General features: G+C 38.5%; 3 protein-coding genes across 6 annotated transcripts; 2 read left to right on the top strand and 1 right to left on the bottom strand.

Moving 5' to 3' along the window:
- Nucleotides 1-6,350: 6,350 nt before the first annotated feature.
- Nucleotides 6,351-35,384, top strand: LOC134534613 (uncharacterized). Its single transcript, XM_063373097.1, has 23 exons — nt 6,351-6,562; nt 7,267-7,407; nt 8,117-8,254; nt 8,575-8,737; nt 9,058-9,243; nt 9,939-10,141; nt 11,809-11,980; nt 12,191-12,363; nt 15,998-16,139; nt 16,866-16,995; nt 17,764-17,913; nt 19,009-19,012; nt 21,962-22,099; nt 23,739-23,879; nt 24,530-24,667; nt 26,124-26,286; nt 26,593-26,778; nt 26,987-27,189; nt 29,090-29,261; nt 29,997-30,169; nt 30,740-30,881; nt 31,664-31,793; nt 35,138-35,384. Exons 1-23 carry the CDS (start codon nt 6,389-6,391, stop codon nt 35,289-35,291), a joined length of 3,516 nt encoding a protein of 1,171 aa, XP_063229167.1. The 5' UTR covers nt 6,351-6,388; the 3' UTR covers nt 35,292-35,384.
- A 1,408-nt stretch (nt 35,385-36,792) lies between these two features.
- On the bottom strand, nt 36,793-52,144 carry LOC134534266 (prolyl 3-hydroxylase OGFOD1). 3 transcript variants are annotated; one of them, XM_063372563.1, is made up of 9 exons: nt 51,870-52,144; nt 50,478-50,816; nt 49,082-49,198; nt 48,719-48,810; nt 43,829-43,972; nt 42,886-43,076; nt 41,799-41,953; nt 41,184-41,418; nt 36,793-40,545 (listed from the first exon to the last, which is right to left on the bottom strand). In XM_063372563.1, exons 1-9 carry the CDS (start codon nt 52,027-52,029, stop codon nt 40,473-40,475), a joined length of 1,506 nt encoding a protein of 501 aa, XP_063228633.1. In that variant the 5' UTR covers nt 52,030-52,144; the 3' UTR covers nt 36,793-40,472. The 3 variants fall into 3 exon arrangements, with proteins under 3 accessions (XP_063228633.1, XP_063228632.1, XP_063228634.1); XM_063372562.1 differs by having other exon boundaries at nt 41,222-41,418; XM_063372564.1 differs by having other exon boundaries at nt 41,222-41,418; nt 50,478-50,774.
- A 330-nt stretch (nt 52,145-52,474) lies between these two features.
- On the top strand, nt 52,475-65,221 carry LOC134534265 (lipopolysaccharide-induced tumor necrosis factor-alpha factor homolog). 2 transcript variants are annotated; one of them, XM_063372560.1, is made up of 5 exons: nt 52,475-52,541; nt 52,960-53,182; nt 54,877-54,966; nt 55,651-55,804; nt 56,646-65,221. In XM_063372560.1, exons 2-5 carry the CDS (start codon nt 52,972-52,974, stop codon nt 56,746-56,748), a joined length of 558 nt encoding a protein of 185 aa, XP_063228630.1. In that variant the 5' UTR covers nt 52,475-52,541; nt 52,960-52,971; the 3' UTR covers nt 56,749-65,221. The 2 variants fall into 2 exon arrangements, with proteins under 2 accessions (XP_063228630.1, XP_063228631.1); XM_063372561.1 differs by having other exon boundaries at nt 52,528-52,876.
- The last annotated feature ends 989 nt before the right edge of the window (nt 65,222-66,210 follow it).

The raw sequence follows: 66,210 nt of genomic DNA, 5'->3' as shown, positions 1-66,210 counted from the left end.
TCATTTAGTTCCAGTGCAGACTTAATCGAAATCCATTAACGAAACCCATCATCTTGAAAACAGTCTGATTTTTTTCCCCCTGCAACTGCAAATTCAAAATATTCAGATGTTGGGTGATATCTGTGAGAAAAGCTAAATTTTTCAAGAAATCAACATTCTTCAGTGCTTCCTGGAGATCTGTTGAGTGTGGAACATTGTCACTCAAAAAGGAAAGTATTTCATTCCGCAGTTCAAAAAATCTGACTAGGCACTTTCCTCGGCTAAGCCATCTAACTTCTGTGTGTAATAACAAATCACCATAAGCACAATCCAATTCTTCTAAAAATGACATAAATTTTCTGAGTTAAAGAACGGTTCCCCCCTCTTATCAAATTAGTGATCTTGGCAACAGTAGCCATTGTGCCTGACACACTTACTGATTTGGCACACAATGCTTCTTGATGTATAATGCAATGCAGAGTGGGCAGGATAGCTTGTTTTTGTTTTAAAAGTCCAACAAAGCCACATGATCTTTAGCACTGTCTGTGACAACTGAAGATAGTTTCTCATAACCTCCATGTTCTTCAACTGCATTTTTAACTTCCTTAAAAATATCTAAACCTTTGGTTGTGTTATGCAAAGAGCATACTTTTAATAGTTCTTCAGTAATACTGAAATCTTTTTGGATGGCTCTCACAAAAATTAACAACTGACTAGTGTCGGTAACATCTGTGCTTTCATCGAGAGCTAATGAAAAATACGAACAGTCAGAAATAGAACCTTTCAGGTTTGTCAGTATTTGATTGCTAATACGTATATCTTCAACTCTCCTAGTAACAGTTTGTTTTGACAGAGATACAGAATTAAACTCTTTTGTCACCTTACCTTCATTAAATGATTCTGCCATTCTTACTGCACAGTTTTTGATGAATTCCCCATCACTAAGTGGTTTTTTCGCTTTCGCTAGCTCGTAGCTAACAACGTAAGAGGCTAAAAGACATGCTTCTTGGTTTCTTGACTCGCCTGAACAATTTTCATATTTGTGTTGATTTGATTAAAAAGTGCCGTTTGAGATTGTATTATTTTAATACAGCTAGCACTTGAAGGCAAACTAAACACTGAGGTTTCATGACCTTATTAAGTATAAACAAATATTTGTGTTCCCATTATTCTTTGAAAACACAATTTTCACTGTCTACTTTCCTAAATTTGGAAAACATTTCAAACTAACTACAACATTAAATAACTTACGAAACGTAAAAGTAAACAAGTACATAATCTGTGTGCCGCGAGTCTGATGCCATATGAGTCATGGTGCTGCGCTCTCTCGATATTCGAAATAAATACGTAAAGTCACTGGCTCAGCCGGTAAACAGCTACGCTTCTTTGTCACGCAATATGTCAACCTCTCATATTTACTCGGCAGCTGTGTTCGATAAAAATATTAATTTGGTTGGAGCTATGACATTTGTATAGTTCGTAAGGAAATGTAAGCCAATGCAAAGCAGAATGAGTGTAGCGACGACTGTGTATTTGCCAGTATTTTAAATTAAAATTTTCCAGCTGTTGTACAGCCGTTGCATAAGAGTGTTTTCGTCTCGACGGATAGTTTTTGCGGGCCACATGAAATGTTACCACGGGCCGGATCTGGCCCGCGGGCCGCCAGTTGGCCATCACTGCTCTAGAGCACCGACACATGGAACCAGTGGAGGCTCTAGGTAACATGGTCTTGACATCACATGTGTGAGTGCAAGACTCGACTCTCTAGGTCAGCGGTCCTCAATTTCTTTCAGCCAGGGAACTCTATGATCAACTTTATTTTGGTGGATCCCAAACTCCTTCAAAGAAAGTTATTTCACAGTTATTATGAACATTCAAACCAAATTAATTTTATTCATACCTTATTGTTAAAGACCCCTGATACCTGATTGTTTGCATGTTGTAATGTTCAAATAGTTTGTAGCATATTTTGGTACGGAATATATGCTAAGGAGATCATCTTCTTCTACTTGTTATGTAGGTCTGTGTATATGTACGTATATGTACATGTAAATACAACCGACTATCTGTGTGTGCATTATCGATAACAGCACTGGCGTCCGCTGCCTGCTTTATACAACATATGTCCTGACTCACGAACCCCCTGTGACCCTCCCACGGAACCCCAGGGTTCTGCGGAACACCTTTTAGGAACCGCTGCTCTAGGACACTGACACGTGGAACCAGCAAAGACTTGAGTGACCTGTTTGGGTGCAAGACTCGACACTAGGGCATCAGCACGTGGAACCGGCGGAGACATTAGGTGACGTTTTGTGGTTGGAAGACTCGACTTTCCACCAGTACGTCCGACCACAGGATCTGGGTTGTTCTCCCTGTCAGACTTACTACCTATGGTTTGTGGAAAGATGTTAAATAGTATGTGGGTCTTTAGGCGTCCCACACGTTGTCGAACATGCGGTCCTTCAAAAATACACCATGTTAAATGTTACGATCAGGTTTCATTGGTCGCATGCTTCGGACATGAATAAGTTATTACAATGCAATTAAAACTTTTCAAAAAATCACAATGGCACGGGAAGGAATTACATTGAAGTCCAGGACACCATGTGACCTGGACTAACTTCAGCACTCACTGATTAGACTCAAAGGTTCACATAAGGAATCAAAAATATTACAGTAAAACAGTCTCTCATCCGAAGTGGCCCCAGAGGAAAAAAGTTAAGATTTATAAGTACTTAGGTAGATGGCAGACGCCAACAGATCAGTGGCGAAAGAGTTGAAGTCCTCGGGGTGCGTTGAGTGTTCTACCTTGGGTGGCAATCTCAAGATTCTGGTATGAGTGCAGCGCACAATGGCCGCCGAACTAAACGACCGTTTGGACAACTTCAAGACCGTGCTGAGGACGAAACAAAATAAACTCTACAATAATATCCTTATAATAAATTGGAGACCCTTTTACTGCAATATTATTTAGTTATGTAATTAAAGTTTACACACGGTGAGTGCTCCCAAACCCAAGTGCATAGCACGGCTCCATCTGTATTGATCTAAGTGCTGAAAGAGAAAAACATGCACTTGGGGCAGTAAATAAAAATTGAAAATAATAAATTTTTACTATGACTAAGGGTACATATGCAACTCCTGGTGAGAGATATTAGCACTGCGGGGGCGGGATTGAAGGGTGACCGTTGGCGGTCACGAGGGCGTAGACCCTGGTCAGCATCAGTATCATTCATTGATTTTAATTGGTAGGTTTAGGTCTTGCTATTTTCTCACAACATTTTGGCATCAAATACAACGTACACATGTGTTATTGTCTGCAAATCCTACTCTCTTGACAACAGAGTACTCGAGGTAACCTCAGGACCACCCTTTTGGGAAGGGGGGGGGTAGAAGGGGCAGAATGCCCCGGGCCACAAAATACTCATCTAAAGCGGGGGGTGGTAAAAAGGGATTAACTGAAACTAACACTATTGTGTTATGCTATTTAATTTTAACAGCTATCAAAAATAAATTTGTAATAAAATTGTTTAGTTTTAAAATAAATTTTTTTAATACTAAAGTTAGAGATATAATTTTTTTTTTAAATTGTCATCTTTTTTTATTTGTCCTGAAACAGTAACCATAATCATTCCAATACATTTTTTCTAAACAAACTACATACAGGTCTGGTGGTATAGTCTATCGAGAGAGGTAGAAACCAGACCCCATGTTTGTCTCCTTCAGTTTCAGGTGAATAGTGTGTAAACGGCAAATTTGGGCCGATGGAGTACAAAAAATATTTTTTTTTTAAGGGGAGGGGGCCACAAAATGTTTGTGGGCGGCCCTGGGTAACCTTGTCAAAAGTTGATATGGCTGATGATGGAGCTACTATCACAGGATGGGCCTTGAACAAGGCAAAAACTGCCCTTTTCACACCACAACTCCCACACCACCACTACATCAGCTGGGCAACGAACTTTCCAAAAACTTTTACAAAATGATCAATAGAATGGAGCACCGACATTACCACGCAATCTGTATTTTGATACACCCCAGTAATTTATTTAATCTATCTGGACATAGTATAGTATAATATTTTTTATATCAAGACATATATTTTAATGGATGTTAAAATGTTCATAATTTTAATATTATTTCGAGTTCTCAAGTTCTAAATATTAGTTAGTGAGTTAATATAATTCTAAGTAAATGGCAGTCTGGCACCTCGTTCAAATTGGTACCATGTGCAGACTGCCTCTTCTTGTAGAGTATATAAAGTCAGCCTGGTTACAGTTACTTGAACACTAAATACAATTACAATATATTTTACTGTTATTTCAAGATATATTTTTACCACATTTTCAATCACACATAACTGTTTTTTTTCCCTGTATTTAAATTATGATTTTATTGTTAACTGAATAATTTTTAGCTATTTAGCACTAAAAAATACTTAATCTTTTTATTTTTAAGTGGCTATTGTCATTACATTTGTAGTTAGTACAGGCATTGTCAAACGACCTATTAATCTTTAATGCAATGACATCATTTCTGTCAGACTTTAAAAATAAACCAACCGAGAAGTACTTTTTCCTGATAACGTCCAATAACAATGTGATGTGCAGCTTTCGAGATAAGATACTGGTGGAAACCCAGGACTTCAGCATCCCGGCCAGAAGAAGGTTGGTGGATCCAAGACCTCGCTACCTCTGAGGGCAGTTCACTCGCCCTCTGCCCAGGACCGTCGAGGGAAACTGAGGTCTCCGGGTAAAACTATTTTGTCGTGCCTCCTCCCCAGTACTGAATGCATTACTTTCCAAACCCTTCACACTTAAAAAAAAACTATTTACTGTAACTGTAAACATGATCTGCACGTATCGCGTAACAACTAGTTTTTTGAAGCAAAGTAAATATCAAATTGAATTTCTTAAATATTTCCGAAGTAAAATAAAATTGCAAATACTTTTCTCGGCGAAGCTGTATAACACTTATAGTATAAACTAAAGGATTGAAGTAAAAATAAAATTAACATTTGTAATGTATGAACTGATTAAAAGATTAACAAATTGGGCCCTACCTATATATAACGTCATTCAATAAAACTTATAAAATAACCATGCATGGTGGTAGTAATATTGAGCATTCGTAAAAGCAAACGGAGTACAACCTTTTGATTTTTTTTTAAGTAGGCAACTCTATTTATGCAAAACATATACAACATAAAAAAATAAAAACAAATATTTTCATGACCGAATCTTAGGCTTTGGAAAAAATGTAAAGCTTCACATCAGACGCGAAGCTTTGAATCACAACCGAATTTGAGAATAAAATGATTAGCAAATTTCCTGGTGAAATAAAATCAAATATTAAAAAGAGCTTTGATTGATTCGCTTAATCGAAGCTTCACAGAGACCTAGTAACTAGTGTTTACGTTTAATTCTACTAGCAATTGATTTGTAACTTCTGTCAGACGCATTAAAAAAGTCTTGAAAATAACCGGTCCCTCCTGGTTTCCGGTCCCCAGGGAGTTTGCCCCTTCTTGCACACCCCTTCTCGACGGCCCTGCTACCGCCAAGGCAATCCGGGTTCAAATCAGATATGGGACGAACTCGCAAGTTTGGCACGTGGGGAACATGGCTGACGTTGCCAAGAGCCGGTGGGTTTCCTCTGCATCCATTCATTCTGTTAATGCTCCATTCTCGTCTCATCACCTCTCACCGACTTTGACGACCCCAATGTCAGCGAGACGTTTAGCGCTGATTCATTCATCCTCATCTCTGCCGGAGGTCATTCACGTGCCAGTCGCCATGTTCCAAGACTTGCCACGCAAGACGAGTGGGTGACTGAGTGCACGCCTCCGGCTCTTTCAGAAGTAGTTCCCAGCATGCTTCATTGGCGTTTTTGTAAGAAGTATACATTGAAATGCGAGTTTTGTATTTAAAGTAAATATCTTTATGTAAATCAAATCAATTTGTTAAAAAAAGCTCCTTAAATGGAACTCAATTATTCAGTTTATTTTTTTTTAAATTTAAAAGTGATTTAATAACAGATGCACAATTAAACAAATTAAATTAATTTTTCTGATCCTTGCACTTGGATAGAATTTTTTGTCCAGAAATAAATAATGACATTCTTAGAATTTAATATATTAAATGATTAAACTTTTTTACAATTTAAATTATTTTTGGTTAAATCCTACTTAATTTCGTGTTAAAAACTTTCATTTCACTGCTATACTGTGTGTTAACTTTAAATTCGGTTTTATGCCTTGTTTGGACAATCTTTTCGGTGTTATTTCGGTTTTATTGCTATTCACCACATAATCTTGTTCCTTATCACACATAAGAAGTTTAAACCTTTTAAAAGATTTAAAATTTGTTTTACAGATGTTTTATCAGTGAAAAGCCTATTTAAGCATGCGTGCCAAATGACCTCACATTTATCTGGAGGGTTTGGAGCACAGGTCAAGTTTTTGAGAGGTGCTCATATAAACACCTGCATCTGCACTACAGCCCACGATTCTCTCAGGCACGTCAACATGTGGGCAGCGCTGGTCTTACTGTTTTGTCTCACGTCATCCGGGAGTTCACTCCCTCTGAAGGTAATTAGTTGTTTGTGGCAATACCCAGTACAATTACAACTTCAAACTTTAACCATGTCCTATTGATATACATGATTATATTAGCACAATTTTATGATCTTAGTATTTATATAATATTTTTATATTTAAAGAACAAACTGTTACACAGCTTAAAGTAATTGGACAGTATGTATTGGACAACCTTACTGTACCAGTTAGCTTTTGTATCCCATCTAATGATCAGGAAATGGCCTCCCAGGCGATTTAAGAAGAATAGACCCTTCAAAATTATTGGCAAAAGTTTTCAGAATTCTGTTATTGGGAGCACAGACTATCCTTTCAAAAATTAGGAAATGTAGCTGTGTCACAGCAGTGTAGTCAGAGTGATTTAGGGACACTATGGAGAAACAAACCCAGGACTCAAAAATGAGATTCCAATGCCTTAAGGTTATGCCATTACTCTAGATAGTTTCATGACAATTACATTCAAAAATAGTAAAGTTACTGCATTTAAGTTGATTAAGTGATTATAAGAAAAAAAAGTTATACTATACACAGAAAACTTTTATGTTAGAGTGGATCAGAAATGTGTTGCGTACCAGGAAGTTTGCACTGAACTGACATGCATTGTTCTTAATAAGCTCCACTCTTTGTTTCCTGTCCTGAGCAAGCCCGGGACACGGCACTCGTGTGCTGATGCACGGTGTGTGTGTTTGTGTTGACAGGTAGAGAACGGCACGGTGACCGTGCGCACAGAAGACGGGCTACTGCGCGGGCAAGTGGCCTTGTCAGCCTGGAACAGGACCTACCTCAGCTTCCAGGCCGTGCCGTTCGCGCAGCCGCCCGTGGGGGAACTGCGCTTCAAGGTAGCGACACGTGACTCTCCGAGTACACTTGTCTCGTGCATGTTCCACTGCGATACTCAGTGACTACTGTTTCTGACTGGACTGGTTCCTGAGGCTGTCTGTGGCACCATGGTATCATTATATAGGTTTTTTTAAGAGTTTTCCATCACTATAGTAGTTATCCTGAAGTCCGCTGACACTCAAATCTTGCATGATCAAATTAACAATGTGCAAAAATATTTTATTAATCAATCAGTAGAAAATACAATAAATGATATATAATTTCACCAAATTTTTCTAAAATTTTTATGAGAGATATTTTTCTATTTATAGCTGAAACAACACAATTGAAATTTATAGTAAGCTTTCATACTATAATATAACATGCATTACGCAAATCTCTATGTGTTTTGTTACCACTCTTGATAATCTCACATCTTTTTTATCCCCACATTACTCCTTTTTTTAAAATGATATTTAGTGTTTTCTTAACAAACATACTGAGGGTCCTTTGCTTGACTTAAAGGCCTAGTATTATCCCCAAGCACTACCTAAACATGTGCGTCTGCTTAGTTTTTGCATTCATGTGGCAAGGAAGTTGAATTCATAAGTGTTCGCACCCAAAATCCATTACCTGTAATGCAATAAGTGCTAAAGTTAACAGTGCTCTTGGTTGGGTTCCTTGGTTCTCATAAGTGGATGGATGAAGTCTAGTTTCCCCTGGTTGCAGTCGCCCAAGCCGGTGAAGCCGTGGACTGGCGTGAGGGACAGCCGGGAAGAGGGCACCTACTGCGTCCAAGATGTCCAGTTCCCCACCACGGCAAACATCTCCGAGGACTGTCTTTACCTAAACGTCTACGTGCCACAGGTATGCTGCACACTGCAACACATTTCTCAAAGTTATTTCAACTTTTGATATTGCCTAGGCCTTTTATTTTTGAAAATAATATAAAAATGATAACCAATTAATTACCATCTTAGCAATTTATGTTGTCCAATGTCTTTATGTGCATGTTAGGAACTTGGTTTAGGCTGAAGCATCAGTACTTTTTGACACTGGGCAAAATTAATATTGTCACGTTACTAGTGTGTTGTATCCAAATACTAGGCATTGTAAAAACTTTAATCAGTGATCAGTAATCTGTGTGACCTTCAGTGTAAAAAATTTACTACTCCCCTTGTGTTCAGGTAGCGTCTAATGCTTCCCGAACCGGTGGCCTGCCCGTGATGGTGTGGATCTACGGAGGAGGATTCACTGGCGGAGGCGGGGTCAAGAGCATTTATGCACCGGACAACCTGTTGAACCGTTCCTCCATCTTGGTGACCTTCAACTATAGAGTGGGCGCTCTCGGTGAGTCCTCTAGCAATCTTTACTACTGTTGCTGATGTTCCAGTTGGGGCTTTGCTTTTCAGTCAACTGTGGGTTCACAGCAGCCGTGATCCTTATGGCGTCGCTGTCATGTGGTGACGGTCGGTGGCGGCTTGACTCAAGCAATTCCCAGGCCACTGCAGTATTAAAGACATTGTCACATTACCCTACCTTTCCAACGGTGGTGTTGCTTGAAATTGCCATGCTGAGACCCAGTCTCTTAGTAACTGGACCTTGTCTAACCCGTAGCAGCAGTGGAAGTGCGGACACATGACGGGACGCCATGCCACTGCTTGCCGCAGGGTTCCTGAGCATGGAGCACCCCGACGTGACCAGCAACGCTGCCCTCAAGGACCAGGTGGCAGCACTGCGCTGGGTCAGGAGGAACATCGCGCACTTCGGCGGCGACCCTGACGAGGTCACCATCTTCGGGGAGAGTGCCGGCGGGATCAGCGTCGACATGCACCTGCTCTCGCCCATGTCCGAAGGTGGAGTCGCTTGTCGTTGTTTCAGACTCGACCAGGAATACTTAGTGGCCGTACGTGCCACTACGTCCTATTTAGTACATGGCAAAGAGGCCAGACTGAATCAGTAATTTTTCACATATTATTACTGGCATTACTCAGTTGACGAGCACTAAGAAGTTCCGTATGTGCAATTTATTAAAACGCTACTAAATGTAACAAGTAACCATTTCCCAGTGTCTCTTTCAAAAGCTTGTAGGTATACTTATCTTCTCCTGCCAAATTTTTCACTAGCTATCAAAACTAAGTTTTGTTAAGTTAATATATCGTAATTGTTTGTCAATTCCACAAAGCTGTGGATACTACAACATATATATAAACATAGTAGTTTACAATTTGACTATTCTCTCATATCAACTTAGAAAATAAGGAATGCTGATTTTTAATTTAGATTAGAAATGATTGCAATAAAATTCAATGAAAGTTCAGTGCATATTTAGGTTACTTACGAACAGTCATTTAGGATACTATGAAATATTTTACTGTTTGAGAGTCAATTCTTCTGAAAGGAAAAACTTAAATATTTAAATAGTTTATTATTCACACAAGTGCAGCTTGGGTCTTGTATACCATCGAAAGTTTGACTCACAGTGCTCAGTTACTGTCCATGAACAACAGTTGGCGCTCCAGATAGCGAGCATCGCGGCTGGGTGTTGCAGGTCTGTTCAAGCGCGCCATCTCGCAGAGCGGGTCTGCGCTGGCGGTCAACTTCAAGCCACGCTACAACGCCACCGGCGAGGCGTTCCGCCTGGGCGCGGCGCTCGGGTACAACGGCACGGACGCAGACGAGCTGGTCAGGTTCCTGCGCTCCGTGCCCGCGCAAGACATCCTCAAGGGGCAGAAGCTGGTTGGCGCTGAGGAGGTGACTGCACGCACCATCACCTTTCAAACACATCGTTAACTTCTGGTGCACGTACCGACACAGTGGCTAATGTTCTTGGAGCACTACATTCAGCTGTATTCTTCCAGTCGCCCGTACTTCTGCCACATTTATCCTCGCTGCTTTCAATACTCCGTCCCTGATCACCTCCAGGGCATGCATGCTCTTGATGATTCTCATCCAAAATCTCTGCACAACTCAAATGTTCATTTCACTGTCCACAGAACATGAGAATTTATGCAGATGGGAGACAAAGATGAATGCTACTAACAAAAAAAAATTATTTTTATTTTTTTAAAGTATCCCTCTATCATCAACACATTGCCTTCACATTTTAAAAATCCATTCGACATCATGATCAGGTTAATGACAAACAACCTGCACAGCACCGGATACAGGAGTTTTATTTCTTTGGGAAAAGGGGGGGGGGGGGAGGAGTGGGAAGGAGATTTAAAAGAAATGAAATTGGAGATTGTGAGTTCAAAAAACTTACATTATCAGTGGAACTAACTCACTAAAATTTGGCTCTACAGTAGCTGTGACTTCTTCCGCATCTCACCTAGTACTTTATTTGCTTTTATTATTACTTCTTTATACATATAAAGATCAATGCTAGTCCATTTTAATCAATAAATTTGCATTGTGCCCCTTAAATATGTCATAAGATACTGCAGCGTAGAAAATTAACATTCTGGAATTATTGATGTTACTTTATAGTACAAACAAAAGAGTTTTAAGCATCTTGTGAGTGCACATATTTATGGCTGAAATAAAATCAGCTGTCAATAGATGAAATTGTTAATGTTCTAGGAAATTTCCACCCCAAATTTTAAACTCATTAAAAGATGACTTTAGGTGATGTATCAATATCATATGGGCAATGGCTAAAACAGCATGAACAAAATTTTTTTTAAATTTGCACTACATTTTTAGTTTGCAAACAGCACTTGTGTACATTTTCATGCTTTCGTAATAAAGTAATATTTTTCTTTTGTTGTCAAAGCTGGCATGGATTTGAAGAACTCTGTTGTGGTACAGTCGGTTGACAAAGTTTTACTCTGATTTGGTTTTCCTTTTTCTGAAAGCTGCTGCAGATTATGTTTTTGATCTGAACGATATGTCCGTGTTCTGATGCGTTCTATCGATTCTAAATTACTTGTGGACATGAATTTCCAACAGAAATATGAATGTCTTTAATCTCATGTTGGGTGTCACTTCGGCTGAGGATACGACACCACTTAAAACTCGTAAACTATGAAAGCTACAGAGTTGAAGTAAACATATCTTAGTACAGTAGACTCTCCTCGTGGTCGTTACGTGAGACTCATTTGGTTAACATTGACTGTGATGACGTAATGAGCGTTGGTGGGGAGCGTCGAATTGAAGTTAGATTGAGAGCAGTAACTCCAAAAGTAATAGACCGACTTGCGTGATTTGAACTTTAAGTTGCTCTTGAGTGAGCACTGAGTGGTGCTAGTTGAGTGGAATAACTACAAAGGTACTAACTTTGGTTTTTGAGCCATTACTCGCAAAATGCCTAAGCGAAAACAGGTTATGTTGGAGGAAAGAAAGAATCGTGCAGTGCAGTATTCATACCGCCCAGGATTCCTCCTATCACACTACATCCTTCTCTGGTTGTTTGTCCGCAGGGTGCCACTGCTACCACGCTGATCGCCTTCCCGGTCATCGATGCCAAGACGCAAGAGGGCAGCGAGGTGTTCCTCACAGACGTGCCCGAGAAGTTGTTCCGAGCCGGCAAGGTCCACCCCGTTCCTTACATAACGGGATTCAACTCGGAGGAAGCAAAGGGAGGCTTTACAGGTATATCGTAGTCTTACAAGCAAATATGTAATCGAGCAGGTAACAAGAACTTCTTCACTTCGGGTTGAGTTTTTTCAGAGCGCATCGTTATCTAAGGAGTAGATGCGTGCTTCCACGGTTACCTAATCATTCTTCAATGGGAAAATTCTATGTGAGTTTTCACAAAAACAACAGTAGAACTTCTTATCTGTACCGGTTTTTGTTTTCCAGATCTCACACAAGCAGACATGGATAGTTACAACAAGAATCTGGAACAGTTCATTCCGAAATCTTTGAACATGGAAAAAGGAACTAAAGAATCTCTTGAGCTTGCGGCAAAGATTAAGAACTTCTATTTCGGAAACAAGTCAATAAGTTTTGACACGCTGCCACAACTAGTTAATGTGAGTAGAAATATTTGACAGTTAAATATTATTGTACTAGAAGTATCTTGTATTTTATACCATGCCACACAACCACTTCCAGCTACCTGGAATGTGATTTCATTATTTGTTCCACTCGAGCTTATTCACATATGGACACAGGCACATGAGTGATCACACAATTATCTAAAGGTAATCTTGTTCGGTGTGAAAGACGCCATGTTGCCTGCAGAGAGCACTCGTTCGTCCGAGTGTATCGTCACCACCGGCCGAGAGCAGATGGGCCAGCTCCCCATGAACATCATCTCTTGCCTGCACTTATAAGTACAGACCTGCCAACATTCAAATTAAAATAATCATGAGGTCCTCGATAAAAATTTTCAGGCCCATAAATACAGGTTAGATATAAAAAACAACAAATGAGAATCTTTAAATTTAAGTGACATACCTATACATATGTTACATGGTCTCTGTTTCAAAATTTATTTCAACAAATTATAGGTTGCAGATTTAATTTAGTTGAACATAATTTAGCGCTGTCGTGTAGTGATCATGCAGGGCCACAACTAAAAAAGATTAAAAATAACATTCTGCTCGTGTAACACTATTATCACTGTTCACAGCAAAATTAATTTTTTTTTATTGGAAGCAATACACTTCACGTGTTAGTTGTGTTTTTTTGTAGCGACATGTTTCACAAAGTCTCCTCTTCCACTATGCGAGATAGAAAAATCAGCACGGCACACGCTACAAAACGCAAAATTGCTTCCTTTACGTGACTTGAGTATTGATGGAAACTCGTTACTGTAAGCTTTCGTAAAACTTGTTTTGTAACTTTTAAAAACAAAATCTTGGGGCCCCAAAAAATCGTGAGGAAACACTATTTTGGCTTGAGGGCGTGAGATGGACCTTAAAATCGTGAGCCTCACACCAAAATCGTGAGAGTTGGCAGGTCTGTAAGTATCTTCCATTTATTAATTAAGTCTTTTGAATAGTTTACATTTATCCTCGGAGCTACCCTCGGCCGGAGGACTTTTTAAATAATTACTTAATCAACTCTTAACAAGTCTTTGATCACCGGTTACGTAATGTCTCTGCGTGGCCACACCGCAACGTAAACCGATTCGTGCCTTGGGGCTTTTTACCTGCTTAAGAGAATACGTGTACAGAAGCGTGTGAGCTCTAAATAAATCTGGACATGCAAGTTAAATTGTGTCCTTGTTTTTTTTTTGTCCGCGTGTGTAACACCTACGGCACGGTGGCATGTGGGACGCCCTAAGAGCCCACTGCGTTCATTACTATAGCGTGCCCGATGCCAGGTCTTGGCAAGTGGCACTCGAAACAAACAGGGTCCGAATCTCGCTCCCGCATGGGTTATGTCAGACCCTGAGACGGGTCTCAGCTGCGTCTGTGTGCCCTTTCCGTACAGTGGCGCCCATTTACGGTATGAGCAGGCCCCCAATTGGCTTTGCCACCGCGGGACTGATTAATGACAATTTTCCCCAGGTCAAGCTAACATCAGATTCAATTAACATTCAATTTTTCACTAATTCAATCCATTCTCATTGAATATCACTTGATGTCACTGAAATGTCATAACTGCAGTCGTCTTGTCATTCATAGAATTAAAAGCTCTAATTCCTTTAAAGATTAGCTTTGGACATGTTTAAAATATTTTTTGCATATAATATTTAGTTTCATTAAAAAAAAAAATGTTTTTGGGCAATTTTTAATAACAATGATGTATGTACCAAAAACTAATAAATTTGTGAACATATATTTTAAGCAATATTTGGTAAAATAATTCGGTAAGTTGAAGGGTACTTGTTGCAGAAAGGGGAAAGGAGGGGGAATGGGTAGGAGGGGTGACAACTACGCCCCGCCGAACTCAAATTACATGACGTCATTACAAAGTAAAACTGAAATTTGTAATTACATTATATTAATACATTTTAGATGGTTAAAAATATGTTTAGGCTTAGCTTCATTTACATGAAATCAAAATAAAACAACAAACACACAAACTTTGATAGGAAAATAAATGTTTATTTAGTAAAACATATCAACTAAAATAATTCAAGTACTAAAAGAGTCTAAATTACCATTCAACACACACTTCCAAAGTTTATTGAATGAAATCTTTGAAGAGCATTCCCAACATTTCAGTGAATTGAAGTAAGTGACTGGAGTTTAAGAAATGCAGCTGAGTGAGAAGGCTGTGTCGTGGCCCTGGCCCAGAGATCCAGATTGTAAGAATTCATCATTACAAAAAGAGTTTAGGTCAAACAACGGACAACAAAAAGCACCCTGTCACATTTGTTTTGATTACACTAGCACAAACTAATTATTTACAAGATGAAGGCCAACTGCTAGCATGCTTTCAAGTCAGTACAAAATGTGAAATAACTAAAAAAGTAAGACCAAGGTCAACCGAACAACAAGCCAAGCGCATTAAGGAGACACGATGCTACTGAAAGAATTGAATGGTGTCCCTAAGCGTGTTCCTGACCAAAGCTAAACAACAGGACATGATTTCCACGAGAGAGAATGAAATGGAATTTGAACATAAACCCCTAGCTCGTGTCTGTTTGCCGACCACACGACCCTTAGCGCCAATCAGGTAAGGGCATGAGGGCCAAGAAACAATCACACTTCCAACCTACACAAACACGCTCAGTTCCAGAGCCGTCCTCCGCTGACCGGCGCCACCGGGCAACTGAGGCCTTGGCAGGTATGTGAGAGGCACCTTCAGGCACATGAGAGGGTAGGGACAGAGGAATAAACACGTCGTGGGCAAGGAGGAGAAAGAAGGCGCACGGCTGGTGGTCCGCCCGTGGAATCTGCAGGAGCAACTCCACAACCAGCTAGATCACGGCTCAAGGCCATTGGCGTACACGCTAAATGTAAGGTTCACTTGAGTCTTCCTGTTTCCGGTGGATGTAAGGGACAGGAAAATGAGAGGGACCACAAAGGCGTGAACATGAAACAGGGTAACTGGATGCATGGGAATCCAGTCTGAATAAGAGAGGGAACAATTGTTGTAATCTCACTGGAGAGTACGAAGTGAGGCACAAGGCGAGGGATCGGTCATGTGGCAGGTTGCATAGTTACACGAGAAAGTCTTATAGTTGTAAAAGCTCAACATTTTAGTTCTATTTAAGGAGAATTCACTGCCTTAAAAAACTATAATGGAAAAAGTTTTGCCAAACTTATATTAATATGAATTAAATCTTAAACTCACCAAATTTGATAAAGCATTAGTACTAGCTATTCTTGTTATTTTCTCAACAAAAGTTTAGCCATGTCCTGGCAATCAAAATCCATTTGGAACCTGGAACCAATATATTGAAATTAAAAACTGAAAGGCTGATTCAAATTATAAATTAGTGACAGCAGTATCAAATTTGATATTCATTAACTAAAACACAATATTGTTTCCTTGAGCAGTGGTAAGTTATCCCGATAGTTTAAAAATAATCGACCGACTAATCTTTGTTAAGAAATGCTTGATTAACTTATGGATAGCTAATAATAATATTGGGCACCATTTACAAATTCCCAAAACTTTTATCTGCCTTCTTTGACCAATGTTTTCAAATCTAACTGATCTTTGCTTGCTGGTCAAAATGAGATAAAACATTGTCCCTGTTCACAGCTTGCGTCTGACAACTTCATGATCTACCCGGTGCACAGAAGTGCTATGCTTCACGTGAACTACGGATCGTCACCTCTCTACATGTACATGTTCACATATTACGGTACATTGAACCTCGATTCCGGAAACTACACCATTAAAGGTAAGTACATACATAAGTACATACATACAAATATCAATCACTACACTATACAGCACCTTTTGTAATAGAGTAAACAAAATCAAAACCATAAAAGTAGAATTATGTCACTGTAGTGATTTGTGCACTTGAACAATAATAATTACTACCACTAGCTACTGCCCAGTGTGAATCATCTACAATTAGGGTTTTGAACCTCTACTTGAGTTTGCTTTCAATGTTTTTAAAAAAAACAATCATAGAAAATCCTTGAAAATTAATGACATAATCAGCTATGTGTAAAGATACAATTTCCCTCCAGATAGCAGTGATAACACATCTGGAACTTGGGGCATTAAGGACGGTAAGAAGTGATGAGATGCAGTGATGAACTGCAAGGACGTGGAGGGAGATGTTGGTAAAAAGGGCACATGAGAACCTCGAGAATATTCCACCAGCTCCCTGAAACACCTAAATGTTTCCCACTTGCAAACATCTGGGTTTGATCCCTCCGAGATTTCATTTTAATTGATAGGGTTTTTCATCGCATGGTCAGGCACACAGGGTTAAGGTGATAAGACCTCCAAGGTTATACTGCATGGGCTCTGCAACACTTTATCATCCTCTCAATGTTCATAAATTTTAGTCCTGCAGGTGTGTTGAGAACGAAGCCACAACCCTCATCACATGATCGAGACGAGTTGGCGATCTCAACCCAGAAATAAAACGTCTCTTTGGAACTGTCTGCAGGAGCGGCTCATGCTGACGATTTGCATTACTTCTTCTACCAGGGCAGCAAACTTTACAGTAATGCAACCAGTGACGACATGAAGGTCATCCAGCACTTCACCGGCATGTGGACGGACTTCAATCGGTTTGGGTACGTACTTCCCTGAGCAGCGACGTCTGAACATTCTGCACTTGTTTGGTTTTCCACTAAAGTACAGAGTGTGTTCTAGCACTGACCTGTAATGAAGCCAGACTTTGAGCTACAACCAATTAAATGCAGTTTTTGACCCAGAGTATAGGTATTCTGGTCACCACCTGGTTAAGGGACCCTGCATGATACGCTGGAAGAGTATAATTGAAACCCAACATCAGATAATTCTTCTTGTTAAGTAGAGAAAATAACAGAGACCATAACAGTGAGAAGGCATCAGAGCAATATGGGTCTCGTTGCACTTTATGTGGATGGGACAAGGAGTCCTCCTTCCTTATTTGGTGCCACAAAGTTACTTAATCTTAGGCTAAACATTGTGTGTAGCTAAGCGTGATGAGTTCAGAAAATACAGCCACAGGTCATCTTACCTCTCATCTGTAGGGTAAAACCTAGGCTGTAGCTTGTAACAAAGACTGCAATGGAGTAAGCAAGCATGACTCAGATCTCATTCATTCATATACACATTATTTAAATCATAAAGAAAAAAAATTAGCTCAGAACACACAATATTAGACATCAAAGAATAACTAGCCCAGATGTGAAAATACAGTCCCAAGACAAAACAGCAATAATCTTAGAAGCAAATGAGAGCCTAGCCTTCATATAACATTTGCTGCGTTGAACTTGAACACACGCATGAACTGCCTCATGCTTGCGACACTGGACCGTACCACCCCGTGGAGTGAACTCTGTGTTCTGTTCCCTCAGGGACCCGAGCAGGCACGAGTCTGTGAAGTGGACTCCAGCGACCAAGACAAGCCGCACCTACCTGCAGATAGACGCAGACCTGAGTCTCCACCGGGACGCGTACAAGGAGCGCATGGCATTCTGGGACCAAGTGTTCGACACCTACAAGAAGTGAACCCTGTGTGTTCCTGTACAAAATACACGAGCATTGGGAATAATTTTTTCTTCATAAATTCTAATTGAATGTTCTAGTCTCTTGTGTTCTACTACTCTGATTATGTTTGAAGGCAGATATTTTTATAGTAGCTTAGTTAGAATCTAGAAAATCCTTTTTTTAATGTGTTTTTTTTTGTGAATTTTAATCTTTATGGAAGACAAATTGTTGATAGTGATGGAGAAATAAATAAAAACAAAGATTTTAAAATGTGTAATTACTGACAAATGCTGAAATTCTGGTGGTAGAAAGATACTATAGTGTTGGTCAGGGCGTAGGTTCATGTCAGTGTTCAATGAAAAGCAGCTCTGACGAGTTGGGCATATTTTTAAGCATCCGGGATTGGTTGACCTTTATAACCCATGATACAAAGATGTGGCTACAGCATTAAAGGTTGACAAAGGTCAGAATATGTGAAGCTGGTGCCAGATATATCATGAGCTTTTAACTGGGTCAAGAAAATGTTATTGCAGGACAGGACGGATTGCAGTCAGTGGAAAACCGAGAGAAACAATGTCTCAGGACGGCACAACACTCTCCCCCCTTCCCCCTCCCAAGTATGTTACACCACGTTCGTTATCCTGCCTTAATCTAGCATTCACATTCTTCACAAGTATAACCTTCATGTCCATCCAAATTTATAACAATACAAAATATATATTTTCTGGCTTATAAGATGACAATTTTGTGTATGTTTAAAGAGCCTAAATTTTACACATGTCATAAAAAATATTGTTTGATAAAAATTACTTGCTATTTATATATGTTGATTTCACACAAATTATAAAGTTTAATATATATATTTTTTTTAAATCCAAAATAGACATATATTATATACAGAGTGTTTTCGAAATTCGTAGTACAAACATGAGGGGGTGTTAGAACACAAACCGATAAGCACAAATCACCATACAACCAGTGGACACTTTAGGGTGGTACATGCTGCGTTACGAAATGACGAGAAATAGGACGGAAAGAGACGGAATGACCGGACACGCTCTTAGCTCGCCCGACAATTCGCCTGCAATGTCTCAAATGTGCCCCTTTTGCAGAGATGTTAGTGTTATCGCCGAAATATTTTGTATTTATCATTCATTTTGTTGGAACAAGTTTGCAGTGCTTCCCTTGCATTGCAGTCCGCAAGCCCGTACATGAAATTCTTTAGATTCATGTACAGAATTACAGATCCATGTGGAAGAACCACTGCACAAGTGACGACGCTTGCTTTGAACCATTTGTTTATGTAGTTTGCTGTAAAGCATACTCTGAATTTTGAAACATTCTGTTTCATAGGTTAATGAATTCAGCAGTTCCCAAATTCATCAACTATAAGTGCTTAAGTGCTATACATTCTCACACATGCTGGGCTTTATGTATACAAATCTTTAACTCTATAAGTACATATATATAAATTTTAAACATAAAAATAATAAAATGCACATAACAAAAATGTCACAATATCTCCAAATATATTGGGAAAATTCATGGAATGTGTGCTGGATACAAATTAACAAACAAAACTGACCAATCAGCTACGGGCACTGAAAACAGCGAGCTGTCGAAGGGCATATATCTCCGAAGTCTGTGAAGAAGAAATCAAGAAGGCTGACTAGGGAGGGGGAGGGGGGAACAAATTGGAAGCAAAATGTGGCTGGAGGCTCTCGTACTGGAACCCCACTAAAAAACACAAAATCGAGCAGTTTTAAAAAAAAAAATTGAAGCAGTGTGGGCACTGCACAGCATATCTTTTCTGGCCTGCTGTTGTAAGAATGTTACACCACAGTGGCGATTAACATCAAAAAAGGTAAAGAATCTGCAAAATATTATCACTTATTAGTAAACACAACCTCGTTCCGATGCTCCATCTCCGTAATAGAAGGGAGTTCGGCTGGTATTCACATTCCTCCTTGTAATCCTATCCCTTAGCTCAGGGATGGAGCTACACTGGGTGAAAGGGTTCCCACTGTACACTTGAAAAGCTAAAAAATTCTTCTTCCTTAATTTATTTTTTCATGTGGATATTATCATCGCATTGGTGGTCAGAACATGCACTTTTAAATGACAGATTGTACTCTACTATGATGACATCATTGCCTTGGGCTTTAAAAATAATACAATGGAGGAATAACTCTGCTGATAACGTATGATAACAGGGAATGCCATTTGTAAGATAGGAAACTGGTAGCAACCCAAAACTTGTTATTTATCACACGTCATCGTCCCGGCCAGAAGAAACATGTCCTACTGCGTGTTCACATCAAGGACAACTACAGTTGGATTGTTAAGGAAGGGGAGGGGGAGCAGTGTAGAGCTTGCCACTTTGGGATTCCCCGCGTGCTCGCAACGTGCATCAACCGGTCGGTAGACTGACAGATCCAAGACCTTGAGCGAAGCAACATTCATCTTGATTCCCCTGTGAACTATTTATAGAGCCGTATCTCTGACAGCCGCAGTGGCCAAGTGGGCAGAACTATCGTCTGCCGCCAAAGCAATTGCCAAGTAGGATAAGAAGCAGAAGTCGCGGTGAGCCTGTGGATTTCCTCTGTGTCCTCCCGTTTCTAACACCCATCCATTCAGTCAGTGCTCCATTCTCTTCTCATAACCTCTCACTGTCTTTCATGACCCAGATTTCGACCACTCATTCATTCAATCATTCATCCATCCATCCTCAAGAGACTCATGAAGCGAGACAAGTGGAGGAACTGCCTTATTCTTCTCTGATTGTCTGTATGCTTCCAGCACATTAAAAAATGGTTCCCAAATTGCTTCCTTGATTGGAATTTTCGTAAAAGTAATTTCAGTAACAGCACATACCTCCTTGTAGATTCATTAATTTGGTTTAAATGTGAATGAATCCTAATTGGATCTCAAATCTCAAAGATTCAGATTTTACTTATTTTATGACTATTTGGCTCTTAAAATTTTTTAAAAACATTTTGCTAGTACTCTAAACCCAGGGACACAAAGATTGCTTGATTTTTTCATGAATGTGAAAAAAACTGAACTGTAATATGGAAACTTTCAACATTGATTTTAATAGCATCGATCACTCTGCACTATCTTACCAGTGATGGCAACAAATGTTTAACTTGTTCCCACAGGTTTTATCTCTAAACCAAAAATGAGGTAATAAAAAATTATTTTTATTAAAGAAGTTTCAAAAAGGTTTATAGTTACAAAATTTAACTGACGTATTGACTAATTTACCTGTCCAAAGACAACCCTGGCAATGATAATCCATCTGGTCTAAGCTTCGATTAAGAGTTTATAAAAGGTTGTAAAGGTAACAGAAAAATTTCTACAGTAAAAAAAGAGTGTATTATGTGTAATATCTCACATTTCAGTTCAGGCTGTCCTACCCTTCAGCTGACACATACTCACACATGTTTGCCACAGGACTGGGGCAGGATACTTACGGGCCAGAATCATGTGTTGCTCCTGAATCACCTTCAGGACCTCGGGCATTGTCCCGGTGGCTGTCCCTGGAGGCTGGCAAGGCAAGGTGATGTTGCAGTGGCTTGCCGTTGCCTTAGTGCAGAGTGGAAGGACATGAGAGCTTCCGGTCTTAACCTGGAATACTCACGACCAGGCCAGGAATAGAACCTGAGACTTTGAGTGGCCAGTCACTGCAAACAGTTCAGACAACATCCAAGCTGACACATTATGTACTTGAGTTAGTCTGTTACAAAAACTGTTTTTACACTCATTTTTAACAAATCCTGGCCAGTCTTAATTTCAGTGCTTAAATGCCACTTAATACTTTTCCAAAAACAACACGTTTATCAAGTTAAAGTAAAATTTTTAATGCAATGGTGTAAGATAATGCAACAGCACTATCATGAAACATGAGGGCCTATCATACGTAATAAGATTAAACGTAGACAGATGAACTTAACGATCTTATCCGACACATTCTGGTTTTTACAGATGTTTTTATCATTTCTTCGATTTGTTTGTTATGTATCCGAAGTGGCCTTACGTTTATCTGGAGGGTTTGGAACATAGGTCAAGTTTTCGAGAGATGCTCATATAAACACCAGCATCTGCACTACAGCCCACGATTCTCTCAGGCACGTCAACATGTGGGCAGCGCTGGTCTTACTGTTTTGTCTCACATCATCCGGGAGTTCTCTCCCTCTGAAGGTACAAACTTTAACGATGTCCTATTAATATTCATGATTATATTAGCACCAAGTTCTGATATTAGTATTTAATTACATGTTTTATATTTTAAAAAAAACACCGTTCCTCAGCGTAAAGTAATTGGACAGTTTTTATTGGACAACCTTACCGTATCATTTAGTTTTATTGTCCCATCTAATGATCAGGAAATAGCCTCCTGGGCCATTAAAGAAAAATATGCAAACTTATTACTAAATGTTTTCAAAATTCTATTATTTAGCACACAGACTATCCTTTCAAAAACTGGAATGTAGCTTTTGTCACGGCAGTGTAGTCAGAAAAAGGTTTGCTACTAAGGCATACAGTAACAAAAAAATTAGAAAAGACAGGAAACAAAAAGTCATCTACTCTATAAATAAAGAAAACCATATCAATAACTATGAAACATCAGTAAAAGTTCTCTGATGTTGCTACCTAAAACCATAACCATAAAACTATTTTCGCAAGACGAGGAATTGAAACACGTTTTTGGCATGGAAAATGACTGGCACACATACCGCTGGAACTTATCAGAGCTGAGATAAAATTTTGTAGTGTGAGCAAGCAAACAAATGTGCCACCTAGTATGCCTAATTTCTTGATTCCAAGAAGCATCACAGAGATTCCTGTTGCTATAGAATTTAAAGGTTAAAGTCTCTCCGGTATACACAGAAATACTTTATTTGTGTATTAATGCTACAAGAGAATATTGCTACAGAATTTTTTCAGGGGCAAAGGTAAAAAAAAAGTTACAAGAAGGAGCAATATTAAAATAATTCCTATTTTTGGAATGTTTTGTTAGTAATATTAAAAATAATTTTTTAAAAAGTTCATATAATATTGTGTAAAAGTCTGTTAAAACATTTCTGAAGGCAGATTAAAATTAGAATTACTGATAAGGAAAAATTTGTCAAAATGTTGCTTGCAAAACCTTTTGTTCACGCTCAGGTTTCAACACACTCGTAGTTATAGTCAGGCGAGACAAAACCACTTTGCTGTAGTACATGTCTGTTCCATTACCAACAAATAGTGATCATTTAGTTTGATGACTATCAATTTGTAATTTGGTTTCACGGCTATTCGAAACGATGTCGTCAGAGATGCACAGGGACACTAGGGCATGATTCGACCACACACCGCAGCAAGGAACTAACTCGGCGTTTGGCTGGAGTGATCTGCGGAAGACACGGGAGACAAAGACCAGGATGTTGGACCAGGATTTAAGCTGGATCCTCTGGTATGAGTGTCCAATTCCTACCGTTGTGCCACAACTCTTGTCAGTTCAATGACAATTCCATTCAAAAATATTAGTTCATTTACTGTATTGACCTGATAAATTATGTTGTAAGCAGAAAATGTTTTAATGCACACAGAAAAAATTTGTCTTCCTCTTACATCAGAAATGACAGGACTGCAACTTGAAAGTGTTACTTGGACGAATGATGGCCAGAAATGTCGCGAAAATGTTGGAGTGGATCAGAAATGTGATGCGTACCAGGAAGTTTGCCCTGAACTGACATGCTTTGTTCTTAATAAGCTCCACTCTTTGGTTCCTGTCCTGAGCAAGCCCGGGACACGGCACTCGTGTGCTGATGCACGGTGTGTGTGTGTGTGTTGACAGGGAGAGGACGGCACGGTGACAGTGCGCACAGAAGACGGGCTACTGCGCGGGCAAGTGGCCACGTCAGCCTGGAACAGGACCTACCTCAGCTTCCAGGCCGTGCCGTTCGCGCAGCCGCCCGTGGGGGAACTGCGCTTCAAGGTAGCGACACGTGACTCTCCGAGTACACTTGTCTCGTGCATGTTCCACTGCGATACTCAGTGACTACTGTTTCTGACTGGACTGGTTCCTGAGGCTGTCTGTGGCACCATGGTATCATTATATAGGTTTGTCCACCACTACAATAGTTATCCTGAAGTCCGCAGGCACTCAAATCTTGCAAAAATATTTTATCAATCAATCAGTAGAAAATACAATAAATGATATATAATTTCACCAAATTTTTGTAACATTTTTATGAGAGATATTTTTCTATTTATAGCTGAAACAAAACAATTGAAATTTAAAGTAAGTGTTTATACTATAATATAACAAGCAATATACAAATATTTGTGTGTTTGGATACCACTTTAGATAATCTTACACATTTTTACATCCATCCTGCATTTTTTAAAATCATATTTAGTTTTTGTAACATAAACATATTAAGGGTCCTTGGCTTGAATTAAGCACCCAGTATTATCCCCAAGCACTACCTAAACATGTGCGTCTGCATAGTTTTAGCATACGTATGGCAAGGATGTTGCATTCATAAGTGTTCGCACCCAAACTCCAACAGTTAACAGTGCTTTTGGTTTGGTTCCATCGTCCTCACAAGTGGATAGATGGAGTCTATTTTCCCCTGGTTGCAGTCGCCCAAGCCGGTGAAGCCATGGACTGGCGTGAGGGACAGCCGGGAGGAGGGCACCTACTGTGTCCAAGATGTCATGGTCCCCACCACGGCAAACGTTTCCGAGGACTGTCTGTACCTAAACGTCTACGTGCCACAGGTATGCCACACACTGCAACGCATTTCTGGAATCTGGTTGTACTGTATGTTGCCTAGGCCCACTGTGCTCGCATGTAATGATGATACCTGCAAACAATTACCTTCATAGCAATTTTTCTGTGTGATCCCTTACCGTGTAGCATGCATGCTAGGAGTAGGTACTTTTTGCAGTTTTGTTTGCTTTCTTTCTGTTGTGTACTGTTGTAGTAGTTTGTGTGTGTAAGAAGTGTTAAAAGGTTGGCGGGCCTGTTGTGATGTGCTGTGCAGTCGTTAGGGATGTCAACTGGCGAGAACCAGAGTAATGGAGATTAAGTGACTGGTGTGTAATCTGCTAGTAATGTATACAGGAGAAGACAAAATATAACAATTTCCCTCTAAATTTATAACCCATTTTTATTTGTTTTTATTAGAAACTCTCACCCATTTGAGACAGTTTTAAAAATGGGTTGCCACAGCTAGGTATTCATTTCTATTTATTATCTGTAATTTTATTTTTTGTTATTAATTTTCTATTATATTCAAAACAGTGTTTTAAGGATGAATCTACTTAATACCTTTTAACACGGCAAACTAGCCTGAAGTCTTTATGTACAATGTTGGTGATGTTATACTGAGATTATTAAATATATATTTATTTACAAGAGTAGTGTTGTAGTTAACTTTGGCGACTAAATAGAAATGTAAAACTTTTACATGAAATTTTCAACCATTTTATAAAATTACAAAAGTACAAAAAGACCCAATAAATGTCTGGGCTGCCAATTATAATGATGTTTTGAAGAAGCACATTTGTACACCTAATTGTAAATATTTTCTAATCACTTTAGATATGTGTTGTTCTGTTATGATTGAAGATAATGGATGAACAAAGAGGGCCAACAAACATAAAGAGCATTAAACTAGGAACCAAAACAAAATTAATTTATTTCTGACATAAACATTAAGTTATAGTCTGAAGAGGATCAACAAAAAAAAAACAGGTATCAGGTATCTGGTGCAATATACCTACATTTAATTATTCAATCTGAAACTATGTTTACATTGACAAATTAAGTATTAACAGTTTTATAAATTGTCGCTTAGCAAACAATACAGATTAACTGACTTTTACTGAAATGTTAGTAAGGCAGTTATGTTAGATAAATGACAATATGTTTTTGGGCATATATATATATATATATATATATATATATATATATATATATAGAACACATTTGTCTAACTCTGTTATTTTTTGAAGAGACAGGCTTTAAAGAGTCAGCAAATGTTCAATTCAACAGTTTTGAGTGTACTGTTACACGTCATGGGTCAGAGATTTGTGTACCAATCCAACACTTGTCAAAAGTAACATTGTCACATGTCTAGTGTGTTGCATCCAAGTACCGGACATTGTGAAAACCTTTATCAGTGATGCATCCAGGACACTATGAAGCATTATCTACTCGTCTTGTGCTCAGGCAGCGTCTAATGCTTCCCGAACCGGTGGGCTGCCTGTGATGGTGTGGATCTACGGAGGAGCATTCATTGGCGGAGCCGGGATCAAGAGCATGTATGCGCCAGACAACCTGATGAACCGTTCCTCCATCTTGGTGACCTTGAACTACAGAGTGGGTGCTCTCGGTGAGTCCTCTAGCAATCTTTACTACTGTTTCTGATGTTCCAGTTGGGGCTTTGCTTTTCAGTCAACTGCAGCCGTGATCCTTATGGCGTCGCTGTCGTGGTGATGGTAGTGGCGGCTTGACTCAAGCAATTCCCAGGCCACTGCAGTATTGAAGACATTGTCACATTACCCTACCTTTCCAACGGTGGTGTTGCTTGAAATTGCCATGCTGAGACCCAGTCTCTTAGTAACTGGACCTTGTTAAACCCGTGCCAGCGGTGGAAGTGCGGACACGTGACGGGACGCCATGCCAATGCTTGCCGCAGGGTTCCTGAGCATGGAGCACCCCGACGTGACCAGCAACGCTGCCCTCAAGGACCAGGTGGCAGCACTGCGCTGGGTCAGGAGGAACATCGCGCACTTCGGCGGCGACCCTGACAAGGTCACCATCTTCGGGGAGAGTGCCGGCGGGATCAGCGTCGACATGCACCTGCTCTCGCCCATGTCCGAAGGTGAAACCCTTTGTGACTATGCATGCTGAAATGTAACATTCATGTGGCGAAGAGGACGGACTGGATTGGCGATGGTTCACACGCTCCCTCTGTCATGACTCAGTTTATGTGGGAGATTACCCAAGTTACTAAACGTGAACAACCGCCGTGATGGTTTCCGTAAGCCAGCATGCATACAGCACGGCACGCTTCATTCTGGGTGTTGCAGGTCTGTTCAGGCGCGCCATCTCGCAGAGCGGGTCCGCGCTGGCGGTCAACTTCAAGCCGCGCTACAACGCCACCGGCGAGGCGTTCCGCCTGGGCGCGGCGCTCGGGTACAACGGCACGGACGCAGACGAGCTGGTCAGGTTCCTGCGCTCCGTGCCCGCGCAGGACATCCTCAAGGGGCAGAAGCTGGTCGGCGCTGAGGAGGTGACTGCACGCTCCGTGCAAGAATTTATTACTACACACACGATCACCTTAAAACACATTGTCAACTTCTGGTGCACGTTCCGACACAGTGGCTAATGTTCTTGGAACACGTGCATTCAGCTGTATTCTTCCAGTCTCCCATTCTTCTGCCACACTATCTTCATCCATGAGTCTGTAATATCTTTGATGATCTTAACGTCATGGTGATTGTCAAAGACTCTCATCCAAAATTTCTGCACTACTTAAATTCATGAGCTGGGAACCGGTGTGCAAGTGGTCCAGAATCTACTATTATTTATGAGCTGAGAACTGTTGTGCACGTGATTCACAACCTACTATGTTTATGAGCTGAGAACCGGTGTGTAAGTGGTTCAGAACCTGGTAATATAATTTTGGAGGTCCTGTTGTCTTAATCCTCTCTGCACAACTGTGCAACACAGAATTTACCATTGTGTTTCGTCCATTCATCCCCAACTTCTTTGAGGTCTTCAGCTCTCTACATCCACATCTATCTTCCCCACCAAATAAAATGCATAGGGGACTAAACACAGTGATGTTCGACGACAGCCAATGCAAACAACCACAGTGGCATTGGTGAAATCAAACTGTATTTATCACTATTGGTGATTCACTGAGCCAACTATGAGAAATAAAGCCATCCACAGTTTGATTGCAGAGTTGTTAGACCAATCATCTCACTCTAGGCTACAGCTTTCCATGTTCATTACGTTTTCCACAGAACATGAGATTTATTTTGCAAATGGGAGTCTTGCTGAGGGATCCTAGGACCAAGATTGTTTCTTTCCAAACAATTTTATACTCCATCATCAATATAATATAACTTTCTCATTTTAGGATCCATTCTATATCACAATTAGGTGCATGAAAAACAAACTTGTACTGTGACGGAATGGTCAGTTTCAGCTGCGTGGGAATAAAGAGCGTTAGCTATTGTTTGACAACGCAGTAAAAATTACAAAGAAAGGAAACGGGTTTGAATTTTTCAACATCACTTCCAACATTCATCACTGCCAGTATGGATTAAATAAAGTTCCAGGTGTTGAAACAGCTCACCTTACATCACTCAAAATATCGTACCACCTTCAGCATAATCTCGCATCCACCACTGGCAATAAAAAGCCTGCAATCATACCATGCTGTGGCTGAAAAGTGCAGTGTAATACAGGATGCCCATAAAAGAAAGTCCATAAAAGAATGTCCCATTTATAATTTTTAATAGTATCAACTATAAGCACTTTAAAGTTTTGGTTTAAAATCACAATTAAAGAGTAATCAAAACATTTTTAGCTAAGTGCATGCGCGAGTACTGCTTTGTTGTTTTCTCATTTTCTAGCTTGTAACACCATTTATGCAAAATAGCAACTTCTGACCATAAAGAGTGATTCTGTTAATTCAGCCCTCCCCGCTGGAATCTCTTTGTACGAGAGTGGTTTGAATGTCAAAGTCCCTGACTGTTGGATTGGTCGTAATGGTCGAGACGACAGAGCTCTTTTTTGCTGGCCTGCACGCTCACCTGACATAACGCCCTGCAATATTTTACCATGCGGCTTTATAAAAGATTGTGTCTACATTTAGCCGCTACCTTATTATTTGCCAGAGTTGAGACACAGAATTGAAGAGGCCTTTGCTTCCATCAATCCGGACATGTTAACCAAATTGTGGTACGAATGGGACTTTAGATTGGATGTGTGCCGCATATTGGACATTTGTAAGAAAAACTAGGTTAGTTTACCTTCATTTTGATGTATGATTTGTTGTAAGTAGTGTAAATTAAATTTTTGTAATATACCATTGAAATTGGGACATTCTTTTGTGGACATACTGTATTTATCCCACTCATAACCTTTCCTATCATGGTTCTCTGGTTGTTTGTCCGCAGGGTGCCACTGCTACCACGCTGATCGCCTTCCCGGTCGTCGACGCCAAGACGCAGGAGGGCAGCGAGGTGTTCCTCACAGACGTGCCCGAGAAGTTGTTTCGAGCCGGCAAGGTCCACCCGATTCCCTACATAATCGGATTCAACTCGGAGGAATCAAAGGCAGACTATAACGGTAGTATAAAGTAGTATGAATTTAAGCTAGGCACGGGGCACCTACTAGGCACAGGGCCCTGCTAGGCACAGGGTCCTGCTAGCAACATCATTTCCGCTAAATTATTTTATTTATCTCATGCACAACATTCCCATTGAGTGATATGGAAATCCATGAAACCAACCCCTGGCAGCTGTAGTCTCAAATACAGCCTAGGTACCCAGAATATTTTAGTGTGCAAAAACAAGTAGCTAGTAAGTTATTTTATTAAGATAAAATGTTAATAATCACCATTGTGTAATCAATGATACTTTTTATTTCAGAAGGCACCAAGCACTTTATATGTAAAAGAACAACCTCTTATTTAGGTTAAAGCAGCCAATTATGTAAATGCAAGGTCAAACAGCATAAGACAAAATCCATTGGGTAGTGCTGTGGGGTTAGTAAACTAACATACTTGAAAAAAATTACCAGTATTGCAGTTCACCTTGAACAGATATGTATGTTATTTTAATTCAAGTGTTTTTTTCAAATAATTTACGTTAAACATTTCTGTTAGGGTGTGTCTTACAATTGATCATGCTGTATTAAGGTTAAGTTTTTTTTATTGTGAATGTGAATCTAAGAAATGTGATATGCTCTGGTTCCAATGTTTTATTTTTCTTTATCTCCCTATGCTTTCTACAATGAGGTAATTCTATGTGATTTGAACTAACAACAGTAGAACTTCTTATCTGTACTGGTTTTGTTTTCCAGATCTCACACAAGCAGACATGGATAGTTACAATAAGAATCTGGAACAGTTCATTCCAAAATCTTTGAACATGAAAAAAGGGACGAAAGAATCTCTTGAGCTTGCGGCAAAGATAAAGAGCTTCTATTTTGGAAACAAGTCAATAAGTTTTGACACGCTGCCACAACTAGTTAATGTGAGTAGAAATATTTGACAGTTAAATCTTGTACAAGAAACCTCTTGCCTTTAATCTTACTTCAACCACTTACAGTTAGCTTTCTACCTGGACTGTAATTTAATTATTTCATCCACACTCTCTTATTTAAATATGTACACAGGCACATGCGTGATCACACACATACCTTATTATAGAAAAAAACTATAACAGAAAAATTTTTCCACATTTACATAACACATTTATGACATAAATCTTGAACTCACCACGTTTGATAAAGCATTGCTATTCTTTTCGTTTGCTCAACAAAGGTTTAGCCATGTCCTGGCAATCAAAATCCATTTGGAACCTGAAACCAATATATTAAAATTAAGCACCGAAAGGCCGATTCACGTTACAAAATTACTGACAACAGTGTCAAATTCAATATCTATTGACTACAACAAAATATTATTGCATGGAGCAGTTGTATCCAGACCTATCCAAGACATTCAACCGACTAAGCTTTGTTAAAGAATGCTAGATTAACTTATGGACAGCCAATACATAATAGTGTTGGGCACTGAGGTAAGACATCGTCCCTGTTCGCAGCTTGAGTCTGACAACTTCATGATCTACCCGGTGCACAGAAGTGCTATGCTCCACGTGAACTACGGATCGTCACCTCTCTACATTTACATGTTCACATATGATGGTACATTACACCTCAAGCCAGGAAACTACACCATTAAAGGTAAGTAAGTACATGTGTCAATCCCTACACTATACATACAGCAGGTAAATAAAGAGTAAAGAATACCAAGACCAAAAAAGTAGAACTACGCCCACTGTTGTGATTTTTGAAATTATTACCACTGGCTACTGCCCAGTTGCGAATCATTCTACATTTTCATTTTTTAACCTCAGTGTGAGTTCTCTTTCAAAGTTATGATAAAATTATTGTACTAAAAGGCTTTTGAAAATCATTTACATTCATTGATTTTAATAAATTAAATTTGCTGATTAAACTAATGATTTTTTTGTTGCATTTAGATGCTTCGTGGTGTATTAACTTGCATTTCAATGTATTGACATGCTTTCGGTGCTATTTCGGCTTTATCGCAATTCACGATATAATCTTGTCCCTAGTGATAACAGACCTGGGACTTCACTTCTCTTCGAGACATCGGGGTCATGACAAGTGAGGAGAAGAACAGACGGGTGGCAAGTTAGAGGGATGGCAAGTGAAAGGAGAACCTCGGGAAAATCAACAGTTCACTGCAATGTCCTCCACGTTTTCCTCTTGCGAAAAATCTTAGATCGATTCCACTCGGAACAGTCTTTCCGTAATGTTTTACGTTGAACAGTTGTTCACAGAAGCTTAAGGCCAGGACCTCCAACACTATTGTGGACTACCCACTCAGTGCTGATAAACTGGTGTCCTGCACGAGTGTTCGGAACGAACCTGATCACACGAACAAGGGCGAGTTAGCAGTTTCAGCCACTGAATGTCCATCTACTTGAAACTCTCCGCAGGCCCAGCTCACGCTGACGACACGCTGTACTTGTTCTACCAGGGCAGCCAGTCGTACAGTAATCTAACCAGTGGCGACATGAAGGTCATCCAACACTTCACCGGCATGTGGACGGACTTCGCTCTGTATGGGTACGTACCCTCCCCGAGCGGCGACGTCTTGACGTTCGGCACTCGTTCGGTGTTCCACGAACGTGCCAGACTTTTGAGCTACAACCAAACTGACACAAATTCAGTTTGACCAAGAGTAAGACACCTGATTAAGGGACCAGCATGATATGCTGATGGAACCCATCAGTCACGAGACTTCAGTATCCAGTCAGAGAGAATTGCCCTCCTCATTAAGGGGGTATGTTCAATTGCAGGTCATTATTTTATTTTTATGTTTAACACAGTTAAAAACATTTTTGAGTGGCTCAACATTAACCTAACGTAACCATACGGTACTTTATGCATAATTAATAGACAAAATGAAATTTTTACCCTTTTCGTGCAGTATGAATTTGGAGAACCAAATGGAATAAATAACTAACATTTTTGGGTTTAAAGGCAATGCTTGGTGGCTACTGCGTGGTCGCTTTAAAATTCTTGCAGAAATTTTTTTTTAGATTTTTAAAATCATATAAATTCTGATGATTTTAAAATGCTGTTTAACATCAAATAAATTTTTCTGAAAGAAATTCAACCATATCACATTGCAGCCAGTAAAATTGACTTAAAACCTAAAAAGTTGCAGTTTCATATTCCATTTCATTCTCCCCTTATCCATTCTGCACAAAAAAAAGTTAATAATGCAAAAAGTAGGTTATACGTTGTGAGGATACCACCTCATACCTAGTAGAGGCCACACTTTGGGGCGACAGTTTACTATGTGCAGAAACACTCCACACTCTATGTACGTTACCCTCTATTTAAAAGGCTGTGCTTAGATAAAAATCAGTTTATAAATGTGTTATTACTACTAGGCCACAGTTAGGTAATTACTTGAAATACATAGGTATGGATACAGTTGTGATGGGTAAATTATAATAACATATAAAACACACTAGTAACTTCAATTATTATTTACTTTCAAAAATTCCTAACCATTTGTTGGCACTGCAGAACACACATAAATATTAAATGACTGGAGTGACGATGCGCACATTCCTTTACTAAGCAAATGTCTCTTCGGTTCAGGTTCTAAAATCTCTTACACAGGTTCAGTTTATACTTAGGGTTCATATAAGTTTTTACAGGGGTGCAACAACAGGGAGGGGGGGGGGGGGGTGCAAGGGTATTTTGCCCCCACCCACCTTTCTGAAACCTTGAAGTGGGGGCAAGCGGGGGCAAATAAAGTGCTGTGTAATCAATTTTTAGATAGTAAAACTGCTTAAATAGCACCATTTTCCACCTTGAAATACAAATTTTCAAGCTTCAATAGGGGGGATCGATGATTCTTTATAAATAAGTATATTGCCCCCCCTTTGGAAATTTAGTTGTTGCGCCCCAGAGTTTTTACCTCGGCTAGATAAAATGACTTAGGTTGTAGAGCTCTGATGCTATCTCACATCAGACCACTGGGTGATGACAGTTGTGTGTAAAATTAAAGTATCAAATTATATTCTCGTAGTTAAAATTTACAATAGTTCAATTCATCAGTTTATTTTGTAAATAGGCCGCAAAAATAACGATGTGTAGATGAGATACGTGATTTCTAGCGAAATGGAGTAACTGACTGACATTTCTTACTCACGTATATATTTCACTCCTATTAACTTTATCTTTTTAGATAAAGCCCTATTAATACTTATTTACGTCCTAACAATACAATTCTATCATCCTTTAGTGCAGAAGCCTGGCTTTTTCTAGCTATATTTCAGGATTATTATTCGTCGACGTCTTGTAGGAGTTCATTCATTAGCAGGCCCATTCATTTTCTCCAATACTTCTTAAATTAAGTCCTCTTAACAATGCGTGACAGATTTTAAACTACGGCTCCTGATTGGCCGAGAACTAAAGACAGTTACATTATTTAAAGTCAAACACCTAAAATCCGCGCGCAACAATAGCGCGGAACACAAAATCTTACACTAAATTCAAATAGATAAATATTGGAATAACATTTTTCATTAAATAGAAACGGGGTGAAAATAACTGTTTACCGTTAAAAGTCAATAGCTCCTTAGAGGGGTCTTTGCAATTGTTCGCTCAAACGTTTATAGAGTACCAATTACATAGATATACACATTAAAAATAAACAGATTTCAAGTAATAAAGTTGATTACATAAAGCAAATGAATGTCAATTAAAATAAATAATTACATAATCTGGGCGGGAAACATATAATGTTACAGTACAACGTATAGCTATATTTTTATTTTGTGAAAATTCAGCCACTCAAAAAGTTGGTAAGTTTAACCATGTGAAAAGCAAATATAAAGTAATGACTTGGAAGGGGACAAACACCCTTAAGTAGAAAATGGTCAACAGACCATCAAACACTGAGAAAGCAACTGAGCATTATGGCGGGTCTCGTTACACACCCCAGGTGCACTTAATGTGGATCGGACAAGGAGTCATAAATTCTTATTTTGGGCCGATGTGAAGTTTCGGCTACACAAAGGCATTAAATCTCGGGCTGGAAATATGTAATTGAGCATAACAATTAAAAAAAAAAAAAAAACTAGGGATGATATTTGTTATGTAGATGACACTAACGCCGCACATCGCAGCATTCATGGTATTCATATTGCACCTCGTTGTTCACACACAGCACAAGACCTGCCGCGCCCCGCCATAATCACCTTTTGTTTACATGTCGCACTGCTGCCAACTTACGAAAGGACACAACAATATTACCTCTCAATTGTAGGGTAAACCACGATAACAGCTCTTGACAAACAAGTAAAATGGAACCACATGTGTTGCGAGTGAAGTGAGACACCACAACACAGATCTGTCTGTAATACCTTCATTCAAGGGTGCACATATGTAGGCTTCTCAAAGGGGGCCGCTCGAGTTGTGCGAGTTGGGTTCACAGACACAAGTCGTACTGTTGTACACTGCCCGAATTTTTGCCTATATTCATGCAGGAAGCAGGAAACTTCATAATGTACAGAGAGTTTCCCCGTTAAAAATGTTTTGACGTTTACATTTATCCACCCCGTTGCACAGTTACTGTTTTGCAAGCGCAAGCAGGTCCCCTCCCTAGAGGTTCCTTAATTCCAGGGGGCCTAGTAGGGTCCCTGCTGTCTACACAAATGCATTCATTCGTTCATAAAAAAAAATTATTTTATAACACATAATTTAAGCCATAAAAAATATCTGGACAATATGCAATTACACAAAACAGCAATAATCTTAGAAGCAAGTGAGAGCCTAGCCTTCATATAGACTATACTGTGTTGAACTTGAACACACGCATGAACTGCCTCATGCTTGCGACACTGGACCGTAGCACCCCGTGGAGTGAACTATGTGTTCTGTTCCCTCAGGGACCCGAGCAGGCACGAGTCTGTGAAGTGGACACCGGCGACCAAGACAAGCCGCACCTACCTGCAGATAGACGCAGACCTGAGTCTCCACCGGGACGCGTACAAGGAGCGCATGGCATTCTGGGACCAAGTGTTCGACACCTACAAGAAGTGAATCCTGTGTGTTCCTGTACAAAATACATGTGGCTGAGAATAAGTATTACCATAAAAAAAAAAAAAATTGTTTTGTAATCCTACTAGTTATTTATCAATTCATGGTGAAAGCTAAATTTGATTATTCCAAGGTAATTTCTTTCTAGTGGCTGTTCGATTGCAGCTCCGAACAATATTAAATAACCAATAATAAATATTTAACATTAATAATTTAATAGCATTTAGTAATAATTATATTAAATAATATTTTAATTTATATCAATAAATAATACATATGGATAGTTAACCTCAATTATATTGGAGCACTTGAAAAAGTATAAAGGCACAATATTTTTTTTACTAATATTTACGAATAGTAAATAATATTAATAAAAATATTCAATTTAAATTACTACTGAATATAATTTATTAGCACATATATAATTCGCACTTGTATGAAACTAAAACACATGTTGTGAATGTAGAAACGAGAAACATGTGGATAAATATTATAAATATGACAACAGTGATCAGAGGCGACGAGCATGCCAACATGCGCGACTAATAGAGGTTGTTATTTATATTTTGTTGGTAGCTTTTTTTCGAGACTTAATGAGCGGTTTAGCGGGCAGCTTCAACATGTTAATTTTGTGTTACAGTGATGCGCGCGCATCTTAAAATTTCTCATCATTTTTTCATAACATGCCTAAAGAAGTACAACTTCAAAAATAAAACTACCGTAACATCCAGCATATTTAATGACTTTTATTATTAAAATTTATCTTCATTATTTTACTAAAATTAATATTTTTCTGAATCCTTTTGAATTTATACTTTACCAAAAGTAATTATATCACTCCAATCCTTTTATTTTCCATTTTTTATTTTCATGCAAAATTAAAGTTAGTTTTTAAATACGCCAAGTAAGTATAACTACTAATGTGCGTACATAAGTACAAGCACCCATTTTTTTTGTGCTTGAACGTCTCGTCCACAGAGAAGATGTACTGCTGAATACAACTAATTACTTTTTGGCTACCAAATTTGGCTTGACGTAGGGAATAAGTGTTGATGGCTGCGGAAATGTACGCCTTGGGACGAGAGTAACTACGTCTTCAACTTGGGCGCCACCACGTGGCCCGTGTGGGAGCCAGGCCCCGCCCCTCACTTGCACACCATGCCAGCCCGCTCCGAGCGGCGGGCGCGCTGTTCCTACGCTGGTCGAAGGTCATCAGAGGGCTCTTGTCAGTCCCTGAACAAGGTAGCACGTGTTCGAGCAACGTACTCACGCCTCACCCTCGGGCAGGCGTCGGCAGAGCGACGGCACAGCACTGTAGTCTTCGTCAAGCCGCCGACACTCTGCGACACTCTCATCCCGCCTACCGCCGCTCCCAGCGGAACACTGCGACAAACCCTCAGACTGTCTCCCAGACGCACATTTCCTAGACATGGTGGTATTTAATACGTTAATGAGTACGTAATTGTGTGGTTTTATTATTCAAGTGAATAACTGAAGTGTGAAGTTTCACTTCTAATGCATGTGGCAGCCAGGCACCCATTTTTATTTATTAATTTTTTTTTTAGTTAAGTACATCTATTACATACAGTAAGACTCCCGATTATCCGGAGTTTTGACTGGCAAGAGATCCAAGAATAACAGAAAAATACAGTTAAAGCAATGTTAAAAAAATTGTACAAAAAAATGACAAAAAATTTTTATATGCACGTAAACAAATATTTTTTTCTAATAAAAACACTTGTAATTTGATTATTTTTATAGAAAAGTTCGAACTACCTAGCCATCCCGACTATCAAACTTTATCAGAATCAAGTCGGAATTTAAAAACAGCCCATGTAGGTTAACCTAGCAACATATAACATTATAACATACTCATTATGCAGTTTTCAATTATTTTTTTTAATTTTCCACCAGAAAAAGCGAAATTTATTAACATCAGAAAATTGATATTTTTCTATTTCTTCTGCCATTTTTTAGTTATTTGTTGTTCTGACTTCAAAAACAGCAATACTTTAGCATTTTCAACTGTCAGGTTACATAGTATTTCTTTAAAAGGTGGCACTAAATTAGATGTAAAATACATTACCACTTTAGTTATAAAAAAATGAATCCATTTGTTATTTTCACTAGATCATCAAAGATATGTAGATACATATTGTATCTATTTTGTGTTTGTGCCTAATGATACTATTGATTGTTGCTGTAGTAGAAAAAAAAGTTGACTCCAGACATTAAATTATTTTCTTTTCGTGATTTGTTTTACAAATCTATAACATACAGTACACCATTTCAAAATGGTGACATTTTCCAGTGTTCATAAACGTAAAAAGTGGAATACATGGTATCAGTTTTGCAAGCAGTGAAGTCATGTAAAATAAATTGAAAATTAAGAAAATGGTAGGATTGTAAATATGATATATTGCTGCGAAGTGTTTGCAAAATAATGGTCTGGTTGCACTAATCAAACATGTATAGAGGTTTATGAAAAAAGAACAGTCATCACATGCTAATGAGTATTATAAACATGATTCGAGTCAAGTTAAGCCGCAGCCCATTTTCAATAAAACGCCATTTACGCCCAAAAAACACAAACAACAGTACAAACAACACAGAAGCATACAATCTGTCCTCAACTTTTCCTCGATCTGACTGGCTTAAGAGCATGATGAAGTAAAATGGCCGGCCGCCATACTGTTACCGGCAAGTAAGACGTGGAACAGTGCCTCGAAGGGTTCAAAAATGTTCGAATTATCTGGACTGCACCACAGAAACCCTTCTTGCAAGCGTCCCATGCGGCAGTGATCGCCACAGCATCCCGCTTTTGCGACAAGTTGTGAACATGCAGTCTGATCCAAACCACGGCACAACACACATTTATAACGAGTACAGAGTCAGGAGCCTAGTGGCCAGATAGCTTCTACGACCTCATGTAGTCCATTACAGCAACATACAAGCAGAGGATTTATTATACACCTTGCACCTTTTTGATTCAACACTTTCACATATTTGACACCACTTTCCTGTGCTTCCATATGATTCTCACACAGTACTGTGTGCTGATTTTTACAGTTCCCACAATTTTGCAACATAATTACAGCAAAACCCCTTATTTGCACTTTTCATGGGGACAAAGTAAAAAAGTGTAAAAAGCGGGAAAGTGTAAATAAAGGGAAAAGCATAAAAAGGAGTACAGTTTACCTTATTTAGAATTTTTTTCCTTTTGTTTAATAGCACATACTACAATGCAGGTACAAACACACTAACAACAAATTTTACTTTAGTATTTAATCAATTATTAATTTACCACATTTGACAAAAATAAAAAAAGAATGAAAGCCAAAATGTTTTTCTGATTACTTCCTAAAAAATAAATTTGAAATTTTCTTCTGCTTGCTTTTTTGGCTGTTCAAGGAGATTATTTGCCTCTCCAAATTATAAATACAGTTGCAACCGGCAGGGTTTATAACAAATACGGGCTACATACACATTGCTCACAGTAAAAAAATTTTTAAGAAAAGGCCGCAAATTGATGAATATTTACCGTCAATAGCGCGCCAAACGCGGAGAAAGGTCATTGTACTCGGTCAGCTGCTGTAACGACGCGGCGGCGCATGCGCACTCTATGCTCCGCCCAGACTCATGACGCCATCAGCCGCCAACCAATAGATGCGAGCTTAGCGGAAAAAAATATAAGCTCCACCTCCCGTGTACCAATTTTATCCAGTTCTAATACCAGTTTATTGGTATACGCACCAGTTTTCTCGCTGCCGTGACATGTTCAAGTTTACGTTTATCATGATGTCTTGATACCAATAATTAATTATTTACGATCCCCAGAAATAAATGGTTAGTTTAAAAAATATGGCGTCAACTGTACAATACTTCCCAAATTATAAAAGACGTATAAAACAGTTACCAAGACACCGCTCATTTTATCTTGTGAAGTTTATGTCTCGTACCAGTATTTCGGCTAAGTTGTGACATAAATACAGTATCAGAACTTACAAGCAGCCATGTTTGTACATTCATGAGTTTACGTTTTTCCCTCGTGCATTTTAGATTGTCTCCTGCTATAATTACTCGTACTTTTACACGCCTAGGCTTAAATTATTACATGTTTAGAAATAAAAGCAACTTTTCATGTTATAAAATATGTATATTTTGCTATTTAAAATGTTCATTGCCTACTAGCTCCACGGTATTTTCTGGTTGTTTATGGTTGTTCGTGACGTAAATAGCGGGATTGATTCGATTTTTGAGACGTAATTCGCGGGAAAGTATTGTATTGGACTATATGGGAACCAAACGGGACCTGAAGAATATAGTGCAAATAACGGGAAAACGTAAATAACGGTAACGTAAATAAGGGGTTTCGCTGTATATTGTTTTCTTTTTCCCATTGTAAAAAGTAAAAAAAAAGTTACTTAGACAATTGTTAAAATGACCAGCATCTGACATTGTGCAATTCTATTAATACATTCTTTCCTTTTCATATCACAATCTTTGTAAAGGAAGTAAAAACCAATCGAAAATAAACTTTTTCAATACTAAAGCAATTATTAAAACACCAACAGAATCTGGAAAGAAGCCAATAGCTTTGGTTAGAGAACAGACTTCGGCGCAGTCGTTCTCACGTGGTCGAACATCACTCGAAGTAGGAACAGCTGATGACGTGGTGCAATCCTGGGTACTTGGAGGTGATGTACTTCACAAACGGTCCTGTCATCTCTATACACACACTGCCATTTTGTCGACTGCCTCGAGCGAACAGACTTTGGCGCAGTCGTTCTCACGTGGTCGAACATCACTCGAAGTAGGAACAGCTGATGACGTGGTGCAATCCTGGGTACTTGGAGGTGATGTACTTCACAAACGGTCCTGTCATCTCTATACACACACTACCATTTCATCGACTGCCTCGAGCGAACAGACTTCGGCGCAGTTGTTCTTATGTGGTCGAACATCACTCGAAGTAGGAACAGCTAATGACGTGGTGCAATCCTGGGTACTTGGAGGTGATGTACTTCACAAACGGTCCTGTCATCTCTATACACACACAATCATTTCATCGACTGCCTCGAGCAAACAGACTTCGGCGCAGTTGTTCTTATGTGGTCGAACATCACTCAAAGTAGGAACAGCTGATGACGTGGTGCAATCCTGAGTACTTGGAGGTGATGTACTTCACGAACGTGGCGGTGCCGTCGTCTCGATACACACACGCTGCCATGTTGTCCACCGGCTCGACCGACAGCAGCTGTAGAGCAAGAATACGACCGTAGTTACTTCACTGCTACACAAAAGACACTGCAAATTGGTTTATTTCTTTAGTACCAGAGATAGAGAAGGAAATATACTTTAACAGTTTGGTCATAGATTTTAACCATATATGTTACTGAAAATTTGATCTTTTTAAGGCATTAAAAATAATTTTATGGAATGCCTAATTTTTACGTATATTGGCTTTAACAAATTGCTTTCTCATTGGACACATTGAGGGTTCAGAGTTTCATTAATTTCAAATGACTACAAATTACAAATTTTATCGCACAGTAGCCATGATTTAAAAAAATCAGAAAATCTATTCATATTTATGTACCACCATTACAAATACTGAAAATAATAATAATTTCATCACTATTTAATTAATAAGGCTTTTGTTTAATTTTGCATTTATATAAGAAAATAGGTTAGCCTTATTTTGTAGTATTTTGCAGTCTTTCAAAATTACCTGCATCTACTAATGTAAAATTACTAGATTTGGGCCAACACAATTAATAGAACAAGATTTTTCCTTTGAAACGGTAGAGAATTTTTTTTTAAATTTATAACCTCAAATAATTCCCTATCCAGTCCCGTTTCCGCAGGAAAATTTTTCTCCGTCTGAAACTTTACCCAACCAATATTCCCCGTCCCGGGCGGCATTCTTCTACCTTCTCCTCCTCGTTGGCAGCGATGTAGGTGATGGAGCCCTCGCCGTCGTCCGACACGCCGCCGCAGTTGAAGAACAGGCGCACCTCGAGCACGCCCGAGGGCAGCTGGAAGTCGCTGTCCTTGGCGAGGGAGTAGCAGCCGCTGCGCCACCTCTGCACCTCGCAGTGGCCCCGGGGGCCGGCGGGCGCCCCGCTCCCTGCACGCAACAACACCACACACTTCCGTCTACCACAGCTGTCGCCTGGCAATCAACACCCTTGCATCAGTCCTCAAAAACTATTCTTTTTTTTTTGTTAATTATTTGGACTCAACATCACGGTCATTAGCGCTTTCATTAGAGACGGATACAATGAACATCACAGTTCAAGGAAACCTGGGAAGGAATCGGCCAGGATCTATAGCAAGGAAGAATCCCAGCATTCGCCCGGAATGACTTTGGGAAACAGTGTAAAACGTGAAAACAGGAAGGTCGGCCTGCTGGCGTTCAAACCCAGGTCTTTTTCCAGGGGAGAACAGTTTGAAGCGGGGGAGAAATCAAGGGTCTCTCGCGGGTGGCAGGCGACAGGAGCAACACACCTGCCTGGGAGCCGGAGGCGACGGGGCCGGCCCCCGGGGTCAGCGACAGCCCCGTGAGGTCCTCCAGGAAGGAGAAGAAAGAGCTGGAGCCCAGCAGGTGGAGGAGCCTCCGGAGGCTGCCCCCCGCGTCGCCGGCCTCCAACACCTCGTACCGCCTGCACACACACCCGTGCCTCACTCCGCGCGCTCGCAAGGCCTCCCGCCCGGCTGCCCAGCACGGGCCACTGGTACAGCCAAGATGACATGAAGACATGATGTTATAAAACAAGCTAATTTCGTCATTAAAAACAGTGGAACTTGTCTTTATCGCCATTAAAAATTAAAACTCACGTAATTACAAGTGCTTCAAAATTATGTGATAAGACATTTTCATAAAACAATACTACACATACTGATAAGTTTAAGTTCAACAGAAAACTGCAAATAAAACATGCAATGTATCAAAAAATCAGCAAGCAATTTTAAAAAAAGCCCAAAATCATTGTACTTATGTACATTTCCTCATTACATTTTTCTCTGTAGGCCTTTACCCATTCCTATATGGGACTGCTTTTATTTAGTTTTAAAAAACCATAGATATAAACTAAATATTTAATTTTTACTTAGTACATAACTTTTTAGGTTTTTAAATAAACCGAGGTGAATTTTGCTGCATTTTAGTGTTATTGAGGTGTACTGACTTCCATTTCTGTGTTTGGCAGCATATTGACTTTCATTTCGACATATATGTACATGTAAGTATACTTTAGTGGTGTACTGACTTAATTTCGCTGTTATTTCGGTTTTATTCCTATTCACCATGTAACCTTGCCTCTACTGATTGGTGGTTCCACTGCTCACAGGGTCAATCGCGTGGTGTGCACCAATACTGTGCTCATAAATTGGTATTCAAACTCTCACAGATCCGGCATAAAAGACAAATGAGTGTCCTTTATCAAGCATTTTAATAAGTAAGTTTCATTTGAAAGTACATATTTAACATAAGTAAACAGTAAAAACTAAAAAATTATATTTTATAGTAACTTTAAAATTATTATGACTATCAAAAATTAAACTTAAAAAAATAATAATAATTAAAACAATGTACCTGTGGTCTGGCAGATATAACGGCGACCATGCGACGCCACTCTGGCAGAGTTCTTCAGCAATCTGATCGTACATGTCCTTCCTTAGGAATGACGGCAGTATCATTTCACTGTCCGCCTCAAACTGAGAGCGAAACTCACTTCGCTGGGACAAGTATTCCGAGGCTACAAAATCTTCCAGTTTAGTTCCTTCCTAGAACGAAATCAGTCTATGGAAGATATCCTGCAAGAAATACTATGATTGTTTATTATCATTGTTTTGAAGAATATATACTACCTGAATATTAGAAATTATAAAGAACATACAGCAGACTCCCAATTATCAGGGGTTGAGTTTGGCAAGGGGTCCACAGATAATTGAAAAACATAGTTAAAGTAATGTTAAACCAAAAACTTTTTAGTTAAATTTTTTATATCACCACCACCAAATATACAACTTTGTAATGAAATTTTTTATTTAATGTATCTGAAAAATTGTATTTTATAAGTAAAATTTGGAATTAGAATTTTGGAAATGCATTTTCTTGCTGTATTTCATCAAGCGCATCATCTGATAATCTTTCTTTATTTATAACGAGTTGTAATTGCATGTCGCCATCTTGGTTTCAACTGTTTGACCAGCAATTTTTTAAAAATTTATTTGCAATTACAAAATTTTGCTCTTTTAAGCCTTGATATTAATATTGACCAACAGCCACAAATAGTTTCTCCTGTGAAATAATAATTGTTTGTTAGTATTTAATCATTTTATTTTTATCAGAATGACTACAACTGAAACAATACTGTCAGTAAACACTATTACAAGGTCTTCAAAAAATAAACAAATAAAAATTTACAAAAATATATTTAAAACTTATTAAAATTATTGTTAGTTTTCAAAATAATATTTTCAGAGTAAACAAGCCGGGTGAGCGAGACCGCCGCTAGCGCGGGGACACGGCTTACCGCAGACACGGGAGGCACGGCGAGGTCGCGCGGCCCGGGATGCGTGGGGTAGACGGGCGCTGGGACGGCCGCCATCTCGCCCGCCCCGTGGAACCAGCCGTTCACGGTCACCCGCAGGTCGTTCTCCACCAACACTTCCGCAACCTGCCGCACACACGTTCCCAGCACGTCTCGCGATCTCACAGGGCTGTCCGCGGTCTGCACACGACCTTGCCGGCGGCTGGAGGCCAACAACCTGCTCGCCCCGCCCCTCACCCCTCCGAAGCCTTGGAAGAGGGGTGGGCCGAGCCCAGGAGCGCCGACCGCCGTCGTAGCCCTTCATCCCTCCTCCGCCTCTGCTCGCCCTACACCCTACAACCCCCACACCCCACGCTCTTGCTACCCACGTCGCCTTCGTCAGCCACACGATGGAGAGCTAGGGCTATTTGAGCACTATAGGGTGTACTTCTAGAGCCAGCCAGGGAGCAGGTGTGTTTCCTCACGTCATCAATAACTTCATGCCTACCTCTGTTCACTAGGGAATATATATATAGACACACACACACACACACATTTATCTCACCTCCCCCCCCCCCCCCCCCAAAACTCCCCCCCTCCTCAAATCATTCCTCCACACACATGTCCACTTTTGGACATTCTAGATGTCTCATTTCTATGTCCCCATCTTTTACAGTTAAATTTACAGCCTTAAAAATGTTATCTTTTTTTCAAATAAGTAGACATAGTGGTAACATCATAAAATCCTATGCGATATAGAATTTTTATTTTCAGAACTTTTTCAACTTCTTTAACGTGAACATTTTTTTTTCTGACATCGTTTCACACACAGGTTTAGAAAGGCACATGGGCCCTACCTGCTCTTTGATGACTGTGAACTGAAACTCACCTAGTTATATAACACATTAAAGCTCTGTCTCTCAACCCATGTTGATTTTTAAAAAATTTTATTTTCTCATCTTTACTAGTATTAAAACGAATTATTATTATTCTGTAAATTTAACATGACACCTCCCTTGCATTAGTTGCTCTGTCACAAATACAGTATGTCCATAAAAGAATAGCCAAGTTAAAAATTTTAATAGTATCAACTGTAAGCACTGTAGAGAGTTGGTTCAAGGTCACAATCAAAGAGTAACTCAAACAGTTTAGAGAGGCTCAAGCAAGAGTGCTGCTTTGTTATTTTCTCACTTGCAGTGGCACCATGTCGAAAGAATGGCTCTCTCACCAAAACATTATCAGAGGGTGAACACAGTGGCGTAGCGTGCCATCTCGGCGCCTGGGGCGGGAGACCCATTTTGCCGCCCCCATTCTATAGGTGCTTAGTTAAAATTAAATTTCACATGCAATGAGGTACCTTTTATTGAAGTTAAAATAGGATTAGTGGTTTTACAAGCGGATTCTACGGGCCTTATGAGCAGCGAAGTCAGAAATAACTTTGTCAAAATCAATATTAGCAGCCAATTCTTGTTCAATCGACAATATAGCCAAGTTTATAGTCTAGCGGAGCTCATAGTAGATCTGAGGTAATTGTGCCACTGCCCCGTTGACCCTTTAGACCCCTGGTGCGAAACTATAATTTGTGGATTTTTGGGATTTAAATTAACGGACTAATAAAACTGAAACTGGGATTTTACGTTCAGCGTGTTTCATCCAATACCTGCCAGACCTAGAAGAAAAAAGGCGTCGACCGTTAGAAAATGATTTAACTGAGAAGGGCTTGTAAACCCATAATTTGTAATTTGCTAAATTTTTGGTATATTTATTTGCATGTTAAGGTGTGTCAATTTTTTGCTAGATTTCGCCTATGTTAATTAGTATTTACAGCGGTGATACGCCCGGTGCGTATCTATATTTGTATTTGTATTTGTATTAATATGTTCTTATATATTTTTAATGCCTTTTTGGTAATTATATTTAATTTTTGGAGCTCCGAAGTATATGATCAAATTATAATTTTTTCGGGGAATTGTTAAAGTATTTTTTTAGTATTATTATATAGCTATTTTTTTATAAGTAGTAATAGGGTAGGTATTTTATGATGGATGCGCCGATTTGTGATGAAACGATTTTATGATATATATATTTATTAAATGTTGTCATATAAATTTTGCGTCTTTTTAACTTGCTGCCTCCTCTCACTGTTCGCAACCTTATTAGTATTTTTTAAGCCTGCTATTAGTTTGGGTTTTAATATTTTTTTGGGTTTACCTGCGCTCGCGGTACGGGGCAATATAGGAGTTTTACTGTGCCCCGGTTCGCGGAAGTTGTTTGGTTTGCACTGGGTTAAGGTCAAACTTTACAGTACAATGCGTAGTACTAAATTCAATGAGTGCGAAAGAGAGGCATCGACACGGGCCGACGCGTGAAACAAAAGATTTTGTATGAGTAATTAACATAATAAGGAGTGCCGCTCAACTCGGCTCGCGCGCGCCGGGCGGCGCGGCGTGATGCAATGTTGCCGTTCGTATGTAAACAAACAAACGTTATAAAGAGCTCTGTCAGTGATTTCGCAGTTTTTCTTTTAAATAAATATTAAAAAATAGTTGGTGCGCAAAATGTTAGATAAAAATGGAACATTATAGTGTGTCTGACACATGTAATGAATGAATCATAGATCAGATCTCAACCCGCTTCACCGGCGACCCGCCCCCGCGGGCTGCCGCCCCCTCCGCCCCACCCACGCTACGCCACAGGGTGAACATGTAAACTTTGTTTGGCAACAGGATGAAGCCCCTCACCATTGGAATCTCTTTCTACGAGAGAGTTTGAACATTCAAGTCCCTGACTGTTGGATTGGTCGTAATGGACGAGACGACAGAGCTCCACGTTCACTTGACATAAAACCATGCAATTCGTACTTTTGAAACTTTGTAAAAGATTGTGTCTGCGTTCCGCCGCTACCAGACGTAGTATTGAAGAGGCGGGGCTATTGCTTTCATTACTCCTGACTTTTAAACCAAAGTTTGGGAAACAACAAACAACACTCCTAACATTTATGTGTAGTCACAATGCTTTGCTGAAACAAGTTTAATTTACATTTATTACACAGTTTAAAATTCCTTTGGTTTAAAGACTAGTGTCCATTGCTAGCTGACATCAAACTTTCAAAAATGTACACAACATGAAGTGTTAAAGTTTGCCAGGTACACATCTGGTCAGTTTGACAATTATCGTATTTACTCGCATATAGGTCGCGGCAATTTTACCAGATTTGATGGGAAAAAAATGAAGTGCGACCTATATATGTAGAAGAAATTTTTTAAAATTTTTGAGGAATTTTTTTTGCAATACAGTAGAATCCCGCCGATGCGACCCCCCTCTGATGCGTCCATTCCGTTTATACCACCATTTTTTGAGAAACCGTGAAAAATTTGAGCAGAGAAAGTCGAAAATTTGAGTAAAATCGGCTGAAAAACAAGTCTGTTACACTTTGTTGGGCGCTATGAGTTCACGTTTATCTTGGCGAGAGCTGTACTGTAAGCAGGCAGGCATACAAAAGACGGCTAAAAGTAGATTCCACCCCTCTAGACTTTCCACGCGGCAGTGTCTAGCCGAGCTCGGCGCGTACACTATCGCACAAAAAGCCATCTCAGCTGTCATGTTATCTTACCCGCCGGCACGAAAAGCCACTGTGGTAGCATCCTCCTCCCCTCCCACACTGCGTGCGGCAATAGCCATTCTCTGTAAAATAAATATTTTTATGGGCTTTATACGACTGTCCTTCGCCATTAATAAATACTTTATAAGTTATTATGATACAATTTTTTTATGAGTCACACAGCAGTTTCTGCTGAAAAATCACTAATACCACAAATTTTATTGAATAGAAAAATTTAGCAGGGCCGTAAATATATTTATTTTACTGCATAGATACTTTTCCATTTGCATTCGAACGTGTTTTTTCTTCTTTTTTTTTACGCTGTGAAGGGTCGTGGATAATTGCTTGAGCTGTCAAAATAAACATCGCTGACGGCAAGGGCGGGAGCGCATCCTGTCGGTCTGTCGCTGTGATTATCCACTCCAAAAACATGTCACAGCATTTCAGGATAGCATTGTTCTTATATCTTAATTAACCAAGCGAATTTTCATAACAAGAAATCAAACACACAAAAAAAATTAAAGGCAACAAAGGCAACGAAAGATTTAAATGGCATCTTCGAAGAAGGGGGAAAAAAACTGTTGAAAATGTTCACGCAGTAAACACAAAAAAAAAAAAAGTAAATGAAGGGCGATGTTGCACCTGGATGGCAAACAAGTAGAAAAAGGGAAGGGGAGAAGCAATGGTTTCCCCAGCCACTATCTTATCTGTGTCGGGAACTTCCTCACGCGTCAGACCAATGGCACGTTTAAAACGAAAACCGCTGTAGATATAAAAAATCATAACAGGCCTTTTTTATTCGTAATTAAATTTACTACAACTTTTATTCTGTGCATTTTTTCAATACAAAGCACTGTTTTCGAGTTATAGTCTACAATTAAGACATTTTAAGAAGTTAGGAATCTAACTTGAATTCAATTTTCTATATTCGGTTATTACGAGTACTTGTTGTTACAACAATTTATCACGCCATTATCAGCTCTCGTAGTAGCGGAGTTTTACAGTACCCGTTAACTCTTTCGTGCACGGCGCGCCGGCCGTTCGCGTTATTAAATTACCGGTGCGACCTATATGGGGGGAATCTTAAATACCAAATTCAAGACCTCAAATTATGGGTGCGACCTATATGCGAGTAAATACGGTAACAACAAAAATTAGTTACATATAAGAAAGTAGAAGACGGTTGGCAGGTGTGGGCAAATAACATTTGCTAATGTATTTTGAAGATATACAAAACTAAATGTTAAAAAGTTATAATAAAAGCTGCTCAAAAGCTCATGCGAGAAACATACCTGATGGAACGAATTATCCGCGACTTCAAAGAATACGAACGTGTTGTTCTCCGGCAGAATGGATCGCACAACCTCTTTCGGCAGATTACTATCTGTGGAGGAAGACAGCGCGAATCAAGTTCCGATGATGCGTCCACGTCCCGAATACAAACTACAAAACAGGGTTTTTTATGTGATTTGACGCTGAAAAAAAAAAGCGGTAACCAGGAACCATTGAAAATCAGGATTATGGTACTGTAAAAAAAACAATGTAATAAACTGCAGGACAATTATTTTCCCAATACTGTGATTTAAAATGTTTCTTTCCCCTGGAACTCTGTTTCAATGAAATGTTTGAAAGGGAAGGGGAGCGGGGCGGCTCACCGTGGGTGTTGAATATCTGCAGCTCGCCCCCGAAGTGCGGCCGCCAGTCGGTGTTCAGGTACAGGATGAAGGCCACGCACCTGTCCTCGAACTTGTCGTCATGGCACAGCAGGTGGTCTGGAACAACGGCATACCTCCGCGTACAACGGCCCAGCGGCAAATCATTTTGTCCGGCCCGGTCCCCAAGTCCCTATTATCTATTGTTATACGGTACAACTTTTCAAACCCCACAATTTTTTTAAAAAAATGTGTGCGTGTACTTACTTTAAATACCATGCAAATGATTATATAGCAAAATGTACCTTATTTACAAAACCAATTTACAATAGGGGTTCATCATATACCCTACATTAGGAAATGGTAGTTTTCATCTAGCGCTGATGACTGCCATATGGATCCTTCTCCACACCTCCACAGTGACAGTACCGGAATCCACAGAAATTTCGAAACAGGACAAAATAACCCTCGTAGTGCCGAAATCCTTCTACAGCAGCAGTAGACCACTCCGGCTCTGTTCTGAGACTGTCGATGATTCACCAAAGTAACACCGTCATTTAAATGTTCACTAGTCGAAGTCAGTACTTAAATCTCATAGCAAACCCGTGATAGGTTTCGACGTGGTCCGTGGTAAATCTTGATAATTCAAATATTACATGAAACCAGCGAAGTCATACCTTTGTAAAAATATAGTTCATGTAACTGGTTTCCACTTACAATGCAGTTAATGGTAAACACTCACAACGATTCTTTCAGCAACACACAATGCTTGATTATAATTTCTGTAATTTCATAGACAGCTTCTTAGTACTTCAATTGAATATTTTGTAGTAGTGAAGCTCATTCAAGAGAAAATGCTTCAACTTATGTCAAATGCTAAAGAAAGACCCTCTGTCCCCAAAAAAAAAAAAAAAAAAATCTTTCAGTCCATCATCTTTTTAACCAAGCATAATCATTTTGCAAAGACAAAATGCCTTCTGAGAAAAGTATTTACATCCTATGGTTTTAGTTGATAAAAAAAATTAAATTTATAATTTTTCTTTATAGTTTTTTTTCCTCTATGAAGTAAAGGAGCGAGCTGGCCTTTTAACGACTGCTCAATACATCAAGAAAAATGACGGTGCCTTCGTTCTATACGGTAGCCCAAATGGAAAAGAAAAGCATATTATGGCTGATAGTTTAACGTTGAATATAAATGAATAATAATTTTCTATACAACTCTGTACCTTCTTCTACATGCTTAAATATTTCTTTAATAATACATAATTATTAACGTTTCAAGTACATTATTTTGTTCGTTATTATTACTGATGAATTATTTGGATAATACTTTGCTGTGAAAATAAAGTAGTCACAATGTTGTTATATACTTGAATTGAGGGTGTGAGGAGGGGCCCACCTCCGTGGTCGTAGACGGACAGCGTCGCAGACACACCCCCGTCCAGGGCCAGCCCCGTGACGCGGCGCACCCAGTCCCGACACTCCGTCTCCAGGAAGTCCAGCAGCTCGGCCACCTCGGGGTCGTCGATGGTGCTCAGGTCCTCCGACTGGTAGAACGAGAACAGGTCGCTCTCCTTGCGCTGCAGCGACAGCTCCAGGAAGGAGTCCTTCAGCGCCCCGCACAGCCGCGCGTCGCTCAGGAACCGCTTCAGCACGCAGATCCTGAACGGGTCGCCAATCACCTCCACGTCGTCGTCTGGAACGCAAGCGTCGCGCTCGCTGTGGCGGGACGCCACACCTGGGTTTCGATCCCGTGAGACCATCCTCGGTTCTCCAAGCAAGCGCTGGGATGTTTCCCGGCAGTAGGCAGTAGCTGCTTCCTTTCCTTGTGTCCCACGTCAGTTACAGTCCCTAATGCCCTGACTGTACATGTCAAGTCCACAGAATATTAAATAATAAGCTTTTAAACTTCTAAATTAAGAATAAAATTAGGGTCATGCACCATTTATCTCACTTGCTGACTCGTAACGAAACAAAGTGGACTGTCACATTGTTCCAATTTGAAGTATCAAAGGCGGAAAGCTGAGTGAGCTACAATTTACACTCGCCCCCACTTAGGCTGCCCTCTTGGAGTGTTAACCTACTCTAAGGTCATATCAGGTCAACAGTGTTGGTTCAGAGAATATAATTATATTTTGTATAAACAAAAAATTGTAATGTGGAATATGTAAATAACCCCCTGTAATGTCTTTTGGTTGTAAAATTCAAACTTCATTCAACACGAACTTGGCAAACAAAATCAATATATTGTAAATATATTTCAAAGTTTTCTACACAGTATTAAGTTATAGAGAAAATAGTTTGTGTTGATACATTTATAGTTTACTGAGGGTACAATTGAGAGTGGGGAATTCTGAAGATCAAATTTAAAGTGAAAAATAATTAAAAATTTCAAAATGCTTATTAGAGTTTTTGACATGTTTTTCAGTCATTGTGTATTTCAAGTAGTACCGTTTTAACCAGTGGTAAGATTAGGTGTGGACGGTCATTAGGTTCGGTAAACTTCAAATACTTTAAAAGGATGTGGGCAGTGTGGAAGTTGAGCTTATATACACTCAAAGGCAAGGTTTTCAGATTTTTGGAATTTTTTATAGCAAAAACCCGCACTTCTTCTGAATTACCAATTAAACTTAGGAACCTGATATTTTCAACTTAAATAAATGTGGAATTTTTTTTATACCGGTTTATTCTGTGTGGATTGTATCCAAGGCTTTAAAGAGAGGACACCATTATTTAGGTTTTACACATTATCCCAGTCTACAAACATAGGCGGACTAAAATGTAACTATACCTTTAATTTCACTATTGGAATTTTCCCAAGCATTCTGTAATTTCTGAACAGCAGAATCATGTAACAAATCCTGTCTCATTTTAGGACGGACTACGGCACGTGGTTGTTTCTCTTCTCTCTCTTCTTCGCTAATTGCAGACGACTTTCGCTTCGAATTCATTGTTTAAAAGAAAAGCTCTAATTATCGTTTGCGTTAAAATAAAAATTACTGCCGCGTTGAGTACATAATAACAATGCTATCGCACACAGCGAAAATTAGTAATTCCGGCAAAAACATAAATACACAACAGGAAAAAATTTCTCATTTCCTGGCCTTCAATATAAATAAATATAGCCATAAGCAAGCTCAACGAAAAGTTATGGAGAACTGTACATAACAAAAAAAATCTTTTGCTATAAAATTAACAGAATTCATACTGATATAATTGATAAATAAAGCACAATATTCAACTGTTTCATGAATATGGTATTTTTTTTGCATAGTGTGTTGCTATTGCATTGTATTAGCTTTATGAAAATTACGAATTTACACTGTCAAACTCAAGTTGCAAACATGGCGTTTCGTACTTTTTTGTAGAATTATTATATATTTCCTCTATGTCTCTTTCTACTCTTTGCATCAGAGTTGCCTATTATTTATTTGTTTACTTTTTCCACCATCATAGGCTTTAGGTATGTTATTGTCAGTTTTAGAGACAAGTTTAATCAAATATTCTTACATATTTGCTATAATATTTGGTTCATTTTTAAAAATTTATGACGTACACCTGCCACTTAGAATGTTCTCTAAATGACTTTTTATGAGGCTTTAATATTGTAACTATACGACATTACATTTCTTCACATGGTTTTGCACACGTTTATTGGTTTGATTGCAATTATATACTAATGGGTTACTGTAGACATTTAATTTATTAGTTTCACTATTTGAGAAACTAGAAATTTCTAGGAATAGCTGCTTCTGGAAAATAATACTAATAACATAAGTGAACGGTTGTTTAGGTTAGGTAAGCTACATTACTAATATTTATTTTACCGGGAAAGTTGCTAATAGTGGTTCAAGTCGTGTGTTTTGACGTCAATTTCACAGCTTGCAATCGGAATGAGTTCTGGGAAAGATGGTTTGCCTTCTGCACCGCTGATGGACCATGAAGCTGTCGCCATGGTGCCAGCTCCACCATCGTACGAAGAGACCATGGGGTTGTCAGGAGGCTACGCGCCGAGACCTCAGTACCCGCCCCAACCTCCGTACGCGCCGCAGCAGCATCAGTACCCAATAGGACCCCATCTTTCATACCCACCACAGCCATACTGTGAGTATTCTTTAGAGTACCCCATGTTTTTACTGTCTAAATTTGAATCATGAATAAATAATATTTATCATACAAATAATATTTTAATTTTGATTTGATGACTGCTGCTGCTGGGCCGAAGCCTAGGGGCAAACATTCACCCTACTTCTCTCTTACTATTCTCCTGAATCGAGCCACAACTCTGCCAACACAAACTCCTCACCCTATCGTTCAACAACCATCAAGTTTTTTTCTCCTTTCCATTCTTCACTCCTTGAAAACTTTACTAGGTAAGTTTGAAGAACCATGACTTATCTAAAAAATAAAAATTTAAAAATCCCAAAAAAAATTTTAATTTCTGATATAGTATTTAATTATTTCCTTTGCAGGTATTGTGATACTTCAAGTATCCTGTAGTTTTTCAACTAAGTGGAGGTTCAGAAGACGTTAATTAACAGCTGTCTAAAGTGGCATAAGTAACATATTTAAGAGGCAGAGCCTGAATTTTTCTAGTATCTTGCCACAGCAAGTGCGACATTTGCATAGGTTTTCTCAGGTTACTCCCATTTTCCCCACATATTCATTCTTAACAATTCTTCATTTGGTAAATCTGTATTGTACGGATTAGCGCCAAAAAAAATCGTACAAATATGAAATAACTTTCATTATATGCTATTTTACGTCCTCTTTTCAAAACCGCCTGCGGAGATTAAAAATTCCAATTACTTTTGGAGATATCGCCGTTCTTATTTTGAAATACAAGCCCTATGTAATCATTCAACAGACGCCATTTTATATTTTGCCGTGTGTGCGTGAATTGCCTAAATAACAGAAATTTTCCATTAGGTAAGGTTAGTTACATGATAAATACTTCAAAATAAACGGAAATTAAAAATAATATTAATTAATTTTACTTGTATAGTTTTAAGTATTTATAATGTAACTGACCTGACCTAACAAAACGGGACAAAGGTAGATTAGGTCAGGTCAGCTACAGTATAAATACTTTGAAACTGAACGGACATTAAAAATAATAAAATTAATTTTAATGGTTGTTTACTTTTAAAGTATTTATAATGTAGCTGACCTGACCTAACAAACCGGGAAAAAGGATGAACAGTAGGAACTCACGTAATTTTCTTTTTACGTGATGTAGTCGTTCAACTACGTCGCAAAAAAAAAAAAATCATACTTGTAAACAAGCAACAATGGAGCAACAAGCAACAAAGCATCAGTGCACATCACGAAAATTAAAAAATTCCATATCTCCTAAAGTATTTGGAATTTCTGATCTCTGCCGGGTTTAATGAAAAGAGGAAGTTAAAGAGCACAGAATAAAGGTATTTTCGGATTTTTAAAAATTTTTTTTAAAAAAATCGCCAAAAAATTGAATATTAAAAAATTCGATATCTCCAAAAGTAATTGGAATTTTTAATCTCCGCAGGCGGTTCTGAAAAGAGGACGTAAGATAGCATATAATGAAAGTTAATTCATATTTGTACGATTTTTTTTGGCGCTAATCCGTACAATACAGATTTACCCTTCATTTTCATCTGGTCATCCCCAATTGTCTCAAATGATCCCAATGTGGACAATATTTGGACCTCTAATTCTTCATCATCGTCATCAATAACATTAAAGCAGAGGGAGTTAATATGACCTACGAGGAACGTAGTGGTGTTGGTGGTTGAATCTGGCTCGTGTGTCGGTTGCAGATGGAGGCCCGGGATTCACGCCAGCCCAAGTCCCGGCCGAGTCCGCTTCCTCGCCGCCAATTCCACTACACAACGTCGCTCACCCGCCAGGTAAACTTTGGCAGAGACCTTTCAAGCATGCTTTTCAGTCGGCTGTCCGTAACAGAGACCCACTCTGTTAGTGATACTGGAAGGAAATGTGGGTATGAGGTGGTCAGTTGGTCATTAGACAAAAGAAAATACTGTTTGTACCTAGTAGACACATGTGGTAGTGAAAGTGGTGGGACAAGTGATTATCAGCTACTGTATTGTGCCGCTACCATGAGGTACATGGGAGGGAAGTCAGTGTGTGGAAATGTGTGTGGGGTGAGTCAGTGTGTGGTAATGTGCTTGGAATCAGTGCGGTAATGTGAGTGGAGTCTGTGTGGTAATGTGTTTGGAGTCTGTGTGCTAAATCAGTGTGTGGTAATGTGAGTGGAGTCTGTATGGTAATGTGTTTGGAGTCTGTGTGCTAAATCAGTGTGTGGTAATGTGAGTGGAGTCTGTGTGGTAATGTGTTTGGAGTCTGTGTGCTAAATCAGTGTGTGGTAATGTGCGTGGAGTCTGTGTTCGTGTTCGGTAGTGGGTGTGTAGTCCAGGTGCGGTAATGCGTGTGAAGTCAGTGGTTATGTTTTAGGAGTCTGTATGTGGTAATGTGGGTGTAGCTGTATTGTTTGTGGAGTCGGTGGGTGGTAATGTGAGTGGAGTCAGTTTGCTGTAACTTGTGATAACGTGTGTGGTCCCCCCGTGATGCAGCGAGCCTGCAGTACGTCTCGCTGGGACCCACCGCCGTCGGCCCCCGGCCGGTGACCACGGTCTGCCCCGCCTGCCGCATGAACGTGAAGACGACCACCGTGACGGAGAACAAGACGGGCGCCCACGTCGCCTGCGTCCTGCTCTGCCTTATCGGGTGAGAGACTGGCCGTTGTTTGCACGAGTTCCCGCACTTTCAGGGAGGTCACCGAGCACCATTTCCCTTCGTTGGTCACTGAAATGTTCTGCCGTGCAGCTGAAAATTCTGGATCGGCTCACAATATTGCACGATTAATAATTGTGGTTTCCATATACCAGCCCGTTTGACCAATGCTCATCAAAACAAATAAAAAGTTACCAAAAATATTACCATTTTCTGCTTTAATCAGGGTGTAAAATATGTTGTTCATAATTTAATAAATAAGACTTTTATTTCACCCTTCTCATTTTACATTAGTTGCATTCAAATCAGAATTTTTTTTTTAACTACTGCTTAGCTTAGTTTTATGTAATTTTAATTTCGCAAAGAGTGCTGCCCCAAAAAGTATGGCTCGGAATTTGATTTTTTTTTTTTGGACAACCACAATTTATAATATTCTGTGATGTTAAATTAAGCATTTAAGAAACAAATGCTTAAGTTAATAAGTTGTTTTGCTAAGGGGAAAATATGAAATTACTGCCCTAAATTAACTTGTTTCTCGTTCAGAGTTGAAACTTTGTAAAGATCTGTAACCTCTAATGAATAATAAATTTTACTTTTATTTTTTTGGTGTGGAGTATTGGATGTTCAGTTTTTTTTCTACGAAATTCTTCCCCTGCAAATCTACATATACATAGTATATCTTTTATAGTCATTATACTTTTGCAGTTAAATTCAAGCATGTACCTGTTAAAAATTAACATTTTTACAGGCTTTTTGCTTGAGTTATTAGCCGTGAAGTGGTCCGGTGTTTGGTGTAACAGCCGCACGTGTCTCAACTTTGTCCCGGTCTGTCCAGTTGCTGTTGTCTGTCATGCGTCCCGTACTGCATGGACTCTTGCAAGAAGGTGCGCCACTCTTGCCCCAGCTGCGGCAACTTCATGGGCACCTACACAGCGTAGGGGTTCTTACCCCCGCTCCTGTTGCACCTCTTGCCCGTTCCGGCTGGGTGCGTGTGCGTTTGTACTCGAGACGGATCCAACCAGAGACTCTGCAAGTAGGCAGCGATCAAGTCGTGTGTGGCGAATGGGGAAAGGTAAGTTTCAGAATAACTGTAGTGTGAGCAAAAAAAAAAAAATTTTAATATTGATTCTGTCCTTTTACTATGGCTCAAATGTGATGTTTTTTTTGATCTGTTGTATTAATCTGCATAAAATTAGATGTTGTATATAATATTATATATATTACTTATCATACACACATATTGCATTTTCTGTATGTTTGTAAAATAATAAAAACTGTGGAGGCAAGATTTTTAAGAACTGTACTCAGTATTGTATAGGTGATCATTTAGCTCGTTTAAAAAAATTGTTTAGACTCTGCAAAAGAAAGCAGAATCATATTTATTTTCTTAAATTATCTGAATCACCATTCACAGAAAGAAAAATAACCTTGTTGAAATTTAATTTTTTTATTTTATGAATGTACAATATTTTTTTTGTTTATTTATCTTTCTAGTTCCAGTGTATGCAATACTCATGTAATTTTTGTTTCAAAGCTTTCTTTCCACCAATATTTGCATTTGATTTTGAAAGATGTGATGAATCAGTTAATAGAATTTGTGAGTATGTAGTTATTTTTGTTGAGGAACTAAGCATGTTTGGCTTTGATAATTGTCATCAATTACGTAGTTAGCTGTAGTTGAAGTCAGAGCCGTTATTGACTTGCAGTTGATGCTGCATCATGGAGCCAGCATTGCTAAGGCTGCGTAGCTAGCACTGCAGAGTGAGTTGTTCGACATCAAGTAGCCGATCAGGACCTTTTTATAAAAATGGCCCGCAGTTCAGTGCATGTGGCTATAGAGTAGTCCGTCAAAGGAACGTAACTGTCATTTCCAAGGGAAGATTATTTGTCAGAATGTGTTGAAAAAGGCAAGAACGTGTTTTCCTCTAGTTTTCACTGCCGTGCTCTCTCTAAGAGATGCGAATGGCAAAATTTTTTTGGAAAAATGTAACCTCATGTTTTTCCGTAAATGTTTCCATTGCCAGCATAGATTTACATAATTGAAGATAGTTTGTTATTTTTATTTTTTTTATGCAGATTGGTAGTTACTGTTTAAACAACAATTTTTTGTTCCTCAGTTGGTAAAGGTAAAAATATGGGTCTTACCACCCAACTCTCTAATGTTAGTGAGCTAGAAGTTGGTAAAGAACGACAAAATGTACGTATGTTTTCTTTAGTTCTGTTTGTAAATAAAAGTTGATAACATTTATTTGTGTGTTTGTTTAAAATTTCAACTCTAAAAATATTTCAGTCAGCAGAAAATTTTTCCAAAAATATTTTTCCAGAAAACTAACATCTTTACATGAGACAGAGTGGTTTTGAACTTATGGGAAGGTATGTTGAAGGAGTAATAGGTGGAATACTTTGTTAAAACTTGTATACTCTTGCCTCCACCATAATTTTACAAACATAAATAAATTAATGACATATTGTATTCTGCTTTCTGTTCTCTGTTCTGTGTATTTTTGTACCTACACATTTTATTGTTGTAGATTATCTCATTGTGGTTTCAAAACTATTGGATTTATTTATTTCACTCTCTTAAGGGTACTACAAATATTTTGAGATCACTAAAAAAAAATTAATTTTTTTAAACAAGAGAGTGTTTATACAAGTTGCAGTAGTTAATACTACTGTATATTTTTGGTATATAATATGTTCTGCCATTACGTTTATTGGTATTTAATGTATTAGGTATTTTGTGTTACCGCATATAGTCATTCATTTATTTGCATATTTACTTGCATGCAGAAAGCAGTTATTAAATTAAGCGATCAAAGCTGTAAGCTGTTAGTTTGTATATTATTTATATTAAATATAATTTTTTTTTGTAAAGACATGGATGTCATGCAGATTATGTGTGTATTCAATACAAGGTGCAATTATGTGATATGGCTGCCATGTAAAACTCTTTAAGGGTATAGATACATGTGTGGGTGGGTGTGTTTGTTGCTGCAGTGAAACTTCATTGAGAAGTATCCCAATTCAAATGATTGCTCACTTAAAAGTTAGTATTTTCAGATCCCTACAAGATGTTTTACATGAAGTAACATTTCAATATCAAGCATTTTAACTATTAACTATCATTTTTATAGATTATTTTCTAATGAGATTTCACTGTAGTATATATGTTTTAAGATATTATATTTTATCACTGTTTACTCATATTATTTTTATCTTATTTTACAAATGTTCCTTTTTATTCTTTTCAAATGTTAGTGCTCTTGATATGAGCATAGGTGGATAAGTCATATAAATTACATTAGAAGATAGTATTGTATTAAAATAATAAAATTAATATCAATATGGTTGTACATGTATTTTGTTTGTACTATTGTTGATTCCAGTTTTTTCTACAACTTCTGATTTGGCCTTTGTACTCACTAACTCTCAATCAAGTAAATTAAGAGGAGCTGATTCTAATTTTAATACTTCTACTTACTTAAATCTAATTAATAAAAGTTGCCTTTAATAATCAAATTGACTCATATTTTCTGAAAATAGTGGTTCCTTTCACAAAAAATTTTTGCAGTAGTTACTAATGGGTTGATTTGTGTATTGTACAGAACCTAATCTTTTTGCTTATGGATATTTCCTCAATATTTTTGGTATTGTTTAATAAGCATGTTTAGTGTAGCCAAATAGAAAATAGTGTATACCCAATTCAATAATCCATCAGCAATTTCTTCTCTGATCTCAAAACCCTCTTTACCTTCTCTAGACGGGCGAATACTGTCCTGATAAACCAGTCTCAAGTCATGGAATATTGCATATTAGTCATACAGCAAGCAATAGGTATCGATAAAAGAATTTAATTAAAAATGTCACATATTTAATTTTTATGGAAAGTTTATTAAGATATAATTAGGGATGTGTGAAAAACTTCCCCCCCCCCCCCCCCCCCACAATTTTAATTGAAGGCAAAGATTTAAGTGTTTGTCGATGACAAATACAAAGCCCAAGATAATTTAAATAGGTATGTATAATACTTGCATTCACTATAATCTTACTCTCCTATACATAATATATTGCAACTGCAGCTTAATTGATACAAACAGTTAGTAAGATGATCAAAATAGTTACTGTGCAAGAATTCCCCTTTTGTTAATATCACTCTTGTCACCATCAGAAGATGCACATAGTTAGGAGAGATAGAGGTGAAAAATATTATTTTTTTTTTTTAATTAGAAAGACCAATTGTTAGAGTCAAGGTTTTATGATGTAATAAAGAAGCAAGTTTTGTTATTAAAAATTGAGAATTTAATCTTTATCATCATTAATAATGAAAATCACATGTGATAATAAGTACATACCAAGAACAATAATTTTGATCAACTGCTTTAAAAATGTGTAGTAAGACCCTTCAAATGTGTACATAAAACAATAGTACTACATACGTTTATTGATAAGAGAAACTGAGAAATTTAAATAAAAAAACTGTAACTATACCATTCAATATTCTTCTGTAATGTTTCTTTAATGTTTCATAGTGTACTACTTTATATGTATACACACACATATATGCAATGTTTAAAACCCAAAATCATTATATTTATTTATTTCCTTGTGATGCTTCTTTCAAGGCTTTCAGCCATTTAAGTAGCTATAGACCGCTATGCTTTACCCTCTTTTATCGCATAATCGTCATACGCGCGTAATCGTCGCACCCATATTTTAGGTCGTCAAAATTGGTATAAAAAACTTCTCGCGCAAACTCGCATGATGTTTTTGGTCCCGCTAGTAGATCCCGAGCGCTTTGTGTAGGTATCTTTTCCGTATAAAACAATATATTTTAAAGTAGAAATCTAATATTTATTCAGTCATTACCACTTATTTATTCAATTAACGGAAATACAAACTTGTCTGACGTGAAAATTTTCTTATAAAGACGTTTTTAAACGTTATTTCCTTTATCCGATTGTCTGCGTCGCCGCAGTGTAGTTATCTTTTCCGTATAAAACGATGTATTTTAAAGTAGAAATCTAAAATTTAATTTCGGTCATTACCACTTATGTATTTAATTACCGGAAATACAAACTTGTCTGATGTGAAAATTTTCTTTTAAAGACGTTTTTAATCGTTATTTCCTTTATCTGATTATAAAAATGTAGCCAGTGCATCATTCATGTTTGGTTATGTTGCTTCCCGTATAGAGCGCGCGCACGTAGTCGAATATCGATATCTCGCCGATTGGATGCAACGCACACTCTCTGTCAGGTGCCGAGTTAAATACATTTGATAGCCCGTATTCTTTCGTGGCAAGTGTGTACTACGACACGTTAGTTCACGTCAGATTCAAGTGGTTTGCGTTAGAGTTTTGGTTTTTCTATTTAAAGTTGAAGAAAGCTTTTTGTTTAATGAATTATTAATATAGATTGTTTGGCGTGCTCTTGCATGCTCCACCTTTTTTTTAAATAAACATACTTTCCATGAACAGGTTTTGTTTTTATAAATAACTTTACCTAACAAAAAAAATTTTTTTTTTCCGCATAATCGTTGCACCCCTACTTTTCAATCTTGATTTTAGAATAAAATGTGTGACGATTATGCGAGAAAACACGGTACTTTGTAAAAACTATACATATTTTTTTATTTAGTATATAATATTTTAGGTTTATAAATAAGGCCTAAACTAAATATTTTATTAATTCTGTATTTTAATAGACAAAATGAGTCAGTTGAGGTACTTTCGCTGCATTTTGGTGCTATGCAGTGTAGTGACTTCCATTTCGGTGTTTGGCTGTGTGTTGACTTCAGTTTGGCTGTTGTTTATGTTTTAGCGCTATTGACCATATACATAATCTTGCCTCTAAAAATTGTCTGAACATTATGCAAAATCAGTATCTAACATTTATTGATTTAATTTTTTTCTTTTAACGTACATGTAAGAAAAAAGAAGATATACTCTGTTCACGATTTTGTGAGACTTTTTTGACCAATGCTTCAGCAAGCATTCAGACTTTGACAGCTCAGTATTCTCACAAGACTGGCCAATGGTGTATCCATATTTACTTAGTTAGCCCAATTTTATGTAGTGGCACCCATTTACGACAACAGTGCTGGTTAAATACATCCTTAATGCACCCCTGGATGATGACAGAGTAAATACATATTATGTTAATTAGTAACTTATCTTTAAACTAAAGTCTGGAAGAAGCTACCTGACTCTACTCTTGAAATGTTTTGGTGCTTTTGAAGTCTTCCTTCTCTTGATGTCGGATTGTATAGGCCTGAACATAAGTTTTCTCTCTACTCTGTAATATTGACTAGAATTGATATACTAGTATGTTTTGTTGGAACTGTAATCTATTTGATGTGGCAAGTTCACCTTCGAAGTTAATACTTAAGCTTATAACTAATACTTTGAAAGTTATGGTAGGATAAGCTTTATTTCTCCTTTGCTTGCAGAGATGTATGATGATAGCTTTTCATGTACCTAACCAATTATATTACGTACATGTTTTATGGTTTTTAATTCTCAATCTTAATTCTATATTCACATTATTATTATTATTATTATTATTATTATTATTATTTGTTTGCTCTTTCAAGGCATTTTATTTTATTTTGGTTTTAAGTTTACTTTTAAGGGGCTGCTATCATTAAATGTGTATAATTTTTCACTTTGTGTTGTAGGAGGCAGTATTTAGGTACTACATGAGCGTATCTCAATTATGTTTGAATTTGTAAAATGTGGATTGTGTATAGAATTTGTTTTAGGGAATGTGTGTAGCGTTGAACTTGTACTGTATAAATTCATTCTGCCGGGCTGGTTTATGTTTTTCAGAACAGTTAAGAATAAATGTGCTTTGCAGTGTAGAATAATTGTTGGCTACTATGCAAGGTTATGATATTAAGTGTTTGCAGTGTTACAAGTTGTCCAAATGAAATATTTTTAGGTGTTCAGTTAGCCAAGGAAGTTAAAGCCCACATATTCTTATATCTGTTTTAAAATATAAAATACAACAGGTATTTAGACCCTCATTGGTAGAAACAAGATTTTATGGTTTTATTTTTAGGCTAATTTTGTTCTTAAAAAAGGAGTCTTTGTGTTATTGTTTTATTTTTTATGAATTTTGTTTATACATAAACATAGCATAATATTAAACAAATCTAACACTTAAAAGTTTCATTACACTTATTTAATCAAAACTGTGTAACTTTGACTGATATGATACACTTTTGCAACAATTACAATAAGAATTATATGTAAGACACTTGTCTTAACTGCTTGGAATAACAAAAATAAATCGCAAAGTATTTGTGTGTTTTTTTAAAAATGTACCAACCTGGTATAGTAAAAATGCGTTACTACTTTAATAACAGATGCAAGATCAAAAAATAATAATTTCCAATTTAATACATACATTTTGGGACAAACTTTGTGCTAAATAAATTTAATTCATTGAATTTAATAAATTAAAATATTATGGTTTTGTGAATTGAGTTATTGTTTTAATTAAAAATGCTGATTTATGAATTAAGTTGCATTTCAGTGCTATTAACATGCTTTTTGGTGTTACTGTATTTCGGTTTATAGCGTTTAACCATTACATCTTGTGTCTACTCATTGGTAATCTTGTACAGTTAAACTTACTATTTACATTAGGCAGTGTGGCAGCATTCTGGAAAGTCAGAGAAAATCAGGGAAAAGTCAGGGAAGTTGTAATCGGTCAGGGAAGTCAGAAAATTTACTTTAAAACTGGAAAAGTGATGTAAATTTCCCAGTGATAGTAATTCGGGGCGAGAATGTGATGGTGCAGTTTGCCAACAACCAGGCTGTGAAAGCATTTTTTTTTTCCAGATGGTGGTTTAGTGCGTAGTCATATAAAATGGTGTATGCGAGGTTATGTTTGCGCTAGGCCATTCTGTGGGGATGGTGGAGACTGGTATTTCTTTATTTCTTTCAGGAAATTGCAAAATAGATCAATTATTTTTTTTTTAATTAGGGAAAATTTATGAATTTTAGTCTGGGAAAGCTAGAGAAATTTTTTACAGATTTGTTTAGACGCCCTGAGAACAACATAACAGTTTTTGAATCCACTTAGAGAAATTTTCAAGTAGTTGTACAGTATTGTAAAGTTTGTACAGTTAAAATGTATTGCTACTTTACTTTAGAAAATTACAAAATTTATTACTTTTAGAATTTTACATGTAGATGATGATTGTGATGAAATTTCATTGTTCAAAGTAAATATTGGACACATTTGTAATGATATTGCACTGCATTTAACCAGCCCAAAAGAATTCTCTTGTGTCATGCCAAAATAAGACTATGTGAGAATTAATATTACCATACATAAATGTTATGTACTACAACATAAATAAAGAACATGTTTTAACTCTTAAAATTATGGGATCTTATAAAAATAATTTTTTTGTATAGTTTATTTGAACATTAAAATATTTTATAAAATTGTTACATGTTTTATGGTTTTATCTATGTGTGATGATGTATATTAGTTAAATACTATGTTCATTGGCATTCCATTTCCTGTTATGCTTTATCTCATTGGCATCTAAAAAAAATTAATTGGTCTAGTGTATTGCATCCTAGTATTTTAATTTCATGCATAGATTAAGCTTAATGACTACAGTTTAGGCATGGGGTTAGGTCTACAATGACTACAAAGTTTCGCTAGCACATTTTATATGCTGTTCGGTTTGATATAATGGATGCATTTGTTGCATTCTTGGAAATTGTTTTTATGTTAGTACAGTTGCCGTCCTAAGAGAAACAGAGCTTTAGCTGCTGCTGATGTTAAATAGTCGAGTCAGACTTGCTTACTGAAACACAGGCTTTCAGCTCATAGACATGATAAGCTACAGAATAGTCAGTGCTTTGACCCTACATATAAATTTTATTTATTTTTGTGGAATGTTTTGGAAGCTCTACTCTATACATGTAAAAGGAAATTTGGAAAAAAAAAAAATTTTGTGTTGGCGTGTTAAGGTATCGTAAAGAGCTTGAGAATAAATCAAATTTTATAATTTTTAGATTTATTTTATTCAATTTTAATGGCTTGAAAAGTAATCTAAATAGGCAATTTTGAACTATGTACATTTGTTATTACTAACTGGAAAATTCGAATTCAGACATCTGAAATTATTGTTCCAAACAATGGATTATAATTATATATTTAAACAACAATGAGAACAACAATAAGAATGCTTCAGTCGCAAGGGGCATAACAGGGAGACCACTGAGCGAGTCGTCCCATGAGGCTTGTTTAGGCTGGCTTTGCCCACGTTGCTCTTAGGCTCACTCCCAATGTCTTTAACACACAAAGTATTATCTGGCATGCTGTTGCCGTCACCCGGCCTCTGTGGAAGGCCCGGGAAGTACCTGACAGGCGCTAAAGGCGCCGCGGTGCTGCTGTTGTCCGGGGGGGGGGGGGGGGGGGGGGGGTGCGCGCCAGGCGTGGGTACTCTGCCCCCGCGTGCCCCGCCAGGTACGCGGCTTGAAATCCATCCTGAACTCCCCTACTTGGTTGTGAGGCCGCTCGGCCGTGTGAAGGACGGAGTGGAGCAAAATAATTGTAAGCGACACGGTTTATATTAATTTGCGTTTAATTCACGGACTTCTCCGGTGGTACGCATGGGTACGCGGTACTCCCTATGCGTACACTACGCGGTGTCAGAACCGCTACAAAAACTATGTGAATGTGCTATACAGCGTCTGAACCGTTGTACAGCTGTACTAACATAACACTATGAATTTGCCGCGGCAGTCTCGCGGGGCGCGGTAACTAGTGCTCTGGAGACGGCCAGCACCGAAAATTAACTGTCTTAGGGGGCTCTGGTGAGCGTGATCCTAAATTACAATTTACACTTACTTGAGGTTGCAGCCAGCAGGCGTACGCGCGGCGGTCTAGCGAAAGCGTGTTGGCTGGAGTCGGCCAGTGCCGTAAATGGCGTGGTCCGCGACGCGGTGCGGAACCACTGAGGAAAACGGTCGAGATAAGCCCGGGTCCGCAAAATACACGCCAAGTCGACGTGAGCAGCAATGAAGTACAAGAAAAGGTTTAAATATTAAAGTGACTACAGAATGAACAATCAGTGGAACAAAGTTGAGGGCTGCTCACGGACACACGTCTTGACCCGGCGCGGAGTGGTTGGAGACTGCCGAACATGGCCGCCTCGCAAGGGAGGGAAACTTTCACCGAAAACTTACATTAACTTAATTTGCTCTATTATAAACTAAAAACACATTCCAGGTGCCCAATTTTGTCTGCATGTGCATTAAGTCAGAGATGTAGATACGACTCAAGTTTTATACCTAATATTGTTTATTATGACAGATGTGATACATGCATAATATCAGAAACAAAGCGTTTAAAATAATCTGTGATAAACGTGTT

This window comes from Bacillus rossius, chromosome 7 (genome assembly GCF_032445375.1).
Source record: "Bacillus rossius redtenbacheri isolate Brsri chromosome 7, Brsri_v3, whole genome shotgun sequence".
NCBI lineage: Eukaryota > Metazoa > Arthropoda > Insecta > Phasmatodea > Bacillidae > Bacillus > Bacillus rossius.
This window is presented reverse-complemented; position numbering and strand designations above follow the sequence as displayed.

What these genes read in the sequence shown, in the direction of transcription:
- LOC134534613 (XM_063373097.1), top strand. Translation starts at nt 6,389, where the DNA reads ATGACCTCACATTTATCTGGAGGGTTTGGAGCACAGGTCAAGTTTTTG. An exon ending in CGGAAACTACACCATTAAAG is followed by an intron (nt 16,140 to 16,865) that starts GTAAGTACATAC and finishes AACTGTCTGCAG; the next exon opens with GAGCGGCTCATGCTGACGAT. An exon ending in ACGGACTTCAATCGGTTTGG is followed by an intron (nt 16,996 to 17,763) that starts GTACGTACTTCC and finishes CTGTTCCCTCAG; the next exon opens with GGACCCGAGCAGGCACGAGT.
- LOC134534266 (XM_063372562.1), bottom strand. Translation starts at nt 52,029, where the DNA reads ATGAATTCGAAGCGAAAGTCGTCTGCAATTAGCGAAGAAGAGAGAGAA. An exon ending in GTCCGTCTACGACCACGGAG is followed by an intron (nt 49,199 to 50,477) that starts GTGGGCCCCTCC and finishes CCGTTGTTCCAG; the next exon opens with ACCACCTGCTGTGCCATGAC. An exon ending in CCGTGCCTCCCGTGTCTGCG is followed by an intron (nt 43,077 to 43,828) that starts GTAAGCCGTGTC and finishes ATTTCGTTCTAG; the next exon opens with GAAGGAACTAAACTGGAAGA.
- LOC134534265 (XM_063372560.1), top strand. Translation starts at nt 52,972, where the DNA reads ATGAGTTCTGGGAAAGATGGTTTGCCTTCTGCACCGCTGATGGACCAT. An exon ending in CAACGTCGCTCACCCGCCAG is followed by an intron (nt 54,967 to 55,650) that starts GTAAACTTTGGC and finishes CCCGTGATGCAG; the next exon opens with CGAGCCTGCAGTACGTCTCG. An exon ending in GTCCTGCTCTGCCTTATCGG is followed by an intron (nt 55,805 to 56,645) that starts GTGAGAGACTGG and finishes CGGTCTGTCCAG; the next exon opens with TTGCTGTTGTCTGTCATGCG.